This window comes from Ranitomeya imitator, chromosome 2 (genome assembly GCF_032444005.1).
Source record: "Ranitomeya imitator isolate aRanImi1 chromosome 2, aRanImi1.pri, whole genome shotgun sequence".
In the NCBI taxonomy this organism is placed as follows: domain Eukaryota; kingdom Metazoa; phylum Chordata; class Amphibia; order Anura; family Dendrobatidae; genus Ranitomeya; species Ranitomeya imitator.
Genome location: NC_091283.1, coordinates 563916945 through 563989033, shown reverse-complemented (window position 1 = coordinate 563989033; position 72089 = coordinate 563916945). Strand labels below are relative to the sequence as shown.

At 45.7% G+C, this 72089-nt stretch overlaps 1 protein-coding gene and 2 non-coding genes across 6 annotated transcripts; all 3 read right to left on the bottom strand.

Moving 5' to 3' along the window:
- Positions 1 to 44075: 44075 nt before the first annotated feature.
- Positions 44076 to 52810, bottom strand: LOC138664984 (uncharacterized). Of its 4 annotated transcripts, none has more exons than XM_069752094.1 (6): positions 52704 to 52777; positions 51241 to 51352; positions 48630 to 48674; positions 48389 to 48437; positions 48028 to 48081; positions 44076 to 45679 (listed from the first exon to the last, which is right to left on the bottom strand). In XM_069752094.1, exon 6 carries the CDS (start codon positions 45601 to 45603, stop codon positions 44821 to 44823), a length of 783 nt encoding a protein of 260 aa, XP_069608195.1. In that variant the 5' UTR covers positions 45604 to 45679; positions 48028 to 48081; positions 48389 to 48437; positions 48630 to 48674; positions 51241 to 51352; positions 52704 to 52777; the 3' UTR covers positions 44076 to 44820. The 4 variants fall into 4 exon arrangements, with proteins under 4 accessions (XP_069608195.1, XP_069608196.1, XP_069608193.1 ...); XM_069752095.1 differs by having other exon boundaries at positions 52746 to 52761; XM_069752092.1 differs by lacking the exon at positions 51241 to 51352 and having other exon boundaries at positions 52704 to 52810.
- LOC138668327 (small nucleolar RNA SNORD49) lies at positions 48156 to 48226 on the bottom strand. The gene has a single exon (XR_011319153.1). It is a non-coding gene; the product is annotated as a small nucleolar RNA SNORD49 (small nucleolar RNA).
- On the bottom strand, positions 48510 to 48580 carry LOC138668340 (small nucleolar RNA SNORD65). The gene has a single exon (XR_011319166.1). It is a non-coding gene; the product is annotated as a small nucleolar RNA SNORD65 (small nucleolar RNA).
- Positions 52811 to 72089: the final 19279 nt, after the last annotated feature.

Below are 72089 nucleotides of genomic sequence, written 5' to 3'. Positions count from 1 at the left end.
CCATCCCCAAGATATAGTTAACGAATTCACTCAATTCTACCAAAAATTATATACCGTATATACTCGAGTATAAGCCGACCCGAGTCTAAGCCGACCCCCCCAATTTTGCCACAAAAAACTGGGAAAACTTATTGACTCGAGTATAAGCCTAGGGTGGAAATGCAGCATTTACCGGTGAATTTCAAAAATAAAAATAGATCATTATTTCCCCATAGCTGTGCCATATAGTGCTCTGCACCGTTCATATTGCCCCATAGATGCTGCACAGATGCCCCATACAGTGCTCTGCACCGTTCATATTGCCCCATAGATGCTGCACAGATGCCCCACAGTGCTCTGCACCGTTCATATTGCCCCATAGATGCTGCACAGATGCCCCATATAGTGCTCTGCACCGTTCATATTGCCCCATAGATGCTGCACAGATGCCCCATATAGTGCTGTGTGCCGTTCATACTGCCCCATAGATGCTGCACATAAATCTGTGCCATGGCCGCTGCTGCTGCTGCTGCTGCAATAAAAAAAAAAAAACACATACTCACCTCTCTTGATTGCAGCTCCCAGCGTCCGGTCCCGGCGCCTCCATCTTCCCGGCGTCTCTGCTCTGACTGATCAGGCAGAGGGCGCCGCGCACACTATACGCGTCATCGCGCCCTCTGCCTGAACAGTCAGAGCGCAGACGCCGGGAAGATGGAGGCGCCGGGGAGATGGAGCGGCGCCCGGCGGCTGGAACGGGGACAGGTAAGTATGATATACTTACCTAGTCCCAGCGATCCTGACGCTCCCCGCCTTCCTCCCCGTCTTCTGTGCTGCAGCCTCTTCCTGTCAGCGGTCATTGGCACCGCTGATTAGAGAAATGAATAGGCGGCTCCACCCCTATGGGAGGTGGAGCCGCCTATTCATTTCTGTAATGAGCGGTCCCACGTGACCGCTGAAGAGGGGAAGAAGCTGCAGCACAGAAGCCCGTGGGACGGCAGGGACAGCGCGAGGATCGCTGGGACTAGGTAAGTATACCTCAGCGACCTCTCCCCCTCACCCGCCGACCCCACCGCTACCGTGACTCGAGTATAAGCCGAGAGGGGCACTTTCAGCCCAAAAATTTGGGCTGAAGATCTCGGCTTATACTCGAGTATATACGGTAACCTTAAACCAGCCTCTTCCCCTCTCCAACCCAACTCCCCAGCTATCAATGGCTACCTCAACTCAATTAATCTCCCCTCTCTATCAACCGACGACTTAGCTTATATGTCTGCCCCCTTCTCCCCTATGGAAATAGAAGATACTATTAATAAACTACCCCTCCACAAATCCCCAGGTCCCGACGGTTTCAACAACTCATATTACAAAACCTTCAGTAAACTCTTATCTCCTCACCTTACAGAAGTATTCAACTTTGCCGCAGACCGGGGGTCATTCCCGAAAGAAATGCTCAAGGCCTCGATGGTTATGATTCCGAAACATAAAGGTAACCCTGAACTAATGACCAACTATCGTCCTATTTCCCTCATCAACACAGACATAAAACTGTTCTCTAAAATAATAGCCAATAGGTTGAGCAACTTTCTCCCGTATCTTCTGGTCAATGACCAAACGGGATTCACTCGTGGGAGACAACCCTCAGACGCCACAAGGAGAATAATAAACGTCATTATGCAACGCCCCAGAGACCTGGTCGTTGCAGTATGGCACTCTGCCGCTAAGGGGAGTAACGGTACGTCTGATGGCACTAAGGAGTTCTCCTGACCAGGTATCACCAGAACACATTACACTTCACACTCCGGCCACTAGGGGGAGAAAAAGGCTTTATTTATTGGGCCACTCCTCACACTGGTAAAACTAGGGGCTGGGGAGGAAGTTAGTCAGAAGCTGACTGGGTTGGAACCAGGCAACATCCCGTGGCAGGGGGTGTTGCAGGGAGAAGGCACAGGGGGGTCCCTGTCAGGCGTGGGAACCTGGCAGGTGCCTAGCGAACAGAACGTAACGGAACCGCACCTGCACACCCTGCGGCGGTATCCTAAGAAAGAGACACGAAGGGAAGGATATTGTGGAACCGTGTAAACGAGATCAAGCACAAAGGAGAGCCAGTAAGAGTCGTGCTGAGAGAGAGAGAGGCAACATCTTACTGAGGCGCGTAGTCGGTGGCCGGAACACCGTAGGAGTAACTGACTTCAGGCCTTACTTCAAACTCCGCTGGACAGTTAGTCATAGGTTGGCTGTCTACCTTACTACACCTACGAAGACATAGGGGGCAACATTGGGAGAGGGGCGTCTCTAGGGTCCCGGAAGACCTCCAAGCCTTCCCATCATACGGGTGGCGTCCTAGCCATAACATATCTGGGGGACGTTAGAAACTAGTAACATCTGGAACCAAAGAACGAGAGAGAGAGCTGTAGAGAACGAACGAACGAGAACAGCAGTTGTGAGGACTATTCCGAATGCTCAGCAGGATAGGACTACAACACACAGGCGCTATTGGTAGGCAACGATTTCCATCTGCGAGGGAAACTCTGGATGTGCCCATCGGACCGGCCGGTCTCTGAGAGCCCTGTTAAACGTACTCTGGATTGAGGATCCTGAAGCCTTCAGTAAAGAGGTAAAGAGACTGCCACCTTGTGTCCTCATTATTGACTGTACCTCACACCATCACCATCCACCTTACTGGGAAGCCCTGGGGACATACTTCACCTGTGGGAAGGTATACCATCCAGCTGCCATTCCATCACCCCAGTGGACCCCATAGCAGCGTCGGTCACCCTGACCAAACACCACAGGTGGCGTCACAAACCCCTGACAGACTGTTCCACTACTTTCATTGGACGCTCCTTAGCAGGGTCGCGGACCGGGTCTAGCCACCGTGACAGCCTCAGAACCGAACCAGAGAGGCCCGGTACCGAAACGCGTGGCCCTGTGTCTGGGGGCGCTCCAACTTGGCGTCACGAACAGGATCGTACCTAAGCCTGAAGAGTTGGGTCATGTGTGCCTTGGAACTGTGATTGAAATGTGTTGGACTGTGATTTATTGCAAAGACTGTGTATTGCTATTGACGCAGGATTCCCGCCAAAACTGCCGCCATTATAGCGCCACGAGGAGCGCAAGAGAAGAAGAAGGGCGTGGAAGTGGGCGTGAGTAAGCTGGAGAGCGCGAAAGATAATGGCCGCCCAGTCTAAATATTTCTGTACTTTGAGGACGTGTTCGTCAGCAGCTGAGATCCGCCTCCTCAATGGGGGGCGGAGGAACAAGAAACGAAACCACCCACGAAGGAGAGAGCGGGAAAGAGACCAGGAAGCGACCCACGTGGAGGACGTCATGGCTGACCGCTCAGACCCAGACTGCGGGGTCGAAGCAGAGGGCTCCCCCAGCTACCCGGATGAGCATCACAGCCAGGGCCTCACATCTGGGACCGGTCTCCTACAGGGCGAGATGGAGGATCTTGTGGAGCAGCTTCTCCAGTGGCGGCTTGAGACCAAGGCCTCATGCAAAGAGGTACCCGCAGAGGAACTCCTGACTCTGGGACCTTCACCACTGTTGGAGTCGGTCACACCGGAGGAAGCCGCATCGACCGGTGAGTCCGCCGATCCCACCCCGGCCGCAGAAGACCTGCTGATAGGCCCGGTCGCGGCGCCCCCTCTCCCTGGGACCCATAAACTCCAGCGCCTTCCACAATGGGACCAACCCACGGGCATGGAGCACTTCCTCAAGGCCCCTATCTCGCCGCTTACCATGCCAGGCGAGGTCTACGCAGAGCGTACGGTGTGCCGCTGGGTGAACCCGGGGTCGAACATCATGGGGTTCCCCGAAGTGCAGACACAGAAGGGAGAGATGGTGGAGGCCCTTAGCTGGGAGCAGTACCAGGCCCAGCTGGATCGGCAGTGGGAGGAGACGGAGAGACAGCACCAGGCCCAGCGGGAAGCCCACTACCGGCGGGACCTTGAAGTGAAGGACAGGGCCCGCAAGGACCGTACCACCCACCAGGCCCCGCGCAGGCAGGGCACCGTTGTTGAGTTCCGGCTCCGTGGAGGATGGGGCTTCATCAAGGACCCGGACCTATATTCCGAGGTTTTCGTAAACCGGAGGGATGTAGAGTTCCATCTCAAAGAAGGCCACCCGGACCGGGATCTGTACAAGGGGGACGAAGTCTCCTACACCCGGCACTTCGGGGAGAGGGGTTGGTTCGCCCTGAATGTGCGCAAGCGACCAGCCCCCATGACATCATCGACCAAAGCGGCGGCGAAGCCATCCCCCATAGCGAGGGTGCCCCCTTGTGACCGGACCACGACCGTCACCAAGACCACGGTGGTGACCCCTACATGCACTGTTGTGAAAACCACCACTTGTACTGTGGACACTGTTACTACGGTGGTGGCGGAGAGCTCGACCTCGGGAGTGGTTGGCGCCTCGGTTGTTGCGAGTTCCAGGACAATCGCCACACAGACCCCTGACTGGAGCCCGGGATCTCCTGTCACCACACTGAGTGCTCGCGAGTACCCGGGGGGGTGGCCCCGCCCCCTGTTGCCGGTGGAGTTGTCGCAGCCACTAACGCCGAGGAAATAAACCTCGGAGATCCGAAATATGTATATAGTTAACTGTTTCCTGCTGTTGCTGCTACTTTAAACCCGTCCAGGGTTAACTCCTAGGGATCCCTTTGTTTACCAGGGATCCCTAATGTTTTCTATTTCTTTTCTACGTTGCACAAGTTCATCATTGTTTAAAAGACTGCCGGATCATGGACGGTGAATGATTCAAAACTGTTTTTGTATATAGTTTGCACCTTCTTAAAGGTGCTCCCTACTGGTTTTACAAGCGGGAGAAGACTTTGCGAAGATGATGCTTCCAGATATGACGCAGAAGGTCTTGCTTTCGGTGGACTGGCAGACAGAGAGAGAATCTGCACTAGAGACTTGGGTCCCTCTTAAAGGGAATGATTACATGATGACTCTAATAAAAGTTGAACGTTAATAATGTTAAAATTTAGAAAGTTTGATAATGTTAATAAAGATTGAGGACAGGAAAGCTTGAAGTGAACCCGTAGGGGTTAAAGAGAGAGTCCTCCTGAGAGAAGTAGAAAGATGGTCGGCACAATGGCAGTAGGCCCAGCCAAGGAGCTAGGCGGTCCTGCATTGGTGAAGTTGGAACGGAAAGAAAGTTGAGTTATTTATATAGCATTTTATGGTAAGCCTTTAGTGGGTTCAGCGTGTACGCCCTTAAAGGAAAAGTTAACTTATTGTTCAGAGTTTGCACTTAGTAGAATACCCGGCTGGGTACTGAGAGTTATTTATAGTCAAAAATGTTATTTAAAAATATTTTATCTTGTTTTTGTTTGCAACGTTCAAGTGTCCTTACCTCCCATAAAGGGAAGCACCTTTTCTATTTACTTGTTCTAAGCATTCCAAAAATTTGTATGTCTTTTGCTGTATTATATTGTTGTTCTTCTTCCCAGTCCAGGAGTACTGGATTTAACCGGGGGGAGTGCAGCGCCCCAGAGACCTGGTCGTTGCAGTATGGCACTCTGCCACTAAGGGGAGTAGCGGTACGTCTGATGGCACTAAGGAGTTCTCCTGACCAGGTATCACCAGAACACATTACACTTCACACTCCGGCCACTAGGGGGAGAAAAAGGCTTTATTTATTGGGCCACTCCTCACACTGGTAAAACTAGGGGCTGAGGAGGAAGTTAGTCAGAAGCTGACTGGGTTGGAACCAGGCAACATCCTGTGGCAGGGGGTGTTGCAGGGAGAAGGCACAGGGGGGTCCCTGTCAGGCGTGGGAACCTGGCAGGTGCCTAGCGAACCGAACAGAACGTAACGGAACCGCGCCTGCACACCCTGCGGCGGTATCCTAAGAAAGAGACACGAAGGGAAGGATATTGTGGAACCGTGTAAACGAGATCAAGCACAAAGGAGAGCCAGTAAGAGTCGTGCTGAGAGAGAGAGAGGCAACATCTTACTGAGGCGCGTAGTCGGTGGCCGGAACACCGTAGGAGTAACTGACTTCAGGCCTTACTTCAAACTCCGCTGGACAGTTAGTCATAGGTTAGCTGTCTACCTTACTACACCTACGAAGACATAGGGGGCAACATTGGGAGAGGGGCGTCTCTAGAGTCCCGGAAGACCTCCAAGCCTTCCCATCATACGGGTGGCGTCCTAGCCATAACATATCTGGGGGACGTTAGAAACTAGTAACATCTGGAACCAAAGAACGAGAGAGAGAGAGCTGTAGAGAATGAACGAACGAGAACAGCAGTTGTGAGGACTATTCCGAATGCTCAGCAGGATAGGACTAGAACACACAGGCGCTATTGGTAGGCAACGATTTCCATCTGCGAGGGAAACTCTGGATGTGCCCATCGGACCGGCCGGTCTTGGAGAGCCCTGTTAAACGTACTCTGGATTGAGGATCCTGAAGCCTTCAGTAAAGAGGTAAAGAGACTGCAACCTTGAGTCCTTATTATTGACAGTACCTCACACCATCACCATCCACCTTACTGGGAAGCCCTGGGGACATACTTCACCTGTGGGAAGGTATACCATCCAGCTGCCATTCCATCACCCCAGTGGACCCCATAGCAGCGTCGGTCACCCTGGCCGAACACCACAGGTGGGGTCACGAACCCCTGACAGACTGTTTCACTACTTTCATTGGACGCCCCTTAGCAGGGTCGCGGACCGGATCTAGCCACTGTGACAGCCTCAGAACCGAACCAGAGAGGAACGGGAACCGAAACGCGTGGCCCTGTGCTCCAATTAGATATGCCAACTCAACCAAAACTCCAACGGCTCTAATATCACTAGACGCCGAGAAGGCCTTCGATCGCATAGACTGGGACTTTCTCAGACACACGCTTTTCAAATTCGGATTTAATCAAAAACTAGTGACAGTCATCATGGCACTATATTCCAACCCAAGCGTGAAAATAATCTCTAACAATCATATCTCGAACCCCTTTGCCATCACAAACGGCACCAGACAAGGGTGCCCTCTGTCACCCTTACTTTTCAACTTAGCCCTTCGAACCCTTAGCTGAACACATCTGTAACAACAACCTTATTAAAGGTATTCATACCCAACACAGGGAACACAAAATCTGCCTATTTGCAGATGACATATTATTGACTCTAACCGACCCTCAAAACTCATCATCTGTTTTCAACGAACTGGACAAATTCTCGGATTTATCCAACTACAAAATCAATCAGTCAAAATTGAACATCCTTCCCCTTAATCTTGATGCTACACAAACAGATGCAATAAAGGAAAAAACATCCCTTAATTGGTGCGACAGAGAGATTCCCTACCTAGCCATGACTCCAGAAAATTTTATGGTGCGGGTTGAGTAGGACTTTTATGGAAGCGTGGGTGAAATTCATTTTTGAGTTGAGAAAGATGAGGACATTGTCTTTTAGGAGGATGAATTCTGTGAATTGTGAATGGGGGATGTTAAAGTTTTTCCTCAGCGATGAAAAGTCTACGAAGTTGGTGCCGTTGTGGATATCACCCAATTTTGTGATTTTTAACCCCTTAGTGACAGAGCCAATTTGGTACTTAATGACCGAGCCAATTTTTGCAATTCTGACCACTGTCACTTTATGAGGTTATAACTCTGGAACGCTTCAACGGATCCCGCTGATTCTGAGATTGTTATTTCGTGACATATTGTACTTCATGATAGTGGTAACAATTCTTCGATATTACTTGCGAATATTTATGAAAAAAAAAGGAAATATGGCGAAAATTTTAAAAATTTTGCAATTTTCAAACTTTGTATTTTTATGCCCTTAAATCAGAGAGATATGTCACGAAAAATAGTTAATAAATAACATTTCCCACATGTCTACTTTACATCAGCACAATTTTGGAAACAAAATTTTTTTTTGTTAGGGAGTTATAAGGGTTAAAAGTTGACCAGCAACTTCTCATTTTTACAACACCATTTGTTTTTAGGGACCACATCACATTTGAAGTCATTTTGAGGGGTCTATATGATAGAAAATAATGAAGTGTGACACCATTCTAAAAACTACACCCCTCAAGGTTCTCAAAACCACATTCAAGAAGTTTATTAACCCTTTACGTGCTTCACAGGAACTGAAACAATGTGGAAGGAAAAAATGAACATTTAACTTTTTTTTGCAAACATATTAATTCAGAACCATTTTTTTTATTTTCACAAGTGTAAAAACAGAAATGTAACCATAAATTTTGTTATGCAATTTCTCCTGAATATGCCTATACCCCATATGTGGGGGTAAACCACTTTTTGGGCGCACCGCAGAACTTAGAAGTGAAGGAGCGCCGTTTGACTTTTTCAATGCAGAATTGGCTGGAATTGAGATCGGACGCCATATCACGTCTAGAGAGCCCCTGATGTGCCTAAACAGTGGAAACTCCCCACAAGTGACACCATTTTGGAAACTAGACCCCTTAAGGAACTTATCTAGATGTGTGGTGAGCACTTTGAACCCCCAAGTGCTTCACAGAAGTTTATAACGTAGAGCCGTGAAAATAAAAAATCGCTTTTGTTCACACAAAAATGATATTTTCGCCCACAAATTCTTATTTTCACAAGGGTAACAGGAGAAATTAGACCGCAAAAGTTGTTGTGCGATTTCTCCTGAATACGTCGATACCCCATATGTGACGGTAAACCACTGTTTGGGCGCACCGCAGAGCTTGGAAGTGAAGGAGCTCCGTTTTACTTTTTCAATGTAGAATTGGCTGGAATTGAGATTGGACGCCATGTCGCCTTTGGAGAGCCCCTGATGTGCCTAAACAGTGGAAACCCCCCACAAGTGACCCCATTTTGGAAACTAGACCCCTGAAGGAACTTATCTAGATGTGTGGTGAGCACTTTGAACCCCCATGTGCTTCACAGAAATTTATAATGTAGAGCCGTGAAAAAAAAAATCGCATTTTTTCTACAAAAATGATCTTTTTGCCCACAAATTTTTACTTTCACAAGGGTAACAGGAGAAATTAGACCACAAAAGTTGTTGTGCAATTTCTCCTGAGTACGCTGATACCCAATATGTGGGGGTAAACCACTGTTAGGGCGCACCGCAGAGCTTGGAAGAGAAAGAGTGCCGTTTTACTTTTTCAATGTAGAATTGGCTGGAATTGAGATTGGACGCCATGTCGCGTTTGGAGAGCCCCTGATGTGCCTAAACAGTAGAAATCCCCCACAATTGACCCCATTTTAGAAACTAGACCCCCCATGGAACTTATCTAGATGTGTGGTGAGAACTTTGAATGCCCAAGTGCTTCACAGAAGTTTATAATGCAGAATCGTGAAAATAAAAAATATTTTTTTTTCCACAAAAAAGATATTGTAGCCCCCAAGTTTTTATTTTCACAAGGGCAACAGGAGAAATTGGACTGCAATAGTTGTTGTCCAATTTATCCCGAGTACGCTCATGCGCCATATGTGGGGGTAAACCACTGTTTGGGCGCACGGCAGAGCTCGGAAGGTAAGGAGCGCCTTTTTGGAATGCAGACTTTGATAGAATGGTCTGTGGGCATTATGTTGCGATTGCAGAGCCCCTGATGTACCTAAACTGTAGTAACCCCCCACAAGTGACCCCATTTTAGAAACTAGACCCCCCATGGAACTTATCTAGATGTGTGGTGAGAACTTTGAATGCCCAAGTGCTTCACAGAAGTTTATAATGCAGAATCGTGAAAATAAAAAATATTTTTTTTTCCACAAAAAAGATATTGTAGCCCCCAAGTTTTTATTTTCACAAGGGCAACAGGAGAAATTGGACTGCAATAGTTGTTGTCCAATTTATCCTGAGTATGCTGATGCCCCATATGTGGGGGTAAACCACTGTTTGGGCACACGGCAGAGCTCGGAAGGGAAGGAGCGCCGTTTTGGAATGCAGACTTAGATAGAATGGTCTGTGGGCGTTATGTTGCGCTTGCAGAGCCCCTGATGTACCTAAACAGTAGTAACCCCCCACAAGTGACCCCGTTTTGGAAACTAGACCCCCCAAGGAACTTATATAGATGTGTGGTGAGAACTTTGAATGCCCAAGTGCTTCACAGAAGTTTATAATGCAGAGTCATGAAAAATATATATATATATATTTTTCCACAAAAAAGATTTTGTAGCCCCCAAGTTTTTATTTTCACAAGGGTAACAAGAGAAATTGGACCCCAGAAGTTGTTGTCCAATTTATCCCGAGTACGCTGATGCCCCATATGTGGGGGTAACCCACTGTTTGGGTGCACGGCAGAGCTTGGAAGAGAAGGAGTGCCGTTTTACTTTTTCAATGTAGAATTGGCTGAAATTGAGATTGGACGCCATGTCGCGTTTGGAGAGCCCCTGATGTGCCTAAACAGTGGAAACCCCCCACAAGTGACACCATTTTGGAAACTAGACCCCTTAAGGAACTTATCTAGATGTGTGGTGAGCACTTTGAACCCCCATGTGCTTCACAGAAGTTTATAACGTAGAGCCGTGAAAAAAAAAAATCGCATTTTTTCTACAAAAATGATATTTTTGCCCACAAATTTTTATTTTCACAAGTGTAGCAGGAGAAATTAGACCACTAAAGTTGTTGTGCAATTTCTCCTGAGTACGTCGATACCCAATATGTGGGGGTAAACCACTGTTTGGGCGCACCGCAGAGCTTGGAAGAGATAGAGTGCCGTTTTACTTTTTCAATGTAGAATTGGCTGGAATTGAGATCGGACGCCATGTCGCGTTTGGAGAGCCCCTGATGTGCCTAAACAGTAGAAATCCCCCACAAGTGACCCCAGTTTAGAAACTAGACCCCCCATGGAACTTATCTAGATGTGTGGTGAGAACTTTGAATGCCCAAGTGCTTCACAGAAGTTTATAATGCAGAGTCATAAAAAAAATATATATATATTTTTCCACAAAAAAAGATTTTGTAGCCCCCAAGTTTTTATTTTCACAAGGGTAACAAGAGAAATTGGACCCCAGAAGTTGTTGTCCAATTTATCCCGAGTACGCTGATGCCCCATATGTGGGGGTAACCCACTGTTTGGGTGCACGGCAGAGCTCAGAAGGGAGGGAGCACCATTTGACTTTTTGAGCGCAAAATTGGCTGTCGTGTTTGGAGACCCCCTAATGTACCTAAACAGTGGAAACCCCCCCATTCTAGCTCCAACCCTAACCCCAACACACCCCTAACCCTAATCCCAACCTGATCCATAATCCTAATCACTAACCCTAACCATAATCACAACCCTTACCCCAAAACAACCCTAATGTCAACCCTAACCATAACCCTAATCAAAACCCTAAATCCAACACACCCCTAATCCTAATCTCAACCCTAACCTCAAACCTAACCCTAATCCCAATACACCCCTAATCACAACCCTAACCTTAACCCTAATCCCAAACCTAACCCTAATCCCAAGCGTAACCCTAATGCCAACCCTAACCCTAATACCAACCCTAATCCAAACCCTAATCCCAACTCTAACCCTAACTTTAGCCCCAACCCTAGCCCTAACTTTAGCCCCAACCCTAACCCTAGCCCTAAGGCTACTTTCACACTTGCGTCGTTTGGCATTCCGTCGCAATCTGTCGTTTTGGACAAGAAACGGATCCTGCAAATGTGCACGCAGGATGCGTTTTTTGCCCATAGACTTGTATTGCCGACGGATCGTGACGGATGGCCACACGTCGCGTCCGTCGTGCACTGGATCAGTTGTGTTTTGGCGGACCGTCGGCACAAAAAAACGTTCAATGAAACTTTTTTTGTACGTCGCATCTGCCATTTCTGACCGCACATGCGTGGCCGTAACTCCGCCCCCTCCTCCCCAGGACATAGATTGGGCAGCGGATGCGTTGAAAAACTACAGCCGCTGCCCACGTTGTGCACAATTTTCACAACATGCGTCGGTATGTCGGGCTGACGCATTGCGACGGCCCCGTACCGACGTAAGTGTGAAAGAAGCCTAACCCTAAATTTAGCCCCAACCCTAACCCTAAATTTAGCCCTAACCCTAAATTTAGCCCCAACCCTAGCCCTAACCCTAGCCCTAGCCCTAACCCTAGCCCTAACCCTAACCCTAGCCCTAACCCTAGCCCTAACCCTAACCCTAGCCCTAACCCTAGCCCTAACCCAAACCTAGCCCTAACCCTAGCCCTAACCCTAGCCCTAACCCTAACCCTAGCCCTAACCCTAATTTTAGCCCCAACTGCTGTTCTCCTGCCGACCAGCAGATGGAGACAGATGGCGGGCGCACTGCGCATGCGCCCGCCATTTTCTTTTGCCGGCGGCCAGGAGGAGCAGCAGGAGGATCCAGGGACACAGGTGAGTATGATAGGGTCCCCGAATCCCCCTATTTCTCTGTCCTCTGATGTGCGATCACATCAGAGGACAGAGAATTACACTTTACTTTTTGGTTTTTTTTTGCGGTCGCCGGTAAACAGTTAATTACCGCCGATCGCAAAACAGGGGTCGGTAAAACCGACCCCGATCATGCTCTTTGGGGTCTCGGCTACCCCCGGCAGCCGAGACCCCAAAGATTCTCCCGGGGCCGGCCGGCGGGCGCACTGCGCATGCACCCGCCATTTTGAAGATGGCGCCCACCGGGAGCCACGAGGAGCACCGGGGGAGACAGGTAAGTATTGGGGGGCTACCTGGGACCCCTTTTCTCTGTCCTCCGATGTGCGATCACATCGGAGGACAGAGAAATTAAAAAGAGATCGCGTTTTTTTTTTTTGCGATCACCGGTAAGCGGTTAATTACCGGCGATCGCAAATGCGGGGTGGGTAAAAAAAACCTTGAATCATGTTCTATGGGGTGTCGGCTACCCCCGGCAGCCGAGATCCCGGAGAAAATCCGACTCTGGGGGGCGCTGTTTACTTTTTCCACAGCGCCGTTAATTAACGGCGCTGTGGTTTAAGTACCCTTAGCGGCCGCCGTTAAAAGGCGTATCGGCGGTCGCTAAGGGGTTAATTCTGGCCAAATGGCAGGGAGAGTTGCATTGGTGAGGCTAAAAATAAGAGTAAGGGGTATGTTTTTTAGGATGGAGAATTTGGGTGTCCGTCTGCTTGGTTTGGAGAATTTGCACCAAGCTTGGGCAATGGCCAGGAACAGGGGGTGGGCGTTGAGGTTAGGAAGATAGTTAGAGATTGCTTGAGTGATGATGTTACTTAGCTGTTTACCATTGTTTAAAAATAGTTCTAGGTCGAACCAGGCTGGAGGTTCACGTTGGGAAATCCAGTGGACACTTCGTTTAATCAGGAGAGTTTGGTAGTGGGCAATAATGTTGGGAAGGCCCATCCCCCCGTTTCCTTTTTTCCTGTATAATGATGAGGAAGAAGTCCTAGCTTTTTTTCCTCCCCACAAGGAGGAGTTGAACAGGATTTGGATATTCGTCAGAAGTATGACGGGGATGGGCAGAGGCAGGCATCGGAGAACATATAAAATTTTTGGAAGTATATATATTTTGAATATAATTTTTTCCCCACCAAGAGAGATTTTTTTCTTTAAAGATTGAACAGTCTTTACTTATTGAATCTGTCAAATTTCTCAGATTTATCTTTACCATGTGATGAAGATTGTTACAAAGAGTAATGCCTTTGTTTATGACTCCTTCAACAATGATGATAGTTTGTCAAAAAGCCCTTATATGATTTCCTGGGAAAAAACCTTGAAATCCACTTTCTCTTCTGAACAATGGGAAGAGGCTCTCTCCAAAACATACAATTCCACAAACTCATTTCCACTTCAAGAGACATACTTTAAAACTATCAGTAGATGGTACTTTACTCTGGCAAAATTAGCACACTTCGGTACTTCAAACCCATCCTTTGTTGGAGAGACTGTGGCCTCAAGGGAGACCTATTACACATGTTTTGGGAATGTCCCAGAGTCAAAACAGTTTGATCTTGGATCTCTATCACTCTCAATAAACTCTCCAACAAAACATTAACCCTCACCCCTCAAATGGCCCTTCTATCCCTTAACCTGGATGAAATAGACTTAGCACTTCAACCTATACTCATCCACCTCTGCCTTGTAGCAAAAAATGTCATCACTTTCCACTGGAAAAACAAAACACTCCCAAATCCGGAACTTATCTTCCATCTATCCCAGCAACATAGAACACACGAACTGAATTTTGCTCTGATTAATAATCAGTTTGGAAAATTCTACATAAAATGGAACAAATGGGACAAGGCCTTTCCGTCTCCCATAACTTAATTTTCTTGCACCCCCCAACTTCTTGGTACAATACCTTTTAATTCTATACTTCGACTACTATTTATCGGTTTAATCCTTGTTAAATCCCTGTTCATATATGATTGGCCTTAATTGGCTTGCAATCCCTTGCTTGCTCGTTTGTTTGTTTGATTGTTTGCTTGATTGTTAGCATGTTGACTCGCCTACATCTCATGCATCCCCAGTGCCCTGGGCACTTTGTACTCTGTTATATTGTTATACTGTTATATTTCCCTATGCCCCTTCCCCACCCCCTACCCCTATCTTCTCCCCCCCCCCCCCCTTCCCTTTTTCTTCCTCTCCTGCCCGCATTCTTGTTTATTCAAAATTCAAATAAAATCTTTGGAAAAGAAATATAGGGCTACACTCGGATGTCATCCGAGTGCAGTGCGATTACCACAGACTGATGCAATGGAGAAGATGGGAGAATTTACTCTTTTCTGTGTTCTCTTCAACTGTGATCCAATTCTTGCATGCGAGAGAATAAAAGCACAGTGCGTGGACACTCGGATCATACTCTGACAGAGTTTTATCCGACAGTATTTGCATAATCGGCCCAGATTCTCTCGCATGAGAGAATCGTCGGCAAAGCCTAGTGCGAAGCCCCAGCCTTGGTCAGTCACAATGTGCCTCACTCCTTCATCTGGACCTATATGCACACACACACAAGCACTGGATCTGGACCTATATACACACACAAGCACTGGATCTGGACCTATATACACACACACAAGCACTGGATCTGGACCTATATACACACACACAAGCACTGGATCTGGACCTATATACACACACAAGCACTGGATCTGGACCTATATACACACACAAGCACTGGATCTGGACCTATATACACACACAAGCACTGGATCTGGACCTATATACACACACACACACTGGATCTGGACGTATATACACACACACAAGCACTGGATCTGGACCTATGTACACACACACACACTGGATCTAAACATATATACACACACACGCACTGGATCTGGACCTATATACACACACATGCACTGGATCTGGACCTATGTACACACACACGCACTGGATCTGGACCTATGTACACACACACGCACTGGATCTGGACCTATGTACACACACACGCATTGGATCTGGACCTATATACACACACATGCACTGGATCTGGACCTATACACATGCGCACACACACGCACTGGATCTGGATCTATGTACACACACACGCACTGGATCAGGACCTATGTACACACACATGCACTGGATCTGGACCTATACACATGCGCACACACGCACACACTGGATCTATGTACACACACAAGCACTGGATCTGGACCTATATGCACACACACAAGCACTGGATCTGGACCTATACACATACACACATACACACACACACAAGCACTGGATCTAGACCTACAGTTGTGGCCAAAAGTATTGACACCCCTGCAATTCTTTCAGATAATACTCAGTTTCTTCCTGAAAATGGTTGCAAACACAAATTCTTTGTTATTATTATCTTCATTTAATTTGTCTTAAATGAAAAAACACAAAAAGAATTGTCCTAAAGCCAAATGGGATATAATTCCACACCAAACATAAAAAAGGGGGTGGACAAAAGTATTGGCACTGTTCGAAAAATCATGTGATGCTTCTCTAATTTGTGTAATTAACAGCACCTGTAACTTACCTGTGGCACCTAACAGGTGTTGGCAATAACTAAATCACACTTGCAGCCAGTTGGCATGGATTAACGTTGACTCAACCGCTGTCCTGTGTCCTTGTGTGTACCACATTGAGCATGGAGAAAAGAAAGAAGACCAAAGAACTGTCTGAGGACTTGAGAAACCAAATTGTGAGGAAGCATGAGCAATCTCAAGGCTACAAGTCCATCTCCAAAGACCTGAATGTTCCTGTGTCTACCGTGCGCAGTGTCATCAGGAAGTTTAAAGCCCATGGCACTGTGGCTAATCTCCCTAGATGTGGACGGAAAAGAAAAATTGACAAGAGATTTCAACTCAAGATTGTGCGGATTTTGGATAAAGAACCTCGACTAACATCCAAACAAGTTCAATCTGCCCTGCAGTCCGAGGGTACAACAGTGTCAACACGTACTATCCGTCGGCGTCTGAATAAAAAGGGACTATATGGTAGGAGACCCAGGAAGACCCCACTTCTTACACCGAGACATAAAAAAGCCAGGCTGGAGTTTGCCAAAACTTACCTGAAAAAGCGTAAAACGTTTTGGAAGAATGTTCTCTGGTCAGATGAGACAAAAGTAGAGCTTTTTTGGCAAAGGCATCAACATAGAGTTTACAGGAGAAAAAAAGAGGCATTAAAGAAAAGAACACGGTCCCTACAGTCAAACATGGTGGAGGTTCCCTGATGTTTTGGGGTTGCTTTGCTGCCCCTGGCACTGGACTGCTTGACCATGTGCATGGCATTATGAAGTCTGAAGACTACCAACAAATTTTGCAGCATAATGTAGGGCCCAGTGTGAGAAAGCTGGGTCTCCCTCAGAGGTCATGGGTCTTCCAGGTGGACAATGACCCAAAACACACTTCAAAAAGCACTAGAAAATGGTTTGAGAGAAAGCACTGGAGACTTCTAAGGTGGCCAGCAATGAGTCCAGACTTGAATCCCATAGAACACCTGGGGAGAGATCTAAAAATGGCAGTTTGGAGAAGGCACCCTTCAAATATCAGGGACCTGGAGCAGTTTGCCAAAGAAGAATGGTCTAAAATTCCACCTTAGAAGTCTCCAGTGCTTTCTCTCAAACCATTTTCTAGTGCTTTTTGAAGTGTGTTTTGGGTCATTGTCCTGCTGGAAGACCCATGACCTCTGAGGGAGACCCAGCTTTCTCACACTGGGCCCTACATTATGCTGCAAAATTTGTTGGTAGTCTTCAGACTTCATAATGCCATGCACACGGTCAAGCAGTTCAGTGCCAGAGGCAGCAAAGCAACCCCAAAACATCAGGGAACCTCCGCCATGTTTGACTGTAGGGACCGTGTTCTTTTCTTTGAATGCCTCTTTTTTTTCTCCTGTAAACTCTATGTTGATGCCTTTGCCCAAAAAGCTCTACTTTTGTCTCACCTGACCAGAGAACATTCTTCCAAAACGTTTTAGGCTTTTTCAGGTAAGTTTTGGCAAACTCCAGCCTGACTTTTTTATGTCTCGAGGTAAGAAGTGGGGTCTTCCTGGGTCTCCTGTCATGATCCCAATGGCAAGGGATCACAAAAGGACAAGCACAAAAAAAACAGAACAAGCTCTAGGGTGATGGAAACTGAGCTGACCGCGATCCTGAACCTAATTCACAACACTAGCAGTAGCCGGGGAACGTGCCTACGATGATTCTAGACGTCTCGCGCCAGCCGAAGGACTAGCTTCCCCTATTAGAAGAAACAAAGACCTCTCTTGCCTCCAGAGAAACACCCCACAGAAATAGCAGCCCCCCACATGTAATGACGGTGAAATGAGAGGAAAGCACATACGTAGTAATGAAAACAGATTCAGCAAAATGAGGCCCGCTAAAACTAGATAGCAGAGGATACAAAAGTGAACTGCGCGGTCAGCGAAAAACCCTACAAAAAACCATCCTGAAATTTCTTGAACTCATGTGCCAACTCATGGAACATGAGGAGTAATATCAGCCCACTAGAGCAACCAGCAACAAGGAATCACATAACTGCAAGCTGGACTAAAACAAAAATAAAGCAAAACGTGGAACAGGAAAATCAAAAACTTAGCTTGTCCTGATGATTACAGAAGCGGAAAGCAGAGGTAACAAGACACACTGATTACATTGATCGCCGGCGAGGAAATGACAAGAAAGCCAGGTTAAATAGGAAACTCCCATATCCTGATAGAACAGGTGGACACCAGAGACCGCAGAGAACACAAGTCACCCAGTACCATCTGTAACCACCAGAGGGAGCCCAAAAACAGAATCCACAACAGTCTCCTACCATACAGTCCCTTTTCATTCAGACGCCGACAGATAGTACCGGTTGACACTGTTGTATCCTCGGACTGCAGGGCAGATTGAACTTGTTTGGATGTTAGTCGAGGTTCTTCATCCAACATCCGCACAATCTTGCATTAAAATCTCTTGTCAATTTTTCTTTTCCGTCCACATCTAGGGAGGTTAGCCATAGTGCCATGGGCTTTAAACTTCTTGAGGACACTGCGCACGGTAGACACAGGAACATTCAGGTCTTTGGAGATGGACTTGTAGCCTTGAGATTGCTCATGCTTCCTCACAATTTGGTTTCTCCAGTCCTCAGACAGTTTTTTGGTCTTCTTTCTTTTCTCCATGCTCAATGTGGTACACACAAGGACACAGGACAGCGGTTGAGTCAACTTTAATCCATGTCAACTGGCTGCAAGTGTGATTTAGTTATTGCCAACACCTGTTAGGTGCCACAGGTAAGTTACAGGTGCTGTTAATTACACAAATTAGAAAAGCATCACATGATTTTTCGAACAGTGCCAATACTTTTGTCCACCCCTTTTTTATGTTTGGTGTGGAATTATATCCAATTTGGCTTTAGGACAATTCTTTTTGTGTTTTTTCATTTAAGACAAATTAAATGAAGGTAATAATACCACATAGTTTGTATTTGCAATCATCTTCAGGAAGTAAATGAGTATTATCTGACAGAATTGCAGGGGTGTCAATACTTTTGGCCATGACTGTATATACACACACTCACAAGCACTGGATCTGGACCCAAAGAAGTCAGTTAAACCAGCAAGGGGATGTCATACCTTGAGTGGCTTGCGCCAATGTCCTTTGCAGCTCCTCATTCTGCTCCGCAGATGGTAATAAGGAATTTCAGATTGAAGAATACATCAATTGCGGCAACGTCAATCTACAATATAATTGTCTAAGGGTCACTTCCGTCTTTCTGTCTGTTTGTCCCGGATATTCATTGGTCGCGGCCTCTGTCTGTCATGGAATCCAAGTCGCTGATTGGTCTCGCCAGCTGCCTGTGATGGCTGCCGCGACCAATCAGCGACAGCCACAGTTCGATTAGTCCCTCCATACTCCCCGCAGTCAGTGCCCGACGCCCGCTCCATACTCCCCGCAGTCAGTGCCCGGCGCCCACTCCATACTCCCCGCAGTCAGCGCCCGCTCCATACTCTCCTCCAGTCACCGCTCACACAGGGTTAATGCCAGCGGTAACGGACCACGTTATGCCGCGGGTAACTCACTTCGTTACCGCCACTATTAACCCTGTGTGACCAAGTTTTTACTATTGATGCTGCCTATGCAGCATCAATAGAAAAAAGATCTAATGTTAAAAATAATTAAAAAAAACAAAAACCTGCTATTCTCACCTTCCGTAGTCCGACGATGCGCTCCCACCAGCTTCCGGTCGCAGAGATGCATTGCGAAATTACCCAGAAGACTTAGCGGTCTCGCAAGACCGCTAAGTGATCTAGGTAATTTCGCAATGCATCCTGGGAACGCAAGATGGCGGAAACTGCGCGCATCGCCAGAGGTTTGCTGGATCTACGCTGGATCCCGCCAGGTGAGTATATAACTATTTTTTATTTTAATTATTTTTTTTAACTGGGATATGATGCCCACACTGCTAAATACTACGTTGGCAGTGTTAGATACCGCGTGGCTACTATATACTACCTGGCCAGTGTTATATACTATGTGGGCTGTGTTCTATACTGCGTGGGCTGTGCTACATATTACTTGGCCAGTGTTATATACTGTGTGATATACTACATGGCTGCTATATACTACGTGGCAGTGTTGAGAGAAAATGTGGAAACCACAAAAGAAAACGACCAACAAGGGTAACTATAATCAAAATACAAAACTCTTTATTCAATATACATATTAAAAATAACTATGACACAAATAGGACACAGATGGGGAAACGGTATAGGTCACAATACAGGTACTCCCCTATAGAAAACGTGTGGGCCTCGCACTGACTCCCTATCAAATGTAGAAACAGAGTATGGATAATGGGAGAAAACCCCAAAGGTAATGGAATGCCTACAGTAAGTGTAAAATACACTACATACCCCTGAACACTGTACCATGGAACCAACGGATATATGATGTATGAGTCTCCATCACGCCCATCAAACTATGAAGTATATGTGAAAAATAAGGCCCAGAGAACTAGACTACTCTTATCGTCCAAAATGGCCGCTGGAACCAAGAAAGTGACATATGGAAAAAGCCATCCCTGAAAACCCTAACCTCGACCCCAGGGACACAACCAGGAAGGTGCACACGCACCCATACACATAAAGGCAGATAACATAGTATGATCTTTATTACCTGGTCCTGGGCGGTGTTAGCGGGAAAGAGCCAGATGCGCAGCCGACACGTCTACCCGACGCGCGTTTCGGAGCGCGTCGGGTAGACGTGTCGGCTGCGCATCTGGCTCTTTCCCGCTAACACCGCCCAGGACCAGGTAATAAAGATCATACTATGTTATCTGCCTTTATGTGTATGGGTGCGTGTGCACCTTCCTGGTTGTGTCCCTGGGGTCGAGGTTAGGGTTTTCAGGGATGGCTTTTTCCATATGTCACTTTCTTGGTTCCAGCGGCCATTTTGGACGATAAGAGTAGTCTAGTTCTCTGGGCCTTATTTTTCACATATACTTCATAGTTTGATGGGCGTGATGGAGACTCATACATCATATATCCGTTGGTTCCATGGTACAGTGTTCAGGGGTATGTAGTGTATTTTACACTTACTGTAGCCATTCCATTACCTTTGGGGTTTTCTCCCATTATCCATACTCTGTTTCTACATTTGATAGGGAGTCAGTGCGAGGCCCACACGTTTTCTATAGGGGAGTACCTGTATTGTGACCTATACCGTTTCCCCATCTGTGTCCTATTTGTGTCATAGTTATTTTTAATATGTATATTGAATAAAGAGTTTTGTATTTTGATTATAGTTACCCTTGTTGGTCGTTTTCTTTTGTGGTTTCCACATTTTCTCTGTACTATACAGCTACGACTGGTACGATTAATAGTCCGGCAAGTGAGCAGCAGTGAGTGTTTATATCCATCTTACTCACGCTATGTTGCCCTTGAGCATCGCCATTTGGATATTACGTGGCAGTGTTATATACTACGTGGCTGTGTTCTATACTGCGTGCTATATACTATGTGGGCTGTGCTATATATTACGTGGGCTGTTATATATTACGTGGCCAGTGTTACATACTACGTGGGCTGTGTTATATTCTAGAATACTCGATGTGTTAGAATTGGGCCACCATCTAGTGTAATATACTATTCCACGTGCAGTTGTTCATTGATCTATGTAGGGCTTACCTCAAGAGAGCTGAGAATAAGAGTGAGGGAGCATGTGCGGGACATTGTACGGCACAGGAGCCCGGTCGGTACAGGATCCTGCAGAACTAAAAACAATTCCGCGACATTTCAGGTCTTTTCATAACTGTGACCCAAGAGAACTTTTGATCAGGGGAATTGACATGGTCCATACAGGCATTAGGGGGGGAAATGTCAAAAAATTATTGGCGCAGAGGGAATTAAAATGGATCGTCACACTAGGAACAGTTAAACCATTTGGGCTTAATGAGGCCCTTAATTTCGCACTCTTTCTGTAAAAAAAAAAAATATAACTAGAGGTGGCTTTGTTTTTCTGCTCATACTCTCTTCCACTTGTATGTTTTTAACTGTTTTTTGTGTGAGTATTTATCTGATTTTAATATTTGTTTTTTCTCTTTTGAATAGTTTTTTAATGTCAATCTATCCCCTGCGGTATGAAGAACCACGTCTGATCTTTACATCATAATTATCCCTATCATTGTTTGAATACTCCTTGAAGAATCCACTGGGTTTGGGACCACAAAAGATAGGAGTCTCGAAGAATGAATTATTGTTATCATGATGGCATAAAACGCTACAATTTGGAATAACCCCTTTATGATACATATTATAATGTAATGGTGTCTAAAGCTCATTTGGTCTTTATATGTGCTGCTGTGGCTGCGGTGCGCGTGCTCCCGCTTGCTGCCGCCTGCGCGGTCCGGCAATGGTCACCACTGGCGTCTGACTGGGAGCTATGGTTACCTCCTGCTCGGACGCTGGGTGGTGATGCGCCGGGCGGCGCGGGTTTGGTGGGGTCGGCCACGGGCGCATGCGCCATATACACACAGCCTAGCAGCAGCCTGTCACATGATACACGTGACCGGTTACCAGGGATACTTAAGGTCCTGCAGGAGAGTGGAAACACACCTCCCCTTGAGAAAGCCATGCTGTAAAGCGGCGAAACGTACGTCGGGGTGCATCCAGTTGCGCATTACAGCATCGGTAAGGTTAACCCTTATTCTTTCTGTCTAATACCTATGTTATAACTTTGTACCTACATGGTGGCATGTGAGATGGAGCTATTATGAACTGTGGACATTATCATGCATTAACCATTGGGACAGAACTTGTGCTGTCCTCCCCCTAGAGGTCTTGAGGGGATATGTTTGGACACACTATTGGGTAGGGTTATTGACCTTATATACTTTGTGGTGCACTAAAAGGTGTAGTGCCGGACGGAAGATATGTTTCTCCCAGCAGGATAAGTTTTGGCCTGTTATTTCCCTAAGGTTGAGGACCTGCAGTGATGTCACGATCATGTGATCAGCCCATGTGATGGATACCTCACCTGTTGGTGTGGCTATAGACTATGTAATGGAGTTTCTTTTTGTTTGGCACATGTTAGTCTGGCTTTGGAGCTAGGCTGGAAGGAGCCTGAACTGTTTTCTCTCCCACACATGCCACAAAGGTTGGTGACACGACTGTTAGCAGCCCTGGGAATGGCACCTGGCGGAAGCCGCTGACCTGGCAGCCGCTTAGTTAAGCCCGTCCCGTGTAAGGGTGAGTCTGAGACCAGTGGTTCTCCAAGCTGGAGTATGTTTGGTTTTTTCTCTTACTTTCTGTCTCGGACTGTTTAAAGTGACAATAAACCACTGAAGTTTTGACTGGAAGCCTGTGTGTTGCCTCACTACTGCGGCCCTGCCATTGCTCACCTGAGCTAATCCCTACAATTTGGTGTTTCGAATGCGGGCATACGCAGTGAGGCCAGGCTATTTTTGCTTATTTTTACTCCAGCTTATGTCCTGGGTGAAAGGAGTGGCGCAGACCCAGTCGGGGAACTCTGCAGAAATGGAGGCCACAATAAAGGTGCTTGTGGATGCTATGCGACAACAGCAGCAGGCTACGCAGCAGCAGCAGGAAACCAACCAGCTGTTGATAACAACAGGAGCTTCACGGGGAATCCATGATGTCCAGAAAGCGGTTCGCACAGGACAACAGGAGCTTCACGGGGAATCAATGATGTCCAGAAAGCGGTTCGCACAGCGATTCCCAAAATGGAGAAATCTGATGACGTCGAGACATACTTGGAGATGTTTGAGGGAGTAGCTGAGCGGGAGAGACTACCCCGGGACCAGTGGGCAGAAGTCATTGCTCCATTTCTGGCTCCAGGACCTATGAAAGCCTATCAAGATCTATCCCCTGAGCAGAGAGAGGACTACACAGTCGTCAAGGGTGAGATACTGGCACGCCTTGGGGTAAATGTGTTGGTCCGGGCCCAGCGGGTACATCAGTGGGAGTTTAACCCCTCCAAGCCAGCTCGCTCCCAGTATTATGACCTGTTGCACTTATTTCAGAAATGGTTGCAGCCTGAGGTTCTGTCTCCCGTGGCCATGCTGGACCACCTAGTGACTGATAAATTTTGGAGGGGTTTGCCCCACTCCCTCCAATCATGGGTCGGGCAAGCATCCCCTACTAATGCGCTCCAGATGATGGACCTAATAGAACGATATGGAGCAACCAAAGAGCTCCAGGGAGGGACTCCCCGGAAGGTGTCCGGAAGGTTCCCTAAATCTCCACCCCTGGCTCGACAAGCAGAGCCCAGAAGGGCCACTCAAGACTTATCTGGAGGAGAAAGAGGCCCCATAGTCTGCTGGCCATATGAGAGCTGATTGACCCCACCTGGCTGAGCCCATGGAGACAAACTTTGGGTATCGCCAATCCCATTATGCTGAACTGATTTGCGCTACAGGTATCCAGGAGGGATCCAATATGGGACATTTGTGTAAGGTGGATGTGGAGGGTACCCCAGCCGTGGCCTTACTGGACTCAGGGAGTCTCTTGACCCTGGTACGGGCCAGTCTGGTACAGTCCAGCGAGTACACTGGTTGGAAAATTGGGGTGTTATGTATACATGGGGACTTAAAAGACTATCCTACCGCACTAGTGGTGATAAACACACCAGCGGGAAGGCGGTGCCACGAGGTGGGGATTGTGGTTAACTTACATTATGAATTGATACTTGGTAGAGATTTTCCTTTATTTTCTGTACTTTGGCCGACAGTTGTCTCACCCAGTGAACAACTGCTGTCACCAGTGACAACCAGGCTACATTCTCCAGAAGTGGCTGGTAGCCCAGAGGAAGAAGAGTTGGCGGTAGGCGTGGCCTCCCCTTCGGTGGAGGGGGAAAATTCTCCCATAGCAGTGTTGGCCGGGGATGTGGAAGACTTGCCGCCAGGACCTGAATTGTTAGATTTAAATGTATCGAGCGATAATTTTGGTACAGCGCAACTCCGAGACCCTACTTTGACTAGGGCCAGGGAAAATGTACTGTTTATTAACGGGGAACCCCAACAACCTGGGGCATCTACCCAGTTGCCACGCTTTGAGCTAAACCGAGACCTGTTGTATCGAGTTGAGAAAGTACGTGGGGAAATGGTAGAACAGTTATTGGTACCTCAGGCCTATTGTAGGCTGGTAATGGACCTAGCGCATGCGCATATACTCGGGGGGCATTTGGGCCAAAGGAAAACCCTGGACCGAATTTTGCAGCGGTTTTACTGGCTAGGAGTCCATGAAGAAGTTAAACGGTATTGTAATTCCTGTCCTGTGTGCCAGGTAACCAGTCCCCAGCCACACTTTCGGAGTCCTTTAGTGCCTTTACCTATTATAGAGGTACCTTTCGAAAGAGTGGCAATGGATCTGGTTGGTCCTGTCAATAAGTCAGCAAGGGGGCACCAACACATCCTAGTAGTTCTAGATTATGCCACCCGGTATCCGGAGGCTGTTCCGCTGCGCCACACGTCAGCTAAGCTCATAGCAAAGGAACTCATGGGAATGTTTTCTAGGGTGGGGATTCCGCAAGAGATTTTAACAGTCCAAGGAACCCCCTTTATGTCAAAAATTATGAAAGAGCTCTGCCGCTTGTTAAATGTCAAACAGTTGCGCACCTCAGTTTATCACCCTCAAACAGATGGGCTGGTAGAAAGATTCAACAAAACGCTAAAGAGCATGCTAAAAAAAACAGTTTCTAAAGATGGGAAAGATTGGGATCTTTTACTCCCATATTTGTTGTTTGCAGTACGGGAGGTGCCACAGGCATCTACGGGGTTCTCGCCCTTTGAATTGTTGTATGGCCGACATCCCCGGGGCTTACTTGATATAGCCAAGGAGGCTTGGGAGAACCAACCAACCCCCCACAAGAGTGTAGTAGAGCATGTTGCAAAAATGCAGGAAAGGATGGAGACAGTCCTACCATTGGTACGGGAACATATGGAAGCAGCACAACAGTCTCAGAGTCGGGTCTATAACCGGGAGGCTCGGGTAAGAACCTTTAGTCCTGGGGATCGCGTGTTGGTACTTGTGCCCACAGTGGATAGCAAATTTCTGGCAAGGTGGTAGGGGCCCTATGAGATTATGGAGAAAGTGGGACCAGTAGACTATAAGGTACACCAACCAGGCCGGAGGAAACCAGAGCAGGTTTATCATGTTAATTTGCTTAAACTGTGGAAAGACAGAGACCACCTTGGCGGGGATAGTCCGCTGCCTACATTTTCTGTAGAGAAGGCTCCATTACCTCTGAGTAAGTCAGGAGAAGCCTTGTCTGTAGTCAAAATACCAGATACATTGTCTCCTAAACAGGTTCAGGAGGTCCGGAAGTTTGTTAGCCGAAATACGGACGTTTTTTCTGAACTCCCTGGACGTACCTCCATAGTCCAACATGACATTGTTACGGAGCCACAGGCCAAAGTCCGATTAAAGCCATATCGGGTGCCTGAGGCTCGGCGACAAGCCATATCCCAGGAGGTGGAAAATATGTTACAATTAGGGGTCATAGAAGAGTCGCAAAGTGACTGGGCCAGTCCAATAGTCCTAATACCTGTTATGACCTGGTGGTTAGGAGCACCAGGAATGACCTGATAGTTAAACCTCAAACAGGACAAGCTCTGGGATGTGGGAGCTCTGCTGACCGCAATCCCTAATCCTATCACACACACTAGAAATAGCCGTGGAGCGCTCCTGACGCTCCCTAGGCGCCTTGTCACAGCCTAAGAACTAGCTAGCCCTAGAGATAGAAAATAAAGCCTACCTTGCCTCAGAGAAATTCCCCAAAGGAAAAGGCAGCCCCCCACATATATTGACTGTGAGTAAAGATGAAAGTCACAAATGCAGAAATGAAACAGGTTTCAGCAAAGGGAGGCCAGACTTACTAAATAGACAGAGGATAGGAAAGGTAGCTTTGTGATCAGCACAAAAACTACAAAAGACCACGCAGAGTGTGCAAAAAAGACCTCCGCACCGACTAACGGGCGGAGATGCCACTCTGCATCCCAGAGCTTCCAGCTAGCAAGACAAAATCATGATATCCAGCTGGACAAGAAAACAATGAACGAATTAGATAATATAAGGAACTTAGCTTCTGCTGGAGTAGACAGGTCACCAGAAAGATCCAAGAGCGAACTGAAGCAATGCAGAAACATTGACAGCTGGCATGGAGTAACGATCTAAGTGGAGTTAAATAGAGCAGCAAACCAAAGGATAAACCCCGTCACCTTTGTAAGGAACCTCAGAAGCAGCAGCTCCACTCACAGCCACCAGAGGGCGCCCACGAAGACAGAACTCACCAAAGTACCATTCACGACCACAGGAGGGAGCTCAACAACAGAATTCACAACAGTACCCCCCCTTGAGGAGGGGTCACCGAACCCTCACCAGAGCCGCCAGGCCGATCAGGATGAGCCAAATGAAAGGCACGAACTAGATCGGCAGCATGAACATCAGAGGCAAAAACCCAGGAATTATCCTCCTGACCATAACCCTTCCACTTGACCAGGTACTGGAGTTTCCGTCTTGAAACACGAGAATCCAAAATCTTCTCCACCACATACTCCAACTCCCCCTCGACCAAAACCGGGGCAGGAGGGTCAACGGAGGGAACCATAGGCGCCACGTATCTCCGCAACAACGACCTATGGAACACATTATGGATGGCAAAAGAAGCTGGAAGGTCCAAACGAAATGACACAGGATTAAGAATTTCAGAAATCTTATATGGCCCAATGAAACAAGGCTTAAACTTAGGAGAGGAAACCTTCATAGGAACATGACGAGATGACAACCAAACCAAATCCCCAACCTGAAGTCGGGGACCAACACAGCGCCAGCGGTTAGCAAAACGTTGAGCCTTCTCCTGGGACAATGTCAAATTGTCCACCACATGAGTCCAAATCTGCTGCAACCTGTCCACCACAGTATCCACACCAGGACAGTCCGAAGGCTCAACCTGCCCTGAAGAGAAACGAGGATGGAAACCAGAATTGCAGAAAAAAGGAGAAACCAAAGTAGCCGAGCTGGCCCGATTATTAAGGGCGAACTCAGCCAAAGGCAAGAAGGACACCCAATCATCCTGATCAGCAGAAACAAAGCATCTCAGATATGTTTCAAAAGTCTGATTAGTTCGTTCGGTTTGGCCATTAGTCTGCGGATGGAAAGCCGAAGAAAAAGACAAATCAATGCCCATCTTAGCACAAAAGGACTGCCAAAACCTTGAAACAAACTGGGGACCTCTGTCCGAGACGATGTTCTCCGGAATGCCATGCAAACGAACCACATGCTGGAAAAACAATGGCACCAAATCAGAGGAGGAAGGTAATTTAGACAAGGGTACCAAATGGACCATCTTAGAGAAGCGATCACAAACCACCCAAATGACCGACATCCTTTGAGAAACAGGGAGATCAGAAATAAAATCCATGGAAATATGCGTCCAGGGCCTCTTCGGGAACGGCAAGGGCAAAAGCAACCCACTGGCACGAGAACAGCAGGGCTTAGCCCGAGCACAAGTCCCACAGGACTGCACAAAAGAACACACATCCCGTGACAAAGAAGGCCACCAAAAGGATCTAGCCACCAAATCTCTGGTACCAAAGATTCCAGGATGACCAGCCAACACCGAACAATGAACCTCAGAGATAACTCTACTAGTCCATCTATCAGGGACAAACAGTTTCTCCGTTGGACAACGGTCAGGTCTATCAGCCTGAAACTTCTGCAGCACGCGCCGCAAATCAGGGGAGATGGCAGACAAAATTACCCCCTCTTTAAGAATACCCGCCGGCTCCGGAACACCCAGAGAGTCAGGCACAAAACTCCTTGACAGGGCATCAGCCTTCACAGTCTTAGATCCCGGAAGGTATGAAACCACAAAATCAAAACGGGAGAAAAAGAGCGACCATTGAGCCTGTCTAGGACTCAACCGTTTGGCAGACTCGAAATAAGTCAAATTCTTGTGATCCGTCAAGACCACCACGCGATGTTTAGCTCCTTCAAGCCAATGTCGACACTCCTCGAATGCCCACTTCATGGCCAACAACTCTCGATTGCCAGCATCATAATTGCGCTCAGCAGGCGAGAATTTTCTAGAAAAGAAGGCACAAGGTTTCATCACCGAGCCATCAGAACTTCTTTGCGACAAAACAGCCCCTGCTCCAATCTCAGAAGCATCAACCTCGACCTGAAACGGGAGCGAAACATCTGGCTGGCACAACACAGAGGCAGAAGAAAAACGATGCTTCAACTCCTGAAAAGCCTCTACAGCCGCAGAGGACCAATTGACCACATCAGCACCTTTCTTGGTCAAATCAGTCAACGGTTTAGCAACACTAGAAAAATTAGCGATGAAGCGACGGTAAAAATTAGCAAAGCCCAGGAACTTCTGTAGGCTCTTCACAGATGTCGGCTGAGTCCAATCATAAATGGCCTGGACCTTAACAGGGTCCATCTCGATAGTAGAAGGGGAAAAAATGAAACCCAAAAACGAAACCTTCTGAACTCCAAAGAGACACTTAGACCCCTTCACAAACAAGGAATTCGCACGAAGGACCTGGAACACCATTCTGACCTGCTTCACATGAGACTCCCAATCATCCGAAAAGACCAAAATGTCATCCAAATATACAATCATGAATCTATCCAGGTACTCTCGGAAGATGTCATGCATAAAGGACTGAAACACAGATGGAGCATTAGAAAGCCCGAATGGCATAACCAGGTACTCAAAATGGCCCTCGGGCGTATTAAATGCTGTTTTCCATTCATCGCCCTGTTTAATTCGCACAAGATTATACGCCCCTCGAAGATCTATCTTGGTGAACCAACTAGCCCCCTTAATCCGAGCAAACAGATCAGACATCAGCGGCAAAGGATACTGAAATTTGACTGTGATCTTATTAAGAAGGCGGTAATCAATACAAGGTCTTAAAGAGCCATCCTTCTTGGCCACAAAAAAGAACCCTGCTCCCAATGGTGACGACGACGGGCGAATATGACCCTTCTCCAAGGATTCCTTTATATAACTCCGCATAGCAGCGTGCTCTGGCACAGATAAATTAAACAATCGGCCCTTAGGAAACTTACTACCGGGAATCAAATTAATCGCACAATCGCAATCCCTATGAGGAGGTAGGGCACCGGATTTGGGCTCCTCAAATACATCCCGGTAATCTGATAAAAACTCAGGGACTTCAGAAGGAGTGGAAGGCGAAATTGACAACAATGGAACATCACCATGTACCCCTTGACAACTCCAGCCGGACACAGACATAGATTTCCAATCCAATACTGGATTATGGACCTGTAGCATGGCAACCCCAAAACGACCACATCATGCAGATTATGCAACACCAAAAAGCGAATATCCTCCTGATGTGCAGGAGCCATGCACATGGTCAATTGCGTCCAGTATTGAGGTTTATTATTGGCCAAAGGCGTAGCATCAATTCCTCTCAATGGAATAGGATACTGCAAGGACTCCAAGGAAAAACCACAGCGCCTGGCAAACTCCAAGTCCATCAAATTCAGGGCAGCGCCTGAATCCACAAATGCCATAACAGAATAGGACGACAGAGAGCAAATCAGAGTAACGGACAAAAGAAATTTAGACTGTACTGTACCAATGGTGGCAGACCTAGCGAACCGCTTAGTGCGCTTAGGACAATTGGAGATAGCATGAGTGGATTCACCACAGTAAAAACACAGTCCATTCCGACGTCTGTGTTCTTGCCATTCAGCTCTGGTCAAAGTCCTATCACACTGCATAGGCTCAGGCCTATTCTCAGAGAACACCGCCAAATGGTGCACAGCTTTGCGCTCACGCAAGTGCCGATCGATCTGAATGGCCAAGGACATAGACTCATTCAGACCAGCAGGCGTGGGAAATCCCACCATGACATCCTTAAGGGCTTCAGAAAGACCCTTTCTGAAAATTGCCGCCAGGGCACATTCATTCCACTGAGTAAGCACAGACCACTTTCTAAACTTCTGACAGTACACCTCCGCTTCATCCTGACCCTGACACAATGCCAGCAAGATTTTCTCTGCCTGATCCACGGAATTAGGTTCATCATAAAGCAATCCAAGCGCCAGAAAAAACGCATCAACATCACGCAATGCAGGATCTCCTGGCGCAAGGGAAAATGCCCAGTCTTGAGGGTCACCATGCAACAAAGAAATAATGATCTTTACTTGTTGAGCGGGGTCACCAGAGGAGCGGGGTTTCAAAGCTAGAAACAGTTTACAATTATTTTTGAAATTCAGAAACTTAGATCTATTCCCAGAAAATAAATCAGGAATAGGAATTCTAGGCTCTAACATCGGATTCTGAACCACAAAATCTTGAATGTTTTGTACCCTTGCAGTGAGATGATCCACACAAGAGGACAGACCTTGAATGTCCATGTCTACACCTGTGTCCTGAACCACCCAAAGGTTTAGGGGAAAAGAAAGACAAAACACAGTGCAAAGAAAAAAAAATGGTCTCAGAACTTCTCTTATCCCTCTATTGAGATGCATTAATACTTTGGGCCAGCTGTACTGTTATGACCTGGTGGTTAGGAGCACCAGGAATGACCTGATAGTTAAACCTCAAACAGGACAAGCTCTGGGATGTGGGAGCTCTGCTGACCGCAATCCCTTATCCTATCACACACACTAGAAATAGCCGTGGAGCGCTCCTGACGCTCCCTAGGCGCCTTGTCACAGCCTAAGAACTAGCTAGCCCTAGAGATAGAAAATAAAGCCTACCTTGCCTCAGAGAAATTCCCCAAAGGAAAAGGCAGCCCCCCACATATATTGACTGTGAGTAAAGATGAAAGTCACAAACGCAGAAATGAAACAGGTTTCAGCAAAGGGAGGCCAGACTTACTAAATAGACAGAGGATAGGAAAGGTAGCTTTGTGATCAGCACAAAAACTACAAAAGACCACGCAGAGTGTGCAAAAAAGACCTCCGCACCGACTAACGGGCGGAGATGCCACTCTGCATCCCAGAGCTTCCAGCTAGCAAGACAAAATCATGATATCCAGCTGGACAAGAAAACAATGAACGAATTAGATAATATCAGGAACTTAGCTTCTGCTGGAGTAGACAGGTCACCAGAAAGATCCAAGAGCGAACTGAAGCAATGCAGAAACATTGACAGCTGGCATGGAGTAACGATCTAAGTGGAGTTAAATAGAGCAGCAAACCAAAGGATAAACCCCGTCACCTGTGTAAGGAACCTCAGAAGCAGCAGCTCCACTCACAGCCACCAGAGGGAGCCCACGGACAGAACTCACCGAAGTACCATTCACGACCACAGGAGGGAGCTCGACAACAGAATTCACAACAAATACCTAAGCCTGATGGGACCCTAAGATTCTGTAATGACTTCAGAAAACTTAATGAAGTTTCAAAATTTGATGCTTACCCCATGCCCCGGGTGGATGAAGTGATAGAACGGTTTGGGCAGGCACGGTATTTTACAACCCTTGACCTTACAAAAGGGTATTGGCAGGTGCCCCTAACAAAGGCAGCTAAGGAAAAAACTTTTGTAACGCCCGAAGGGTTGTTTCAGTATAAGGTGTTACCTTTTGGTTTGCATGGTGCGCCGGCGACGTTCCAACGGCTAATGGATATTGTCCTCCGTCCCCATCGCCGTTATGCCTCAGCCTATCTGGATGATATTATTGTGTACAGTGCAGACTGGGAAAGTCACTTACCCAAGGTACAGGCGGTGGTTGACTCCCTCCGACAAGCAGGGCTAACAGCCAATCCAAAGAAGTGTTCCATAGGGATGGAGGAAGCTCGGTACTTGGGTTACGTAATTGGGAGAGGGGTCCTTAAGCCACAAATAAACAAAGTGGAGGCAATACAGAACTGGCCCCGTCCCCTCACAACAAAGCAGGTAAAAGCCTTTTTAGGCCTAGTGGGATATTACAGGCGATTTGTTCCCAACTTTGCAATGTTGTCCGTGCCTTTAACAGACTGTTTGAAAGGGAGGAAGTCTGTGATGGTCCAATGGAATGGTCAGTTAGAAGAGGCCTTTGTAAAGTTAAAATCAGTACTGTGTGGTACACTCGTTCTGATTACACCTGATTTCAAAAGAGAGTTCATCGTGCAAACCGATGCCTCTGAGATAGGTCTGGGTGCCGTGTTGTCTCAAGAAATTAACGGAGAAGAGCATCCCGTTAGTTTCCTGAGCCGGAAGCTTACCCCAGCCGAAAGCAGGTACAGTATTGTGGAGAGAGAGTGCCTGGCCATTAAATGGACACTTGAGTCTCTTCGTTATTATTTGCTGGGGAGAAAATTTCGCTTGGTGACAGATCACTCCCCTCTTACATGGATGAGTCAAGCTAAGGAGAGAAATGCACGAGTCACTAGATGGTTTCTGTCCCTGCAAAATTTTAAATTTTCAGTAGAACATCGGGCTGGCAGACTACAGGGGAATGCAGATGCCCTCTCCAGAGTCCACTGTATGTCATGTGTCCACCCCAATAGGGTTGAACAAAGGGGGAGGTATGTGGTGCACTAAAAGGTGTAGTGCTGGACGGAAGATGTTTCTCCCAGCAGGATAAGTTTTGGCCTGTTATTTCCCTAAGGTTGAGGACCTGCAGTGATGTCACGATCATGTGATCAGCCCATGTGATGGATACCTCACCTGTGGATGTGGCTATAGACTATGTAATGGAGTTTCTTTTGTTTGGCACATGTTATTCTGGGGATGGAACTAGGCTGGAAGGAGCCTGAACTGTTTTCTCTCCCACACATGTCACAAAGGTTGGTGACACGACTGTTAGCAGCCCTGGGAATGGCACCTGGCGGAAGCCGCTGACCTGGCAGCCGCTTAGTTAAGCCCGTCCCGTGTAAGGGTGAGTCTGAGACCAGTGGTTCTCCAAGCTGGAGTATGTTTGGTTTTTTCTCTTACTTTCTGTCTCGGACTGTTTAAAGTGACAATAAACCACTGAAGTTTTGACTGGAAGCCTGTGTGTTGCCTCATTACTGCAGCCCTGCCATTGCTCACCTGAGCTAATCCCTACAACTTTTAGTCCTTTTCGTTGGACGTTCATATTCATATGGTGCTGTATGTTGCTTATTGGTGTCCTTTACCATCATATATATTCTTTTTAAAAAAATGTTTGTCAATATATGTGTGATTGTATTAATAAAGATTTGTCATAAGTTTTTCTACCATAAAACTCCTATGTTTCTCCTTTTGTTACTATATGGTAATGGAGTGGTATACAGGTAGCTAGGTGGTGGCTTGGCTTACTGATTAATGAGTCTGGGCATTTTTGCATGGATCTGGACCTATGTACACACACACGCACTGGATCTGGACCTATATGCACACACACGCACAGGATCTAGACCTATACACATGCGCACACACACACACGCACTGGATCTATGTACACACACGCACTGGATCTATGTACACACACGCACTGGATCTGGACCTACATACACACATGCACTGGATCTGGACCTATGTACACACACACGCACTGGATCTGGTCCTATGTACACACACACACACTGGATCTGGACCTATGTACGCGCACTGGATCTGTACCTATATGCACAGGATCTAGACCTATACACATGCGCACACACGCACTGGATCTGGACCTATACACATGAACACACACGCACTGGATCTATGCACACACACGCACTGGATCTGGACCTACATACACACATGCACTGCATCTGGACCTACGTACACACACGCACTGGATCTGGACCTATATACACACACATGCACTGGATCTATACATATGCGCACACACATGCACTGGATCTGGACCTATGTACACACACATACGCACTGGATCTGGACCTATGTACACACACGCACTGGATCTGGACCTATGTACACACACGCACTGGATCTGGACCTATGTACACAAACACGCACTGGATCTGGACCCATACACACACACTGGATCCATATACACACACACGCACTGGATCTGGACCTACAGTATGTACACACACACGCACTGGATCTGGACCTATGTACACACACACGCACTGGATCAGGACCTACGTACACACACGCACTGGATCTGGACCTACGTGTACACACACACGCACTGGATTTGGACCTATGTACACACACAAGCACTGGATCCGGACCTATGTACACACACACACGCACGCATGCACTGGATCTGGACCTATACGCATGCACACACACACACACTGGATCTGGACCCATATGCGCACACACACGCACTGGATCTGGACCTATATACACACACGCACTGGATCTGGACCTATGTACACACACACACTGGATCTGGACCTATGTACACACACACATGCACTGGATCTGGACCTATGTACACACACATACGCACTGGACCTGGACCTATGTACACACACGCACTGGATCTGGACCTATGTACACACACACGCACTGGATCTGGACCTATGTACACACACACGCACTGGATCTGGACCCATACACACACTGGATCCATATACACACACACGCACTGGATCTGGACCTACAGTATGTACACACACACGCACTGGATCTGGACCTATGTACACACACACTGGATCTGGACCTATATACACACACACGCACTGGATCAGGACCTACGTACACACACGCACTGGATCTGGACCTACGTGTACACACACACGCACTGGATTTGGACCTATGTACACACACACGCACTGGATCCGGACCTATGTACACACACACACGCACGCACGCACTGGATCTGGACCTATACGCATGCACACACACACACACTGGATCTGGACCCATATGCGCACACACACGCACTGGATCTGGACCTATATACACACACGCACTGGATCTGGACCTATGTACACACACACACTGGATCTGGACCTATGTACACACACACATGCACTGGATCTGGACCTATGTACACACACATACGCACTGGACCTGGACCTATGTACACACACGCACTGGATCTGGACCTATGTACACACACACGCACTGGATCTGGACCTATGTACACACACACGCACTGGATCTGGACCCATACACACACTGGATCCATATACACACACACGCACTGGATCTGGACCTACAGTATGTACACACACACGCACTGGATCTGGACCTATGTACACACACACTGGATCTGGACCTATATACACACACACGCACTGGATCAGGACCTACGTACACACACGCACTGGATCTGGACCTACGTGTACACACACACGCACTGGATCTGGACCTATGTACACACACACGCACTGGATCCGGACCTATGTACACACACACACGCACGCACTGGATCTGAACCTATACGCATGCACACACACACACACTGGATCTGGACCCATGTGCGCACACACACGCACTGGATCTGGACCTATATACACACACGCACTGGATCGGGACCTATGTACACACACACACACTGGATCTGGACCTATGTACACACACGCACTGGATCTGGACCTATGTACACACGCACTGGATCTGGACCTACAGTGGGGCAAAAAAGTATTTAGTCAGTCAGCAATAGTGCAAGTTCCACCACTTAAAAAGATGAGGCGTCTGTAATTTACATCATAGGTAGACCTCAATTATGGGAGACAAACTGAGAAAAAAAAATCCAGAAAATCACATTGTCTGTTTTTTTAACATTTTATTTGCATATTATGGTGGAAAATAAGTATTTGGTCAGAAACAAAATTTCATCTCAATACTTTGTAATATATCCTTTGTTGGCAATGACAGAGGTCAAACGTTTTCTGTAAGTCTTCACAAGGTTGCCACACACTGTTGTTGGTATGTTGGCCCATTCCTCCATGCAGATCTCCTCTAAAGCAGTGTTTTTTGCTTTTCGCTTGGCAACACGGACTTTCAACTCCCTCCAAAGGTTGTCTATAGGGTTGAGATCTGGAGACTGGCTAGGTCACTCCAGGACCTTGAAATGCTTCTTACGAAGCCACTCCTTCGTTGCCCTGGCGGTGTGTTTGGATCATTGTCATGTTGAAAGACCCAGCCACGTTTCATCTTCAATGCCCTTGCTGATGGAAGGAGGTTTGCACTCAAAATCTCACGATACATGGCCCCATTCATTCTTTCATGTACCCGGATCAGTCGTCCTGGCCCCTTTGCAGAGAAACAGCCCCAAAGCATGATGTTTCCACCACCATGCTTTACAGTAGGTATGGTGTTTGATGGATGCAACTCAGTATTCTTTTTCCTCCAAACACGACAAGTTGTGTTTCTACCAAACAGTTCCAGTTTGGTTTCATCAGACCATAGGACATTCTCCCAAAACTCCTCTGGATCATCCAAATGCTCTCTAGCAAACTTCAGACGGGCCCGGACATGTACTGGCTTAAGCAGTGGGACACGTCTGGCACTGCAGGATCTGAGTCCATGGTGGCGTAGTGTGTTACTTATGGTAGGCCTTGTTACATTGGTCCCAGCTCTCTGCAGTTCATTCACTAGGTCCCCCCGCGTGGTTCTGGGATTTTTGCTCACCGTTCTTGTGATCATTCTGACCCCACGGGGTGGGATTTTGCGTGGAGCCCCAGATCGAGGGAGATTATCAGTGGTCTTGTATGTCTTCCATTTTCTAATTATTGCTCCCACTGTTGATTTCTTCACTCCAAGCTGGTTGGCTATTGCAGATTCAGTCTTCCCAGCCTGGTGCAGGGCTACAATTTTGTTTCTGGTGTCCTTTGACAGCTCTTTGGTCTTCACCATAGTGGAGTTTGGAGTCAGACTGTTTGAGGGTGTGCACAGGTGTCTTTTTATACTGATAACAAGTTTAAACAGGTGCCATTACTACAGGTAATGAGTGGAGCAAAGAGGAGACTCTTAAAGAAGAAGTTACAGGTCTGTGAGAGCCAGAAATCTTGATTGTTTGTTTCTGACCAAATACTTATTTTCCACCATAATATGCAAATAAAATGTTAAAAAAACAGACAATGTGATTTTCTGGATTTTTTTTTCTCAGTTTGTCTCCCATAGCTGAGGTCTACCTATGATGTAAATTACAGACGCCTCTCATCTTTTTAAGTGGTGGAACTTGCACTATTGCTGACTGACTAAATACTTTTTTGCCTCACTGTATATACACACACACACTGGATCTCGACCTATATACACAAACACGCACTGGACCAGGACCTACGTACACACACGCACTGGATCTGGACCTACGTGTACACACACACGCACTGGATCTGGACCTACGTACACACACGCACTGGATCTGGACCTATGTACACACACTGGATCTGGACCTATGTACACACACACACACACTGGATCTGGACCTATGCACACACACACACACGCACTGGATCTGGACCTATGTACACACACACACACGCACTGGATCTGGACCTATGTACACACACACGCACTGGATCTGGACCTATGTACACACACACGCACTGGATCTGGACCTATATACACACACTGGATTTGGACCTATATACACACACACGCACTGGATCTATATACACACACACACGCACTGGATCTGGACCTACGTACACACACGCACTGGATCTGGACCTATGCACACACACACTGGATCTGGACCTATGTACACACGCACTGGATCTGGACCTATGTACACAAACACGCACTGGATCTGGACCTATGTAAACACACACGCACTGGATCTGGACCTATGTACACACGCACTGGATCTGGACCTATGTACACACACACGCACTGGATCTGGACCTATATACACACACTGGATTTGGACCTATATACACACACGCACTGGATCTATATACACACACGCGCACTGGATCTGGACCTACGTACACACACGCACTGGATCTGGACCTATGTACACACGCACTGGATCTGGACCTATGTACACAAACACGCACTGGATCTGGACCTATGTACACACACACGCACTGGATCTGGACCTATGTACACACACGCACTGGATCTGGACCTATGTACACACACACGCACTGGATCTGGACCTATATACACACACTGGATTTGGACCTATATACACACACACGTGCACTGGATCTGGAACTATGTACACACACACGCACTGGATCTGGACCTATGTATACACACACACTGGATCTGGACATATGTACACACACAAAAACCAATGAAAATGCGTACTGGATAATGAAACGGTACCAAATTTAAATATAGCAATAAAAATGATAAATCAAGGGTTCCAAACCAGAGCAATTAGAGGTATCAAAAACGATCAATATCAGTTTATTATCAAATATAAATATACTAGCTGAAGAGCCCGGCGTTGCCTGGGCATAGTAGATATCTGTGGTTAGTTATAGCATGTCACTTCTCTTATTTTCCCATCACGCCTCTCATTTTCCCCCAAACATCTCTCATTTTCTCCCTCACACCTCTCATTTTCTCCCTCACTCCTCTCATTCCCCCCTAACACTTGTCATTTCGACCTCACATCTGTCATTTTCCGATCACTACACTATTTTCCATCACTCCTCTCATTTTGCACTCACACCTTTTCATTTTCACCTCACACCTCTCATTTTCACCTCAGTATATACATGTTTGTCATGTCCCTTATATATAGTATACACCTGTATGTCATCTCCTGTATATAGTATATACCTGCATGTCATCTCCCCTGTATATAGTATATACCTGCTGTGTGTCATCTCCCCTGTATATAGTATATACCTGTATGTCATCTCCTCCTATATATAGTATATACCTGTATGTCATCTCCTCCTATATATAGTATATACCTGTATGTCATCTCCTTCTATATATAGTATATACCTGTATGTCATCTCCTCCTGTATATAGTATATACCTGTGTGTCATCTCCCCTGTATATAGTATATATCTGTGTGTCATCTCCTCCTGTATATAGTATATATCTGTATGTCATCTTCTATATATAGCATATACCTGTATGTCATCTCCTCCTGTATATAGTATATACCTGTAGGTAATCTGCTCCTGTATTTAGTATATACCTGTATGTCATCTCCTCCTGTATATAGTATATACCTGTGTGTCATCTCCTCCTGTATTTAGTATATACCTGTATGTCATCTCCTCCTGTATATAGTATGTACCTGTATGTCATCTCCTCCTCTATATAGTATATACCTGTGTGTTATCTCTCCTTTATATAGTATATATCTGTGTGTCATCTCCCCTGTATATAGTATATACCTGTGTGATCTCCTGTATTAGACCTCGTTAACACGTTATTTGCTCAGTATTTTTACCTCAGTATTTGAAAGATAAATTGGCAGCCTGATAAATCCCCAGCCAACAGGAAGCCCTCCCCCTGGCAGTATATATTAGCTCACACATACACATAATAGACAGGTCATGTGACTGACAGCTGCTGTATTTCCTATATGGTACATTTGTTGCTCTTGTAGTTTGTCTGCTTATTAATCAGATTTTTATTTTTGAAGGCTAATACCAGACTTGTGTGTGTTTTAGGGCGAGTTTAGTTTGTCAAGTTGTGTGTGTTGAGTTGTGTGTGGCGACATGCATGTAGCGACTTTTGTGAGATGAGTTTTGCGTGGCAACATGCGTGTAGCAACTTTTTGTGTGTCGAGTTGCATGTAACAGGTTAGTGTAGCAAGTTGTGTGCAGCAAGTTTTGCGCATGGCGAGTTTTGCACGTGGTGAGTTTTATGTCTGGTGCCTTTTGAGTATGTGCAAGTTTTGTGTGAGGCAACTTTTGCATGTGTTGCAACTTTTGTGCATGTGGCAATTTTTCCGCGTGTGCAAGTTTTGCGTGTGGCGAGTTTTCCATGAGGTGAGTTTTGCTTGAGCCTAGTTTTTGCATGTGGCGAGTTTTGCGCGTGGCGAGTTTTGAGCAGCGACTTTTGTGTTTTGACTTTTATGTGGCGAGGTTGGTGTATGTGTGGTGAAATGTGTGCTGAGGGTGGTATATGTGTTCAAGCACGTGGTAGTGTGTGGCGCATTTTGTGTGTGTGTTCATATCCCCATGTGTGGTGAGTATCTCATGTCGGGGCCCCACCTTAGCAACTGATCGGTATATACTCTTTTGCGCCATCGCTCTCATTCTTTAAGTCCCCCTTGTTCACATCTGGCAGCTGTCAATTTGCCTCCAACACTTTTCCTTTCACTTTTTCCCCTTTATGTAGATAGGGGCAAAATTGTTTGGTGAATTGGAAAGCGCGGGGTTAAAATTTCACCTCACAACGTAGCCTATGACGCTCTCAGGGTCCAGACGTGTGACTGTGCAAAATTGTTTCTGTAGCTGCGACGCCTCCAACACTTTTCCTTTCACTTTTTTCCCCATTATGTAGATAGGGGCAAAATTGTTTGAATTGGAAAGCGCGGGGTTAAAATTTCACCTCACAACATAGCCTATGACGCTCTCAGGGTCCAGACGTGTGACTGTGCAAAATTTTGTTTCTGTAGCTGCGACGCCTCCAACACTTTTCCTTTCACTTTTTTCCCCATTATGTAGATAGGGGCAAAATTGTTTGGTGAATTGGAAAGCGCGGGGTTAAAATTTCACCTCACAACATAGCCTATGACGCTCTCAGGGTCCAGACGTGTGACTGTGCAAAATTTTGTTGCTGTAGCTGCGACGCTTCTAACACTTTTCCTTTCACTTTTTTCCCCATTATGTAGATAGGGGCAAAATTGTTTGGTGAATTGGAACGCGCGGGGTTAAAATTTCGCCTCACAATATAGCCTATGACGCTCTCGGGGTCCAGACGTGTGACTGTGCAAAATTTTGTGGCTGTAGCTGCGATGGTGCAGATGCCAATCCCGGACATACACACACACACATTCAGCTTTATATAGTAGATAAATACATAGGCGACAAAATAATGAATGAAAGACAGCAGCTACAGAGATCAGTATACAAAGATGGAAGAAAATACTGATAAAGACACATAAAAAATCCAAAACAGCCCTGTTGCATGCAAACACATAGGCAGATGCTTAATAGTTAATGTGGGTAAGAGTCAAGAAAAAAGTTACCAAGCATCTCTGTAGAGACACAAAAAAACCACATAACTAAATAAATAGCGTATGTACAGGGCTAAAAAAGGGAGCTCTGTAAATATGATATCAGGAGCATAGGTAAATGTAAAAAGTATGCCACTCAGATGACAGCCGAGATTATATATAGGCGCTATAAAGTATTATATAGATACCTTGGGTCATGCTGAGGATCGAGAATCAGGCGTTTCGCGCGTCGAGGCTCCTTTTCTCCCCTGTTGCAGCACCACGGCAGCCTGATTCTCGATCCTCAGCATGACCCAAGGTATTTATATAATACTTTATAGCGCCTATATATAATCTCGGCTGTCATCTGAGTGGCATACTTTTTACATTTACCTATGCTCCTGATATCATATTTACAGAGCTCCCTTTTTTAGCCCTGTACATACGCTATTTATTTAGTTATGTGGTTTTTCGTGTCTCTACAGAGATGCTTGGTAACTTTTTTCTTGATTCTTACCCACATTAACTATTAAGCATCTGCCAATGTGTTTGCATGCAACAGGGCTGTTTTGGATTTTTTATGTGTCTTTATCAGTATTTTCTTCCATCTTTGTATACTGATCTCTGTAGCTGCTATCTTTCATTCATTTTTTTTGTCGCCTATGTATTTATATATGTATATTTGATAATAAACTGATATTGATCGTTTTTGATACCTCTAATTGCTCTGGTTTGGAACCCTTGATTTATCATTTTTATTGCTATATTTAAATTCGGTACCGTTTCATTATCCAGTACGCATTTTCATTGGTTTTTGTGCTTGGACCTAGAGGTATGCCCTCTGTTGGTCGAGAGGGCATCTTTGTTTAGGTGTTTTTATATGTACACACACGCACTGGATCTGGACCTATGTACACACACACACAAGCACTGGATCTGGACCTATACACACACACACACAAGCACTGGATCTGGACCTATACACACACACACACACACACACAAGCACTGGATCTGGACCTATATACACACACACACACAAGCACTAGATCTGGACCTATATACACACACAAGCACTGGATCTGGACCTATATAAAAACACACACACACAAGTACTGGTTCAGTGCTGTGCATACAGATCTAAGAAGGTAAACATAATAAGGCAGGTTTTTCTTCTGTGGGAAATATGGCTGTACATGAAGCTGTGGGGGAGGGAAGTTGCTGTCACAATCTTGTCTAGGCTGCACATTTTAGAACATCAGTGCAGGTAACAGTGGACTGCCTGGACATTTATTGTTGCTGGGCAGGCTAAGTGTAGTTAAAGGGAACCTGTCACCTGGTTAGACAGATATGAGATGCGGACACCACCTTTCAGGGCTGATATAGAATGCTGTATAATACTATATGTCTGCCCTCAACCCAGCCTGGAAGAGAAGAAAAATAACTTTTACTATACTCATCTGTGGGGCGGTCCAGACCGAGGGGTGTCACTTCTCTTGGTCCGGCACCTCCCATCTTCTTGCGATGCCATCCTCCATCTTGGTTCGTGTGGATGATGGGTCCCTGCATCATCCAGTCTGCTGTGCATCACGCTCCTGCGCAGCCACATTTCTCTGCCCTGTTGAGGGCAGAACAAAGTCCTGCAGTGAGCAGGCACTTGGCCACTCTCACCTTTCCCGGCACCTGCAGAACCTTGCTCTGCCCTCAACAGGGCAGATAAGTACGCCTGTGTAGGAGCGCGATGCCGGGGAGCCTGTGTGGATGATGCAGGGACACATCATCCACATGAAGCAAGCAGGAGGACGGCATCGCAAGAAAACGGACCGCCCCACAGGTGAGTATAATAAGTCATTTTTCTTCTCTTACAGGTCGGCTGGGGGCTGATATACAGCGTTATAGAATGCTGTATATCAGCCCTAGAAGGGGGGGTGGCCGTAACTCATATCGGCCAAACCTGGTAACATGTCAATTGATCATTTTTTTTCCATTAGACAATTTTTTTTTCCTGGTGCTGCAATTTCAATGTTGAAAATGTGAGCATTACGCCATGCTATACCCAACACCATCTAATAAATTACTCATCAGTGCAATTTTAGTGATTAGCGACTTTTCCACTTTCCGTTGATATTGCATAAAGAATTGACCTGATTTTTCAAATATTCCTGTGGACGTCACATTTGGGCAAAGGTTTTTCACAACACTGATCTGAGTAAAATGCCAGTTTTAATGTACATAAATATTTGGACAGTGCCCGAATCTTCATAATCTGCAGGCTGCCATTAGGAATTTAAAATGAAACTGAGATACAATTGAAGTGTAGACCTTCAAGTTTACTTAATTAAAGAGGTTAAACAAAAATATCATGTGAAACGTTTAGAAATTGCTACCACTGAAGCAACAGTTGTATCAGGTTTAATATTGCGCTACATTTAATCTGTTTCAGTAAGCTACAGTAGTGTATATATATATACCTGTCTTTTCTTTTCCTTTTGCCCCCCTCCACCCTGTTTTCCCTTACCCTTTACCCCTCACCTCTATTAAATTTATAAAACCTATAAAAATTTGAAAGAAATTGCTACCATTTTTCTACAAAGCCTCTTCATTTCAGGGACACAAAAGTAATTGGACAAATTAACTTTACCATAAATAAAAAGTTCATTCTTAATACTTTATAAAGAATCCTTTGCAGGCAATTACTTCCTGAAGTCTGGAAGCCATGGGTGTCACCAAACACTGAGTTTCCTCCTTTGTGATACTTTGCCAGGATTTTACTGCAGCTGACTTCATTTGTTGCTTATTTGTCGGTCTTTCTGTCTTAAGTTTTGTCTTAAACAACTGAAATGCTGCTTGATGGGGTTACATTGTCATTGCAGAACATTTCACTTCTTTGCCTTAAATAACTCCTGGATTGCTTTCACAGTAAGTTTGGGTCATTGCCCATCTGTACTGTGGATGTCGTCCAATCAACCTTGCTGCATTTAGTAGACTGAGAAGTATCGCACTGTATACTTCAAAATTCATTCCGCTGCTTCTGTTTTCAGTCACATCATCAATAAATACTAGGGACCCAGTGCCACTGGAAGCCATGTATGACCATGCCATCACACTGCTCTTCCGTGTCCAGAGGATGATGCTCTTCCGTGTCCAGAGGACGCTGCTCTTCCGTGTCCAGAGGACGCTGCTCTTCCGTGTCCAGAGGACGCTGCTCTTCCGTGCCCAGAGGACGCTGCTCTTCCGTGCCCAGAGGATGCTGCTCTTCCGTGCCCAGAGGATGCTGCTCTTCCGTGCCCAGAGGATGCTGCTCTTCCGTGCCCAGAGGATGCTGCTCTTCCGTGTCCAGAGGATGCTGCTCTTCCGTGTCCAGAGGATGCTGCTCTTCCGTGTCCAGAGGATGCTGCTCTTCTGTGTCCAGAGGATGCTCTTTCAGAACTGTGATGGCTCCTTTAGATATTGTTTTGGCAAAGTCTTCTCTGGCCTTTCTATTCCTTGCGGTGACCACTCTGTGTTTGCCCTCATGAAGTCTTCTCTTTATGGTTGACTTAGATACTGAAACACCGACTTCCTGGAGAGTTTTCTTCACTTGGGTGGAAGTTGTTAAGGGGTTTTCCTTCACCATGGAAATGATTCTGAGATCATCCAACCCTGTTGTCTTCCGCGGACGTCCAGGCCTTTTTGAGTTCCCAAGCTCACCAGTGCGCTCTTTTTTTTGCAGAACGTACGAAACTGTTGATTTGGCCACATCTAACATTTCTGCTATCTGTCTGATGGATTTCTTTTTTCTCAGACTAATGATGGTCTGTTTCACTTCCATTGAGAGTTCCTTTGACCGCATGTTCTGGGTTCACAGCAACAGCTTCCAAATGATAATGTCACACCTGCAGCAATGATGACTGCTAGGAAGTTCTTATCTAGGAAGAAAGGAGTTTGTTAATTGAACATAAAACCACTTTTCAAAGACTGAAAACAAACTGTTACAAAATAAATCTGCAGAAAGGTGAAATATGTCATAGTAAAAAAAAGTCAGCTTGTGTTTTCTGCATGCTTCTGCTGTGAACAAAATTCAGGTTTATGGTACCAAAGTGAATGAGAATTATTCAGGGATTATTCCCATCTCTAACCTCCGGATCCCAATAAGTTTTAAGTGTAAAAATAATATTAGCAAATACCTCCAATCAGAATTGTAGCATAGTTTATCTGATTCTCTATGTCTCTTTCCTCATGTGTCGGTCATTGCAGGACCTTAGGTATCCACGATTACGACCACTGATATAGTGACAGTTAGCTAGTTGCTAGTGGTCGTAAACATGGATACCCAACATTCTGCAATGTCTGTACAGGAGGAAAGAGACAGAGAATCAGAAAAACTATACTACATGTGTAATTGAAGCCATTTGCTAATATTATTACACCTACCACAAAGGATCTGGGAATACCCCTTTAAGTCTCATGCTGCTTATTTTTCCCCTTGCAGATGTGAACCTTTAGGCTATGTGCACACGTTGCGGATTTTGCTGCGGATCCGCAGTGGATTGGGCGCTGCAGATTCGCAGCAGTTTTCCATGAGTTTACAGTACCATGTAAACGTATGGAAAACGAAATCCGCAGTGCACATGCTGCGGAAAATATAGGGCGGAAACACTGCATTGTATTTTCCGCAGCATGTCAATTCTTTGTGCAGATTCCGCAGCGGTTTACACCTGCTCCTGAATACCACTGTATTTTGCTGCCAAAAAAAATCTACTGCAAATACTGAAAGTGTGCTCATACCCTTAGAGGGTAATGGGTGACCTTATCATAGAAACTTTCTAATTAGTCCTACAGCAAAAGGCCAGTCACCATGCAGGAGTCTAAACTATGGTCTAGAACCAATAAGCATCTCTTGGACTCAGGGTCACTATTAATGCTAGCAACTGCAGCTACTGTTGTAAAAACAGCAATTTAAAGGGGGTCTCAGAAGCTGGATTGTCCTAATAAGTACTTTAAAGGGAACCGGTCACCATATATAACACTATTAACTTACAGATATGGGGTTATTCTGCAGATTAATAGCATTACTAAGCTGTCCGATGCTTGCACGCAGCCAAATGCAGTAAGAAAATGAACTTTATTCTCCCTGCCAGAACTTGGCTTCCGTCATGGGGGCGGCGCTGGTTCAGTCACCGCTCTGAGACTACAGAATGGCCGCTGTAACTGCACCCCCGACTTTGACTGGCTTTACATTGAGGCCATCTGTCAGTCATGGGGGCGGCGCTGGTTCAGTCACCTCTCTGAGACTACAGAATGGCCGCTGTAACTGTGCCCCCAGCCCTGACTGACAGATGGCCTCAATGTAAAGGCAGTGTCAGTCAGAGTCAGTGGTGCGGTTACAGCGGCCACTCTATTCTCAGATTGGTGACTGAAACAGAATGCTGGCGGGAGAATAAAGTTCATTTTTTCCACCCTGCATTTGGCTGCGTGCAGACACTGGACAGGATAATAACGCTGTTAACCTGCTGATTAACCGCATATCTGCAGCTTAATAGCATTATTTCTGGTGACAGGTTCCCTTTAGCTATGCATGCAGGACATTCAGAGTAGGACCGCTAAAGGGAACCAGTCAAAGGTCAAGTGTACTTATATCTTACTAGATGGCAGCCCGATTCTAAAGAATCGGGAGTCTAGAATCCATATATACTTTATTTATTCAAATGTAAGAATAATACAATTAATAAATAATAGTAAGAAAGAACAAAAATAATAGGCAGTATATGGAGAAAACACCAAACAAAAGTTCAAAATTGGTGTGAAAATGTCATTGAACCACTTCACAACTAAATATATATAGTTTTGGTAAATGGTATTATCATTTTTTTGACGAAATTCGGCAGGAGCTTGAAGAGCAACGTCACTGGGCCCGCCTTCACGCAGTAGAAACTTGCTGTGAGGTAAAAATTCAAAAATCACACCAAAATGGCGGGCGGAGTGTGTCACAGTACGGCACGTTTCTGATTGGTCGCTTGCAGCAGGCGGCAACCAATCAGACACTGGACACTGTTGACATCACTTATCTCCGGACATTAGCTCCGGATAAAGCCACGGAAGTTGGCACAAATTGCAGGAAGTAGTATTCTAGGCAATTATATATTAGATAATAGCAACTTGAAAAGTATGATGAGCGGCCTCAGTTATTGAATGTCTTCATGTGTAACACGTCAGACAGGGATAACGTAACATCACAGGCTCTCCAAACTGCATATAGACCCACAGTCGTGCTTACCTGACCTCCATGTACATCTTGTTGCATCTGGGAATACCAAAAAGGTAGGGGATACTAGGAAGGAAGTATAAAAAGGTAAGATATTATAACATACCACCACAAGCCTCTAGAAGCACATAAATTGTGGCAATCAGCAGGAATGTTCCCCATCAGTTATCACATCTGACGGCACTTCCTATTTCCTGGTTTCATCATGTGCCATCAACCAACAGGAACTAAGAAGGTCATATCATATTATTAAATCGAGCAGGTACCAAACATATATGCGGCCATAAAGCAAATCCATAATACAGCCATCTAATCACAGTCTAGAGGCCAAGCAGTATGGGTGATCATTGTAGACAATGAAATTGAAAGTTACCTTCCAGTTCTGCACTTCTGGCTTTTCCCCCAAACCAATGCACTCATGCCTGAAAGATACAAGAGCCCAATTATCACATTATACAGCACGTCCATAGCATTAATCACCACATACAGCGCATGCTCAGAGAAACCTGTCACCACCTACAGTCTGACGGTAATTCCAGCTATTTATAGGTTAATCTCATCATGGCAGGACACTGGCAGCAGACATGTACAAGAAATATAAGCTATGACCTTACCTTTGGCAGCATTAAGTCATGGCAGCCTTATCCTACAATGGACACCTGCAAGAGATTCAGGAGAATTAGTCTATATGCCCTCGGGTGGGAAACTGCTAATAATTAGTGATGAGCGAATATACTCGTTACTCGAGATTTCTCGAGCATGCTCAGGGGTCCTCAGAGTATTTTTTTAGTGCTCGGAGATTTAGTTTTCATCACCTCAGCTGAATGATTTACATCTGTTAGCCAGCTTGATTACATGTGGAGATTCCCTAGCAACCAGGCAACCCCCACATGTACTTATGCTGGCTAACAGATGTAAATCATTCAGCTGCGGCAAGAAAAACTAAATCTCCGAGCACTAAAAAATACTCGGAGGACCCCCTAGCATGCTCGGGAAATCTCAAGTAACGAGTATATTCGCTCATCACTACTAATAATCCCAAGAAAAGCCTCAGTAAGTACAGTGTCCCTTATTATTTCAGACAGAAATAACAAGGCATCATCGGCTTTATACATGACAGGTAAACCAGCGCATTCACCCAGAAGAACTGACAGACAATACATTGGACACATGTGGATTGGAACATGTCATATAGGGAACAGGTAGGATGTATAAGGAACGGTATGTGACCACTCCAATTATGTATACTATTAAAACCAGACCAAGCAATCACTAGACCACCGATATCGGGAATAAGGGGTTACCAGGAGGCAAAGTGGCAGCAATCATGAGGTTACTGGTACCCTAAAAAAATAAAAAAAAATAAAAAACAGAATGGGCATCCATCAGGATGTAGGTTCACTTCTCTTCTGTCCACAGCCAAAAAGGAAGACAATGGATTCATCTTTCTTGTAATTCCTATGAAACACTTATGAAGCCTTTGCCTTCTCTCAAACTACTGCGATTATGGCAGCAGTATGGAATGGAATAGGCATCCATCAGGATAGAGTCCTCGTTCCTCCTGAGGAAGCGGTGTGCAAAACGGGCGTCGGGGAGCAGGTTTGTTTTTTTTGCTTTTTGGTAGAATTGGGTAATTATTATATGTACTATGGACCATGTATTTTACTAAATGATTTTTTGACTCAAATGCATATGCACTTTAACTTCCCTCATTCCTAAGTACCAACTTTATGTGCTTTGAATTTCCAGTCATCTGCAACAGTCAGTCTCATGTGGCCCCCTCGTGAAAATTAATTGCCAGTCCCAGTATACATAATACTAAGATCTCACTATTTTGGAGGGGAAAAATATCTTAGAACAACGCTTTCCAAGCAAGAATAGAGAACTGGTTTTCCTCAGACAACCCTTTTAATCACCTATCCACAGGACAGGTGTCATACCTTGCTGATCGGTGGGAGTCCGACAGCTGGATCCTGGACTGATCAGCAAATTCAATCACTTAAAATTAAGCAGCAGTGCACATGTTCAATCTGAGCTCCACTCTTGCCCTATGGCACTGACAAGTTGTCTGCCTTTTCCAGCAGCCCCACTGAGAACAAATGGAGCAGCGGTTGGGCATCCAGATGTTCCATTTTGTAATGGGAATAAAAATTCCCCAATTTGCCGATCAGTGCAGGTCCCAGCGGACAGATGCTCACAGGTCACTTATCCCAGTGTTTTCACTGCATAACTCCTTTAAAAGGGACTCTATCAGCACAGACTAGCTGTTCAAACTACGGTAAGTCTCGCAACTCTGCTTCATGGTGGGGCTAAGCATTTACCTTCATCTTCTCATCTACTTATTTTCCCTCTATCTCCTCCCTTCTCTGGCTCAATGAACCTAGAGCTGTCAAATAAGAGGGGTGGAGACTGGGGAAAACACAGCAGTTGGGAAGGTGTAGTTAAATGATTGGCCACGCCATGAAATACCGAGCGGCAGGACTTTAGTTTGAAAAACATTCTGTGCTGACAAGAGACCCTATAAATGTTTGGCTGCCCCATGACTAACCAAGTGCCTCTACTTGTTTTGAACAGTCATTCTATGCAGACTGAATCCCTTTAAGCCCCTCAAACACATTAGTCATCAGCCAAACAATTGCTATCTCTCCTGACTACAACATACACAGGAGAACTTTGTCAAACGTTCTTGCGCTTTCTACTAGAATGCAAACTCCAGGGCTCATCTTCAGAGAGGTTCAACCATTGGAATTCCAAAACGCAGGATGCTTCCCTCCCCTAACAAAAATTGAGAGCCGGGAAGCCCCCATACACATGGGTTGGCTGCACAGAAATCACAAACCTCCATGCAGCAACTCCGATCAAGTCATAACTGTAGCGAGACAGCTAGAATGGACTTTCATTATTTCTGGGCAAAGGGTTACACAAGATTACAGCCCTGATTCATGAAAACTAGTATTTTGCATGCCTGTCTTAATGAAGTGTTAGCAGGAGAAAGGGGTGCTACTTGGTGCATTTTTGTTTTTTAGAATATAAAAAAAAACTACACATAACCTTGATGGTTCAGTTTTGATAGGATTCGACTTTTCCTGTAAGTACACAAGTGTTAGCCAGCACCATCATTTTGAAAAGTGGGCACAGCCTTGCAGGGAGAGGCACACAAAAGTGGCATAGATTACGACAAACGTATTCCACATCACTTTTGAGTTGCAAGTTACCATGACTCACCTGGGATCAAATCCCACCACAGCCAACATCTGCAAGGAGTTTGTATGTTCTCCCCTTGTTTGCCTGGGTTTCCTCCGGGTTCTCTTGTTTCTTCCCACACTATAAAGACATACTGATAGAGAATTCAGATTGTGAGCCCCAACGGGGACAGTGATGCGGATGTCTGTAAAGCTGCGGAATATGATGGCGTTTTATAAGCAACGCAAATAATAAAAGTCGAATTCAGGCAAAACTGATCAATCAGAAACGTGTAATTTTTTTTAGATTACAAAAGTAATACATTTTATTAATCCAAAAATAAAAAGAGAGAATTTGTTGGCCCTATTGAAATACATAAAAAAAGTGTATAAAAAAAAAAAAAAAAAAAAAAAAAATCACATACAAGTTTTGTCGTTCACTTTATTAAAAACTTAAGGGGTTTTCTCATAAACAAAAGTTCACTTTAATCAACAGATCTTGGAATAATAACTTCCACCATTGGATGTGTTATAAATAAAATGTTCCTGTGCTGAGATAATCTTATAAATGTGCCCCTGCTGTGTACTGTGTAATGGCTGTGTCTGACCGTACAGGGACATGGTCTGATCATACCACAGCTCCTGGGCAGGGGAGGACGAAAAACAGTATACAGGCAGGACAGCATGGGATCACAGCGGATTCTTTCTGTAAAGATATGTGCCCATGGTCCGGAAGTTGCCGCACTTTGGACGCAGCGTATTCTCGCTGCTGTCTATTGAACACAAGTAAATCCGCATGTTATCACTGAAAGACGCGCCGCATGTCCGTCTCTGCACATAATCGTATAGCGGACATGGGATTTCGGGAAATCCCATCCACTATGCTGTAACATCTGGCTGCTGCGGGTTTGACGGTGCATAAATACGTAGCGTCAGACTCGCAGCAATTACTGATCGTGGGTACATACCGGAAGATAAAAAACGGCCCTGCCTCTATTAAACAATGATTTACTTCAAAGAAAGAATCATCTACACCACCATGCGGTCCTGCCTGTATACTTGTGATTTCCCCTTTAAACACATCCAATTCGGAAAATTATTATTCCAGGATCTATTGATTAGAATTAACTTTCGATTGTGGGAAAACTCATTTAAGAAATACCCGGCTCAGAATCATTAAAGTGTGAAGTTATTGCATTTATAAAGCTGGTGAATTTATGCTCATTAAAAAGTAAATAAAAAGTCATGTAATATTTATTCCTGGGCCTCATCACTACGACCCCGGGCCCCTCACTGCAGACCCTCCATTCCACCCCTTTCTAGAATCCCCTCCTCACTGAACGCTCTAGATTGGAGAGAGACCCTCAGACTTCCAGTCACCTCCTCAGGGAGCCGTCTAGAGTGCAGTTACCGGAAGGCCTCACAAGAGCAACCGGGACCGGACTGATGTACACTGCCTACGGGGGCTCTGCAGTCAGTATAGGACAGACCCCCTCCAATGCCCACCTGGCTAGGATGGCCCCACACTGCCTACAACGCGCTCCCCACCTCTCCTCCTCGGCTGCTCAAGACAAAGTCGTAAAGCAAAGTTTTATAGCATGTAAATCGCGTCTGCAGGTATCGCGATGCTACACACACAGCCTTTCGGGAACTGTAGTTCTTAGTGGGCTAGGGCGCATACTCACTTCTGTAAAGGAGCTCCAAAATTCAATATCATTCTGGTAAGTGATGACATGAGGTAAACCCGCCTTATTTTTTACACCTGTGAATGAATTTGACGAAAATGTAATCGTTTTAATTCCTCTCCTTAAGATAACGGATGATGCTGCAGAATGGCCACTAGGTGGCGCTGTTTAGCGATATATGAGCATCGTCATGCCGCAGAGTGGCCACTAAGTGGCACTGTTTAACTATATCTGGACCTTGTAATGTGGCGGAGTGACCACTAAGTGGCGCGTTTAGTAAAATAATATAAATGTGCAAATAAGTGGCGACCTTTATCTATATATGAGTAAAACAATATAAATATGGTAATAAGTGAATGTTGCTGTACATTGGTGCGTTGGGAAATGTCACCTGTGTGACAGGGTGTGCCATGGCGGGGTCTGCCATGAAGTGAAGTATTGGTGATGGCATGAAGAAGATCCATTAGAGGCTGGAAATGCTGAGCCGCTGACGTGCAGAGATAATGAGATTTCAGGCTTTGCATATTATTGCGCCATTAAGCCGGCAGTTAATTAGAAATTAAATGGACGATTACCCTCCTACAGAGAGATAAAGGCATAATGGAGTCCAGCATCTGTATCACTGATCCTTTGCTGCTGTCTCCCCCCGCCCAATATTAAAGGTAATGTTCCCGTCGTTCTCCTCCGATCTCCTTCTTGGAGTAACTTGGAATTTTTCATTGGGTAAGTTCACACAGGTCCGACGCGCTGACCATTATCTGCTCAGATTTTCTGGAGGAAATATCCCTAGCATGTTACAGTATTGTTAGGGTCATGACAATGAGCAAGAAAAAGATGCCCACATATATGGGGACACCTCAGTACATAAAAAATACAATACTTTATTGGCAGACATCAAAAAGTACATGAAGGACAAAACACAAAAAAAGTTAAAAACACTTAAAAATTGCAAACATGCAATACACACCTATACAAATGTCATGTCCTAATATGGGGGCAATGACAGCCCACAGAAAATGTCCCCTACAATGAAGAAATCCATATGGTGTTGCTCCTAGGATGCAATCAATCTGAGCCATATTATGCAATATGCATGACTATGTTAATATCACAGTACCATATAAACCCAAAATAAAGTGCATAATTCTAGCGCAAAACATACTAGCAAAAAAAGGGAGCAAGTCAGTTAGACGAATGGAGAGCGACAAGAGGAGAGGGAACCGAAAGTAAATAGATAAACCCAATCCTCAAACCGATATGGCCCCATACCAAGAGTCCAGAAGTTCATTTGTAAATTACCTGCGATGTTACCATTGGTTATTGCTGCTTCCTCTTGCTGTGTGAGTCGGAGACCATGTCTGGTAGTGCTGCCCCTTCTTCCTTTGATTGGGCTGGTTTTCGGCGACCTCTTCTACTGCACTTTCTTGGTCGCTTGTGCCTGAAGATAAAAAAATCGCTAGTAGAAGAGTCGCCAACTATCATTGAGGGGGTTGGTTTCTTTTTGTCCAGGCTACCAAACTTGTTTAGCCGTCCATTACCATGATGTGTCCATTTAAAAATCTGCTGATTGTCAAAATCCCCTTTATCACGTATAAAACTTTCTCTTTTTTCTTTTGTATAATATCCTTCTCAAAGGCTTCAATGGTCTCTTTTAAACGTTTTTGGAAAGGTAAAACCACACCTTGTTCATCAAAGGCACGTAATTCAGCTTCCTTCTCTTTGATCTTGTCTTTTAATTTCCCCGTAAGACTGCAGTCATGGTCAATTAGCAGATTAATCAGGATAGAGGAACATTTTAGAAGACCAGCCTCCCAAATGTTTTTGAAGTCACTGTCTGCTTCCCACGCTGGGAAGATCTTAACCCTCAGCCCTCTAGGGACAATGCCCAATTTATTATAGTGCTCCAAGCTTTTAACATTTCACCATGTTTTGCTGAGCGATTTGTGGAGACTAAGGCCGGCGTCATACTAGAGAGTTTTACGGACGTATGAGAGGTGCAAAAACTACGCATTGCAGACAGACCAATGATTCTCTATGGGGCAGCTCCTATCTGCCGTATATTTCGCAGCCGTATTTTACGGACGTAGAAAATCGCAGCATGCTGCATTTGTCAGCATATTGCGCAAAAAATCCACCAATGAAAGTCTATGGGGGCGAGAAAAATACGGATTACACACGGACCATGCGTGTGACTTGCGAGAAATACGCAGCGGTGTTCTATAGAAACGCCGGTAATTCATTGCAGTGTACAGTAAAATCACACTGACAGGATAGAGTAGAATATATCAAATAAATATCTACACATAGTATAGGGATATATTTGTATATATATTGAGACACATATATATATATATATATATACCGTATTTATATTTCATACAGCGCTAGATAGCAGAAAAGCCGTAATTCATTTGCCGGCTTTTGCTATCTCCTTATCAAACCCGACATGATATGAGACATGGTTTACATACAGTAAACCATTTCATATCCCTTATTTTTTTACATATTCCTCACTAATAATGTTCCAAGTGTATGTGTGTAAAATTTGGGGGCTCTAGCTGTTAAAATAAAGGGTTAAATAATGGAAAAAATTGATGTGGGCTCCCGTGCAATTTTCTCCGCCAGAGTGGGAAAGCCAGTGACTGAGGGCAGATATTAATAGCCTAGAGAGGGACCATGGATATTGGCTCCCCCCCCCTCCCCCCCCAGCTAAAAACATCTGCCCGCAGCCACCCCAGAAAAGACACATCTGTAAGATGCGCCTATTCTAGCACTTAGCCACTTTCTTCCCTCTCCCGAGTAGTGGTGGGATATGGGGTAATAAAGGGTTAATGCCACCTTGCTATTGTAAGGTGACATTAACCCTGGTTAATAATGGATAGGTGTCAATAAGACACCTATCCATTATTAATCCAATAGTAGTAAATGGTTAATAAAACACACACACACATTAGGAAAAAAGTATTTTATTGGAATAAAGACACAGGTTGTTCTAATAGTTTATTATACTCTCAATCCAAATGACGACCCTCGTTCTGTAAAAAAGGAAAAATAAAAAAACAACAATATCCCATACCTTTCCGCTGTTACAGTCATGTCCCACGCTGTAAATCCATCTGAAGGGGTTAAATAATTGTACAAGCAGGAGCCTGCTAATGCAGCCACCCCTGTCTGTAAAAACTGGGGAATGAATGGGAAGCAGCGGAACGTAGCTACCCAGACTTGCAGTGCTGCACTTCCTGCTGGTATAAACTCAGATGAACTCTAGCGTGGGAATTTTTCTGAATATTTTCTCACGCTCGAGTTCATCTGAGGTTATACCAGCAGGGGGCGCAGCACCGCAAGTCTGGGTAACTACGTTCCGCTTCTTCTAACTGACTTGCTCCCTTTTTTGCTAGTATGTTTTGCGCTAGAATTATGCACCTTAGGCTGGAGTCACACACAATGCATAAAAAATCTGTCCGATTTTGACTGCTGAAAATCGCACAAATGTTCTCCGTATGGTGATCCGTATGTCATCTGTGTGCAATGCGAGCAGGGTCGGACTGGCCCACCCGAGAACCGGAGGATTCTCCGGTGGGCCCAGGCCCTGACAACTGCTGGCATACAGTGCCAGCAGCTGCCTAGGGCCTCTGCTGCTCCAGGGGCCCCCAGCCAGTTGGGTGTCGCAAATAGCGCACACCACGCAGCTGCTATGGGGCACCCGGTACCAGCGGAGCAGCAGCGGGAGACAGGAAGCCTAAGCCTGTCCCCGCTGCTAAAGTGAAATGAATATTCACGCTTCCTTCATCGCGTACCTGCTGTGTGTGAGGCCCACAGCAGCGCAGCTCCTGACCCTATGGGGGGAGTGAGCTGCATGATACCCTATGGGGGGGAGTGAGCTGCATGATGCCCTATGGGGGGAGTGAGCTGCATGATACCCTATGGGGGGAGTGAGCTGCCTGATACCCTATGGGGGAGTGAGCTGCATGATGCCCTATGGGGGGAGTGAGCTGCATGATACCCTATGGGGGGAGTGAGCTGCATGATACCCTATGGGGGGAGTGAGCTGCATGATACCCTATGGGGGGAGTGAGCTGCATGATACCCTATGGGGGGAGTGAGCTGCATGATACCTTATGGGGGGAATGAGCTGCATGATACCCTATGGGGGGAGTGAGCTGCATGATACCCTATGGGGGGAGTGAGCTGCATGATACCCTATGGGGGGAGTGAGCTGCATGATACCCTATGGGGGGAGTGAGCTGCATGATACCCTATAGGGGGAATGAGCTGCATGATACCCTATGGGGGGGAGTGAGCTGCATGATGCCCTATGGGGGGAGTGAGCTGCATGATACCCTATGGGGGGAGTGAGCTGCCTGATACCCTATGGGGGAGTGAGCTGCATGATGCCCTATGAGGGGAGTGAGCTGCATGATACCCTATGGGGGGAGTGAGCTGCATGATACCCTATGGGGGGAGTGAGCTGCATGATACCCTATGGGGGAGTGAGCTGCATGATGCCCTATGGGGGGAGTGAGCTGCATGATACCTTATGGGGGGAGTGAGCTGCCTGATACCCTATGGGGGGAGTGAGCTGCCTGATACCCTATGGGAGGAATGAGCTGCATGATGCCCTATGGGGGGAGTGAGCTGCCTGATACCCTATGGGGGGAGTGAGCTGCATGATGCCCTATGGGGGGAGTGAGCTTCATGATGCCCTATGAGGGGAGTTAGCTGCCTGATACCTTATGGGGAGGGTGAACTGCATGATACCCTATGGGGGGAGCTGTATGATGCCCTATGAGGGTGAGCTGCATGATACCCTATGAGAGGGGGCAGCGTGATACCCTATGAGAGGGGGCAGCGTGATACCCTAAGAGGGGGGGCAGCGTGATACCCTATGAGAGGGGGCAGCGTGATACCCTAAGAGGGGGGACAGCATAATACCCTATGGCTGCATTATACCTATAAGGGGGTTACACTATACTGTAAGGGGGCTACATTATACCTTATGGGGGGCTGCATTATACTCTGAGTCTGGTTGCATTACATTCTATGGGGGGGGCTACATTATATTCTATAGGGGGCTGCATTATATTCTGTGAGGGGGCTACTTTATCTACTAAGAGGAGGAAACATTGTACCCTATGAGGGGGCTACTTTATATTCTATGAGGGGGCTACGCCAACCCCTGCTACATAATTAAGACGTGTACTACCTTATATTATACCCTGATATTAGTGTAATGGTCTTGCATCTATTTCTATGTAGCTACATAGTGGGCCCCAAGAATGATTCTCTCTGGTGGGCCCAAGGTGCTCCAGTCTGATGCTGAATGCGAGAATGCGTTTTTTTCTCTATAAAGTATCCGTGGAGCAGAACAATATTGTATCATACAATTATTAGGTTCTGTAGAAGGACATAGATCTGGGGATTTATTATGATGGAATATAGGCTGAACTGGATGGACACATGTCTTTTTTCGGCCTTACTATGTTACTATGTTACTATGTGTGTCATCCGTATGGTGAGATTTTCTCACACACTTGCAAAATGAGCAAATAATGGCTGAGCCTTTCCTGTCACCTGCCCAATGCCTGAGAATTTCTCACAAGGCACACTGTTGGTCCGTGTGCTGTGCGATTTTTTTCTCACACCCATAGACTTGCATTGGCGTTTCTCAGCAGAGATAAGCGGACAATCGCAGCATGCTGCGATTTCACTCGCAAGCATAATACGGATGAGAAAAAAACGGATGATGGAAGCTGCCCCATAGATTAACATTGGTCCGAGTTTTATGCAATTTTGTTATCGTATAGCATTCGTCCGTATTACAGACTAGTGTGACTCCGGCCTTATTTTGGGTTTATATGGTACTGTGATATTAACATAGTCATGCATATTGCATAACATGGCTCAGATTGATTGCATCCTAGGAGCAACACCATATTGAATTCTTCATTGTAGGGGACATTTTCTGTGGGTTGTCATTGCCCCCATATTAGGGCATGGGGTATCTAGATAGAGGTAGCACATCTGGTGGAGTGCTTGCCGTGTCCTTCCTGGACAGCTCTTCCATCTTCGGTCCTCATCTGATGCTCAACTCTCACCTGTACCTCCAAGTGGCTGCTAGCATGCGGCAGTGGGTACACCCCGGAACACCGCCTCGGCAGGCGGGCTAAACCAGGTGAGGGTAGCTGTTGGGTTTCTTTGAGACCTAAGGTGATTTCCAAGAGTTTGCCTACCCTTGCATGTGAAGACTGGATATGGCAGACTGTGCGGAAGAAACCAAGATTCAACGGACAGACAAGCGATTCCCAGCACAGCGTTGTGGAGCGCTGAGAGGGTGCAGCGAGGCACATATAGGACACTGCTGGCCATCCACTGCACCCTGACCTATCTCCAGTTGTCTCGCCTAGTTCTTGCCACTGGGGCTCGATAGGTACGGGCGAGAGAGTGAGGTTGACGACTGCGCAACTCTCCCTCACTTTAATCCAAGTCAAGCGCAAGTCATGACTTCACCCACTGCGTATCTAAAGTCCTGTGGCGATGGGAGAGTGGCAAAGCAGCAGGTGTGGAGTCACTGTAAGCTGTAGTCACGAACCTGCACGCAGGCGGCGCAGGCCATATGGTCGCTCCCCACTGGACCGAAGCAGTAGTGGAGTTCGGCAGCCTCCTGGGTGTCTGAGCAGTCCTGTTCAGGATCACCCTGCTCACCTCAATCGAGGATGGGGCTAGAAAAGGTGCCTCAAACATAGTCTGCTTCATTTCACCTGGCCGGCCTACCGCAGCTGGTGGGTTTCCCATACAGCGGTCGACACACAATAAAGAAAAAGAAAATGATGGTACTCAACCTTGGCACATGGAATGTGAGAACTCTGCTGGTTAATACTAAGGCAGACAGACCAGAGAGAAGAACGGCATTGGTTGCTCGAGAGCTAGCTCGTTACAAGGTTGATATACAGTTGAGGCCAAAAGTATTGACACCCCTGCACCTGTAACTTACCTGTGGCACCTAACAGGTGTTGGCAATAACTAAATCACACCTGCAGCCAGTTGACATGGATTAAAGTTGACTCAACCTCTGTCCTGTGTCCTTGTGTGTACCACATTGAGCATGGAGAAAAGAAAGAAGACCAAAGAACTAACTGAGGACTTGAGAAACCAAATTGTGAGGAAGCATGAGCAATCTCAAGGCTACAAGTCATCTCCAAAGACCTAAATGTTCCTGTGTCTACCGTGCGCAGTGTCATCAAGAAGTTTAAAGCCCATGGCACTGTGGCTAACCTCCCTAGAAGTGGACAGAAAAGAAAAATTGACAAGAGATTTCAACGCAAGATTGGGCAGATGCTGGATAAAGAACCTCGACCAACATCCAAACAAGTTCAAGCTGCCCTGCAGTTCGAGGGTACAACAGTGTCAACCCGTACTATCCGTCGGCGTCTGAATGAAAAAGGACTGTATGGTAGGAGACCCAGGAAGACCCCACTTCGTATCCCGAGACATAGAAAAGCCAGGCTGGAGTTTGTCAAAACTTACCTTGAGAAGCCTAAAACGTTTTGGAAGAATGTTCTCTGGTCAGATGAGACAAAAGTAGAGCTTTTTGGGCAAAAGGCATCAACATAGAGTTTACAGGAGAAAAAAAGAGGCATTCAAAGAAAAGAACACGGTCCCTACAGTCAAACATGGTGGAGGTTCCCAGATATTCTGGGGTTGCTTTGCTGCCTCTGGCACTGGACTGCTTGACCGTGTGCATGGCATTCTGAAGTCTGAAGACTACCAACAAATTTTGCAGCATAATCTAGGGCCCAGTGTGAGAAAGCTGGGCCTCCTTCAGAGGTCATGGGTCTTCCAGCAGGACAATGACCCAAACACACTTCAAAAAGCACTAGAAAATGGTTTGAGAGAAAGCACTGGAGACTTCAAAGGTGGCCAGCAATGAGTCCAGACATGAATCCCATAGAACACCTGTGGAGAGATCTAAAAATGGCAGTTTGGAGAAGGCACCCTTCAAATATCAGGGACCTGGAGCAGTTTGCCAAAGAAGAATGGTCTAAAATTCCAGCAGAGCATTGTAAGAAACTCATTGATGGTTACCGGAAGCGGTTGGTCGCAGTTATTTTGGCTAAAGGTTGTGCAACCAAATAATAGGCTGAGGGTGCCAATACTTTTGTCTGGCCCATTTTTGGAGTTTTGTGTGAAATGATCAATGTTTTGCTTTTTGCTTCATTCTCTTTTGTGTTTTTTCATTTAAGACAAATTAAATGAAGATAATAATACCAAAGAATTTGTGATTGCAATCATTTTCAGGAATAAACTGCGTATTATCTGACAGAATTGCAGGGGTGTCAATACTTTTGGCCACAACTGTAGCAGCTCTCAGCGAAACACGCCTGGCAGACAAGAGTCAATTGACAGAGCATAGTGGTGGATATACATTCTTCTGGAGTGGTCGAGGCAGAACTGAAAAACGAGAAGCAGGCGTGGGATTTGCTATCAAAACTCATCTTGCTCGTAAACTTGCCAGGCTTCCGGAGGGCATCAACAACCGTCTGATGACATTTCAGCTCCCACTTACAAACAAGAAACACGCGACTGTGATCAGTGCCTATGCTGCCACGATGACTATTCCGGATGACATTAAAGATGAGTTCTACGATGAACTTGACACACTTATTTCAGCAATCCCATAGGCAGACAAGCTCATTATACTTGGAGACTTTAATGCCAGAGTGGGAACATACCTTCAAAACTGGGAAGGGGTCTTTGGGAGACACGGCACTGGCAAGTGTAACAGTAATGGCCTGCTGCTCCTCAAGATGTGTGCCACACATGACCTTGTCATCACCAACACTTTATTCCGCTTACCCACACGCAAGAAGACATCATGGATGCACCCATGCTCGAGGCATTGGCATCTCATTGATTACATCATTGCCAGGAAAAGGGACTTTAGAGTGACGAGGGCCATGTGCGGTGCAGACTGCTGGACTGACAATTGCGTCATTGTGTCTAAGTGCAGGCTCCGCATCCTGCCTGCGAGGAGACCCCAAGGGCAGAAAACTACAAAGAGGCTGAATGTCTATAAGCTGCAAAATAAAAGAATTGCAAGGGAATTTGCCAATGACCTTGATGGCAGACTGTTAAATATACTGCAGGCAGAGGAGATCGGCGTTGAGGAACAGGGGACAATTCTGAGAGATGCTGTTTATAATACTGCTCTGGAGCATCTCGGATCAGCAGCTAGACATAATCAAGACTGGTTCGATGAAAACAACGAGGAAATAAAGACACTCCTAGAAGAGAAACATCAGCGGTACAAGGTGTATCAAAATGACCCCACGTCGTTAGCTAAGAAAGGTGCCTTTACCAACATAAAAAGAAAGGTACAAATCAAGCTACGCAAGATGCAGGATATGTGGTTTAGCAAGAAGGCCGACGAAATTCAGGGCTATGCAGATACCCATGACCAGAAACGCTTCTACGATACGCTCAAAGCTGTATATGTACCCCAGTCGTCAAGCTCTTCATCTCTGCTTAACGCAGATGGAACTAAGCTGTTGACAGAAAAGAAACAAATTCTGGAAAGGTGGGCTGAGCACTTTAATAATATTCTTAATCGCCCTGCCAATATCAAAGATGAGGCTATTGCTCGCCTGCCCCAGGTAGAAATCAACAAGGAGCTTGATGTTCTTCCAAGTGGATGAAGTCAGGAAAGCAGTAAAACAACTTTCTTGTGGAAAAGCACCCGGAAATTATGCTATACCTGCTGAGGTATATGAAGCTGGCGGCCCTGTTCTGATGCAAACTGTGACCAAACTATTCCAATATATGTGGAAAAAGGAACAGGTTCCGCAACAGTTGAAAGATGCAAGTATAATTCACATATACAAGAGGAAAGGTAATCGCCAATCTTGTGACAACTAGTGTTGAGCATTCCGATACCGCAAGAATCGGGTATCGGCCGATACTTGCGGTATCGGAATTCCGATACCGAGATCTGATACTTTTGTGGTATCGGGTATCGGTATCGGATCCATAGGGATGTGTAAAATAAAGAATTAAAATAAAAAATATTGATATATTCACCTCTCCGGCGGCCCCTGGACATCACTCTGGTAACCGGCAGGCTTCTTTGTTCAAAATGAGCGCGTTTAGGACCTGCGAATGACGTCGCGGCTTCTGATTGGTCGCGTGCCGCTCATGTGACCGCCACGCGACCAATCAGAACCCGCGACGTCATTCTCATTCACTAAACTCCTAATTCTAGGAATTTAGGACCTGCGAATGACGTCACGGCTTCTGATTGGTCGCGTGGCGATCACATGGGTGGCACGCGACCAATCAGAAGCCGCGACGTCATTCCTTAGGTCCTAAACCCGCGCATTTTAAACAAAGAAGCCTGCCGGTTACCAGCGTGATGTCCAGGGGCCGCCGGAGAGGTGAATATATCAATATTTTTTATTTTAATTCTTTATTTTACACATTAATATGGATCCGAGGGCCTGAAGGAGAGTTTCCTCTCCTTCAGACCCTGGGAACCATCAGGATACCTTCCGATACTTGGTGTCCCATTTACTTGTATTGGTATCGGATATCGGTATCGGCGATATCCGATATTTTTCGGGTATCGGCCGATACTATCCGATACCGATACTTTCAAGTATCGGACGGTATCGCTCAACACTAGTGACAACCATCGAGGCATCTCCCTTCTGTCCACTGCAGGCAAGATATTGGCTCATCTCTTGCTCAACCGCCTTTTACATCACCTTGAGGAAGGCCTATTACCCGAAAGCCAGTGTGGTTTCCGTGCTAAACGTGGAACAGTAGATATTGTCTTTTCAGCACGTCAACTTCAGGAAAAGTGCCAGGGGCAACACCATGACTTTTGTTGATTTGACCAAAGCTTTCGACACAGTCAGTAGAGACGGTCTGTGGAAAATCATGACAAAATTCGGCTGCCCGAGCAAGTTCATCTCAGTCATCCGGCAGTTCCATGATGACATGATGGTGAAGGTTCTGAATGATGGAGACAAATCTGAGGCTTTCTCAGTAACAAACAGCGTAAAACAAGGCTGTGTGCTTGCTCCAACCCTGTTCAGTATGCTGCTCTCTGCAATGTAAGTGATGCTTTTAACAACTGTGAACATGGAATCCAGGTTAGGTACAGGACTGATGGCAAGCTATTCAACCCAAAACGCCTGAAGGCGGTTATGAAAGTGGATGAGACTGTTATCCATGAATTATTATTTGCTGATGACTGTGCACTTAACGCTAGCACGAAAAAGCAGATGCAGCATGAAATGGACTGTTTTTCGCAAGCTTGCGACAGTTTTGGTCTCGAGATCAACATTAGAAAAACCGAAGTCATGTATCAACCGGTTCCAGGAAAACTATACAAGGAGCCATGTATCACGGTGAAGGAGCAAAACCTCAAAGCAGTCGATAACTTCACCTACTTAGGCAGCACACTTTCCTGTGAAGTAACCATAGACGCTGAGGTTAACAACAGAATCGCCAAAGCCAGTGCCGCCTTCGGGAGACTGCGTAAGAACGTCTGGGAATGAAGGGGACTCAGCCTTACCACCAAGCAGGGTGGATTGATTTAAATCACGCCGATTTAAATCATGATTTAAATCACGATTTAAATCAAAAGATTTTTTTCTATTTAAATCGGATCGATTTAAATCATGATTTTAATCATGATTTAAATCACTGATTTAAATCAAAAGGTTTTTTTTAATATAAATCACGATTAAAATGAGAAGTGAGAGCAGTGCGCATGTGCGCCCATAGTTACACGGACGAAACTAGGGGCAACGATCTAACGCCAGGGTGAGGGGGGGACCCCAAAGTAAGTAAAAATCTTTTTTGTTTTACTATATGGCAATAGGTAGGTGTTTAAAAGCAGCATGTCTTAATTGTATAAACTATTAATAGCCTCCACATTTTGTTCATACTGCCCCTTTAATTCCACACTTCTAGCTTGGTTTCACTTTTGGTTTAGTTTCTTTTTCCATTCAGTTGACATGCCCAAACTTGTTGGATAGTCAGCAGTACTTGGCTGTAGTAACAATCAAACTTCATAAGTGATCTGTGTGAGCCATGGCAGGTCGTAAGAGAGACCCTATTTGGGTTCATTTTGTTGAGATGCCAGCAGCAGATCTTGGAAAGAAAGGTGCAAGAGCAAAGTGCAAATACTGTCAAAAGGATATCCAAGGACTTGTTTGCCGTTTGAAATCACATTATGAAAACTGCAACCAGAAGGGAAATGAAGATGTTGATAGTGATACAACTAATGTCAATGAACCCCCACAGCTTCTTATGCACCAGGAGCCTAGTACTAGTAAGTCTGGCAATTACAACCTATTTTTTTAACAGACATTTTACTGGGATGGTTAAAGTCTATGAAAAGAGAAATTTCTAGCACTAGTAGTTCTGGAGTATAGAATTTAAATTTATGTTAAGGCAATATTTCACAGAAAATTAACGCTAAAGGACATGTGCACCTTTATTTTTTTAAGGTGCACATGTCCTCCCCCCCCGCAGCGCTCTTACCTCCGATCCCCGCAGCGCTGAGATCCGTGGCTTCGTTTTGACCGTCCGCCTCCCGTCCTCCGGTTGCGGCCTACTCGCAGTGATCCAGCGGCGTGACGTCAGCGGGCCGCACGCTCCATTGAAATGAATGGAGGCGCGCTCGCGGACGGGCAGAACGAAGCCACGGATCCCCGCAGCGCTGACATCGGAGGTAAGAGAGCTGCGGGGGGAGGACATGTGCACACTGCACCTTAAAAAATAAAGGTGCACATGTCCTTTAAGTAAAAATAAAGTGTGTATACGCTTATTTTTTTTTTATTGTAGGCTGCAATTCACTTTTGAAGTCTGCCAAATTGACCATTTTTAAAAAAAAACATTTTTAAAACTTTTGTGACATAATTTTTTTCAGTTGCTCTGATATTAGTTACCAGTATTACAGCAACTTCACCGGAAAACTTGAGTAGCATAACTTTTGAGACAGCCCTTATAGGACGAGGACCATTACATTGTTCAAAAAGTTTGTTTCAAAATATTTTCGTTAGATTTCTTCAAATACGCAGTCGATTTATATTTTTAATTTCTGTGCTTTCAGGGTCAAATATGGCTTGTGCTGCACGTGACAATCAATATCTGGGTACAACTTCAACAAAGCAGCCTAAAAAAAAACTTTGCGTGCAAAGTGTAGAAAAATTCATCTTAAAGACTACGACGAGCCAGAAAGAACATTTTGATGAATTAATTGCTAAATTCATATTTGCAACCAATTCTTCTTTCCGACTAGTTGAGCACCCATTGTTTGTACAAATGATCAAAGGAATTAGACCAGGCTACAAACCACCAAGTAGATTTGATATCTCAGGAAAACATCTTCAGGCTGTATACGACATAGAAAGAGCGGCTTGTACAAAATATTTGAAAGACAAGGTTGTTAACATGAGCTTGGATGGTTGGAGCAACATCCACAACGACCCCATAATTTGCACTTGTGTCACAACAGAAGATGGTGAAACTTACCTTACAGACACAATCGACACATCTGGAAATTCACATACTGCTGAATATTTACTTGAAATTGCTAAGAACTCAATTCACCAATGCCAAGAACAGTTTGGATGTAAAGTAAGGAGCTTAGTTACTGATAACGCAAGCAATGTGGCAAAAATGCGAGCGGAACTGGCACATGAGGATGACACAAATGTCATTACATACGGTTGTTCTGCCCATTTGTTGCATCTTTTGGCAAAAGACCTGCATATTTCGGGTGTCAAGGAACATGTTGTAGAAATTGTTAAATATTTCCGCAATAATCATTTTGCACATGCAACCTACAAGGAAATGGGAGGACTGAAGTTGGTTCTACCACAAGATGTTAGATGGAATACCTTGGCTGACTGCTTGGAAATGTTTATTAACAACTGGTCAAAATTACTGTCCATTTGCGAAACACATCGGGATAAAATTGATGCTAATATACGAAGCAAAGTATTAAATCTTGGTGTGAAGAGAAATGCCGAGGACCTTTTGGAAAGGTTAAAGCCAATATCGATTGGTTGGATAAAATGCAGAAAGATACTGCAACCATAGCTGATGCCACAGAAGTTTGGAAAGATTTAGAAGGTTCTCTAGATCGCTTGAACCTCTCAAACAATGTAAAGGTTGCAATACAGCACCGCAAGGACCAAGCATTAAAAGAAGAACACTATTTAGCCAATATCTTGCATCCCATCTACAGAGGGAAAAAATTATCTGAGGCGGAAATCAACTCTGCAATGGAGTGGCTCGCCAATACTAACCATGACATTGTGGCAACTGTGCTGAAATTGAAGTGTGAATCTGCACCATTTCAAAAATACATGTTTGCAGATAACGTCGTTAATGAACTAAAACCACTGGACTGGTGGAAGTCGCAATCACTTGTTCTTCCAGCAAAGATAATAAATCTAGCTACTCAGCTACTGACTGCATCGGCTTCATCCGCAGGAGTAGAGAGATTGTTTTCTTCATTTGGTTTTGTGCACACAACAGTCCGAAACCGCTTAGGAACTGCTAAAGCAGGACAACTGGTTTTCCTATTAAAAGTCCTAAATAAACAGTAGGCTTAAAGGACTGATGTATTCACTGAAGATGTTTGCTTACTTCAAATGTTAGAGATAGGCTATTGTTAAAAAGTACTTACTCTCTGTAGTTCAATTCTGAGTGTTTAATAGTGCAAATAAAAATTATTAGGTTTCATAATCAACTGTTTTAATATTTTTATTTGTGTAAAACAATTAGATTTGCAAAAAGACAAAGTTTTGCTTATGTACAACTTGATTAAAAAATCTGATTTAAATCAAATGATTTAAATCAAAAAAATCTGATTTTTTTGATTTTTTAAAAAAAATCAAGATTTTTATCCACCCTGCCACCAAGCTGAAGGTCTACTGCACGGTGGTCCTCACCACACTTCTCTATGCTAGCGAGACCTGGACAGTCTACAGCCAGCATGCTAATCAGCTTAATGATTTCCACATGAGTTGCCTCCGCAGACTCCTCCACATCAGGTGGCAAGACAATGTCCCGGACACGGCAATTCTGGAACAAATTGGGTTCTGCAGCGTTTACACTCTCCTGCTGAAAGTCCAAGCCAGGTGGGCTGGACACGTGGTTAGAATGCCTGACAGTCAACTACCGAAACAACTTCTGTATGGAGAACTGTGCCAAAGAAAGCGAGCAGTTGGGGGGCAGAAGAAGCGCTACAAAGACTGCCTTAAGATGTCTCTCAAAAACCTGGAAGTCAACACCAATGAATGGGAAGAGCTTGCCCTGCAGCGTCTTGGTTGGCAGGGAAGGATCACCTCAGGAGCACGTGCAGCTTGTGGTGCAGTGACCCACGTTACAGCCAGGGGGCCCTGTATGTGCGCATCAAGATGCACTTGGAGGCATAAATGTGATGAGACAAAGTGCGGCAGGAGTGAAAATGGCTGGTGTGTGTGTTGCAGAGGAAGACACTCTGCGCTGTCAGTCTGAAGTTTGGTTGGTGTTCTGGGACCTGTAGTCCCACAAGTGATTGTGTAATGCTAATGGAAGACTGGCAAGGCTAGTTATGAGAGATGGGAGGGTCAAACTAGCCACACACACCCACACTCCCACCCAGGGGAGTGGTTACAGGTATGTAATGTGACCAGGGTGTGGGTCACATGGTTCCTGTGTATGGATCCGTTTGGTCCATGTGCAAGGTCCTGGAGGGTCAGTGTTGGAGTCTCCTGGCATTGGAGAAGTCCTGCAAGCACCTGAGACCGTGGACCTAGTGGACGGGTCAGTGTTGGATTGTCCTGGTAAGGGCTGGAGTCCTGGAAGCACTGAGGAGTGAGTCCTGCAATAGCCTGGGTGTTGGATTGTCCTGAAGTGGGCTGGAGTCCTTGAAGCATTGCTGAGGCTATGGACTGAATGCTCGAGGGTGTTGGATTGTCCTGGGATGGGCTGTAGTCCTGCAAGCACCTGGTAAGAGTGTGAGTCCTGGAATGGTCAGAGTGTTGGATTGTCAGCGGATGGACTGGAGTCCTGTAAGCACTTGGTAAGATCATGGACTGATGGCCTGTGTGTTGGAAGTGCCTGTGATTGGACTTTTTGGAAGCGCTTGGAAAGGCTGCATCTACAGAGCCTGAGACGGTTTCTGTGTTGGGGAAGCTACAGTTCCTACTGTGGATCAACAACAACAGGTGAAAGCAAACACCAGGAACGGAGTATAATCCTCAATATAGTTTTATTAAGATACAAACATGACAAATACACCATAAAAATAAAATAAGAACCACTGGACACCAATAACAGGACACAACATTACCGACATGGAAAAGCCAGTAAATATATATATGAAAAATTCAATGCTCCAAACAATGTCTATCAGATACAATATCCCAATATATCAGCATATGCTGCATTGCATAGTGCAAGAAAGTGCATAGTGCAGAGGAGATATAAATCTAACCAAGACCTAACAATGAAGTGAAACTAACGGAGGAGACATGAAATACTTACAAATTAGCAGAGGCAATGTGCCGGTAAGAGGTCGGTCCCTGCCGTCCCAACGCACGTTTCGTCGAGACTTCCTCACGCCTCCTGAGGAAGTCTCGACGAAACGTGCGTTGGGGCGGCAGGGACCGACCTCTTACCGGCACATTGCCTCTGCTAATTTGTAAGTATTTCATGTCTCCTCCGTTAGTTTCACTTCATTGTTAGGTCTTGGTTAGATTTATATCTCCTCTGCACTATGCACTTTCTTGCACTATGCAATGCAGGATATGCTGATATATTGGGATATTGTATCTGATAGACATTGTTTGGAGCATTGAATTTTTCATATATATATTTACTGGCTTTTCCATGTCGGTAATGTTGTGTCCTGTTATTGGTGTCCAGTGGTTCTTATTTTATATTTATGGTGTATTTGTCATGTTTGTATCTTAATAAAACTATATTGAGGATTATACTCCGTTCCTGGTGTTTGCTTTCACCTGTTGTTGTTGATGTACTATTGGAGTTTTTTTGTCCCTATTACTTCTTCCAGGGCATTTGTTCAGTATCTAAAGTTCCTACTGTGGGTCTGGACTATCCGAGGTGCCCTGGTCACAAGGATGGTGATCCCAGTGAGGCAGTTTCCCTATGAACTAACACTGGCAGGTAATCCCTAGTATGGGATAAAACCGGTAATATACGGCAGAGACGTATCTGCCATTGGAACAGACTGTCGGAGTTTAATATGTTCTGTTGATGCATGTAATGTAATGGAGAGAAAAGACGTGACTACCGAATTTTTGTAAAGCCACACGTGTTAAAGTAACGGACTGTGAGTAACCTGTCTTATGGTGCGGTTTATGACGCTTTAATAAAACGTAACGGACTTAATTTGTGTGAGAAATCATGCCTGTATGCGTTATTCCCATGCAAAGCGAGTGTCCCCAAGACCCAAAGTAAGGGAAACGCTACAAGCTGAAGATAGGCAAATCTTTGACGCAAAAAGAAAGCGCGCTGTACGCAAGGCACAAGTAGAATCTGGTGTACTGACTACATTTGCTTCCTTATGTCAAGTATGTGGGCGAACCTTCAGGGCTCGGATTGGACTCATCAGCCACCTCCGGACCCATAACTACTAATTCTCTTCTAACCCTGAAGTCATGGTCATCTTTGACTACGAAGGACGAACATCATTAGGGCATGACATTTGTATAGGTGTGTATTGCATGTTTGCAATTTTTAAGTGTTGTTAACATTTTTTTGTGTTTTGTCCTTCATGTACTTTTTGATGTCTGCCAATAAAGTATTGTATTTTTTATGTACTGAGGTGTTCCCATATATGTGGGCATGATCTTTTTCTTGCTCTTTGTCATGTTAATTCCAAGCCCATAGTGAACCCTCTACTCTTGAAGTGATTTGTGGTGCCCTCTACCCTTGTACAATTGTAGTTTTGTTAGGGTCACTCTCTAAGGCAGGGTACTCAGACACGTGGCTCACAGGCAACATTCGGTCCCTGAAGCTGCTTCATGTGGCCCGCAGGCACTGTAGACCCCTGGACAATCCCTGCCCCGTCCAGGGGGCCGTTTGGCTGGTGGCCAATCAGAGCCCATAGCTGATATAGGCATGCGTATGATATTGCTGTCATGTGCTGTAGGCAGATGTCAGCTGCTGGTCTCTGATTGGCCGGCGGCTTGCATAGGTATTGCTGTGTACAGAGTCTCTGCTCGGCAATACATTTCAATTGAATGTGCATCTAAGGTCACAAATTCAACTGAAATAAAGAGCTTCCAGCGGCGGCTCCTGTATAGGGCCACAATCTTCAAGGGGTCTACAGTGCCTGCGGCCACAAGTACAGTAAGGATGCGGAGGGAACAGAGGGCGGGGAAAAGAATCTTACAATAGGGGACATATCTACAATATGGGGACCTGGATGGGTCCATAACTACAATATGGGGACCTGGATGGGGACATAATTTCAATATGGGGACCTGGATGGGGACATAACTACAATATGGGGACCTGGATGGGTCCATAACTACAATATGGTGGCGTATATGGGGACCTGGATGGGTCCATAATTATAATATTGGGACCTGAATGGGTCCATAACTACAATATGGGGACCTGGATGGGAACATATCTACAATATGGGGACCTGGATGGGCCCATAATTACAATATGGGGATCTAGATATGGGGGCATAACTACAATATGGGGACCTGGATGGGAACATAACTACAATATGAGGACCTGGATTGGGACATAACTACAATATGATGGGGACCAGGATGGGAACATATCTACAATATGAGGACCGGGATGGGGACATATCTACAATATGGGAACCTGGATGGGTCCATAACTACAGTATGGGGACCTGGATGAGTCCATAATTACAATATGGGGACTTGGATGGGGACATATCTACAATATGGGGACATAGCTGCAATATGAGAACCTGGATGGGGACATGACTACAATTTGAGAACCTGGATGGGGACATGACTACAATATGAGGACATGGATGGTGACATAACTATAATATGAGGACATGGAGAGGGACTAAAACGTTTTGGAAGAATGTTCTCTGGTCAGATGAGACAAAAGTAGAGCTTTTTGGGCAAAGGCATCAACATAGAGTTTACAGGAGAAAAAAACAGGCATTGAAAGAAAAGAACATGGTCCC

Excerpts from the sequence above, each read along its gene's own strand:
- LOC138664984 (XM_069752092.1), bottom strand. The coding sequence starts at position 45,603 with ATGCGGTCAAAGGAACTCTCAATGGAAGTGAAACAGACCATCATTAGT.